Raw genomic sequence first — 72,089 nt, forward strand, 5'->3', positions numbered from 1 at the left:
CGCAGTAAGGCTGGGAACCAGTTCATTTGCAGTGCCTGAAAAGAGGAGGAAAAGAATGCATGACCAGCTGGAGTTTGAGTGCGCTCAGAAAGCGACAGTCATCTCAGGGTGGTGAACGGGCCGCAGAGCGGGGTGTCTCCAGCTCTGCCGGCGCAGAAAAGACCGCGCAGTAAGGCTGGGAACCAGTTCATTTGCAGTGCATGAAAAGAGGAGGTAAAAAATGCATGACAAGCTGGAGTTTGAGTGCGCTCAGAAAGCGACAGTAATCTCAGGGTGGTGAACGGGCCGCAGAGCGGGGCGTCTCCAGTTTTGCCGGCGCAGAAAAGACCGCGCAGTAAGGCTGGGAACCAGTTCATTTGCAGTGCACGAAAAGAGGAGGAAAAGAATGCATGACCAGCTGGAGTTTGAGTGCGCTCAGAAAGCGACAGGCATCTCAGGGTGGTGAACGGGCCGCAGAGCGGGGTGTCTCCAGCTCTGCCGGCGCAAAAAAGACCGCGCAGTAATGCTGGGAACCAGTTCATTTGCAGTGCATGAAAAGAGGAGGAAAAGAGTGCATGACCAGCTGGAGTTTGAGTGCGCCTAGAAAGCGACAGTCATGTCAGGATGGTGAACGGGCCGCAGAGCGGGGTGTCTCCAGCTCTGCCGGCGCAGAAAAGACCACGCAGTAAGGCTGGGAACCAGTTAATTTGCAGTGCATGAAAAGAGGAGGAAAAAAATGCATGACCAGCTGGAGTTTGAGTGCGCTCAGAAAGCGACAGTCATCTCAGGGTGGTGAACGGGCCGCAGAGCGGGGTGTCTCCAGCTCTGCCGGCGCAGAAAAGACCGCGCAGTAAGGCTGGGAACCAGTTCATTTGCAGTGCATGAAAAGAGGAGGAAAAGAATGCATGACCAGCTGGAGTTTGAGTGCGCTCAGAAAGCGACAGTCATCTCAGGGTAGTGAATGGGCCACAGAGCGGGGTGTCTCCAGCTCTGCCGGCGCAGAAAAGACCACGCAGTAAGGCTGGGAACCAGTTCATTTGCAGTGCATGAAAAGAGGAGGAAAAGAATGCATGACCAGCTGGAGTTTGAGTGCGCTCAGAAAAAGACAGTAATCTCAGGGTTGTGAACGGGCCGCAGAGCGGGGTGTCTCCAGCTCTGCCAGTGCAGAAAAGACCGCGCAGTAAGGCTGGGAACCAGTTCATTTGCAGTGCATGAAAAGAGGAGTAAAAGTTTGCATTACCAGCTGGAGTTTGAGTGCGCTCAGAAAGCGACAGTCATCTCAGGGTGGTGAACGGGCCGCAGAGCGGGGTGTCTCCAGCTCTGCCGGCGCAGAAAAGACCGCGCAGTAAGGCTGGGAACCAGTTCATTTGCAGTGCATGAAAAGAGGAGGAAAAAAATGCATGACCAGCTGGAGTTTGAGTGCGCTCAGAAAGCGACAGTAATCTCAGGGTGGTGAACGGGCCGCAGAGCGGGGTGTCTCCAGCTCTGCCGGCGCAGAAAAGACCGCGCAGTAAGGCTGGGAACCAGTTCATTTGCAGTGCATGAAAAGAGGAGGAAAAAAATGCATGACCAGCTGGAGTTTGAGTGCGCTCAGAAAGCGACAGTCATCTCAGGGTGGTGAACGGGCCGCAGAGCGGGGTGTCTCCAGCTCGGCCGGCGCAGAAAAGACCGCGCAGTAAGGCTGGGAACCAGTTCATTTGCAGTGCATGAAAAGAGGAGGAAAAGAATGCATGACCAGCTGGAGTTTGAGTGCGCTCAGAAAGCGACAGTAATCTCAGGGTGGTGAACAGGCCGCAGAGCGGGGTGTCTCCAGCTCTGCCGGCGCGGAAAAGACCGCGCAGTAAGGCTGGGAACCAGTTCATTTGCAGTGCATAAAAAGAGGAGTAAAAGAATGCATGACCAGCTGGAGTTTGAGTTCGCTCAGATAGCGACAGTCATCTCAGGGTGGTGAACGGGCCGCAGAGCGGGGTGTCTCCAGCTCTGCCGGCGCAGAAAAGACCGCGCAGTAAGGCTGGGAACCAGTTCATTTGCAGTGCATGAAAAGAGGAGGAAAAGAATGCATGACCAGCAGGAGTTTGAGTGCGCTCAGAAAGCGACAGTCATCTCAGGGTGCTGAACGGGCCACAGAGAGGAGTGTCTCCAGCTCTGCCGGCGCAGAAAAGACCGCGCAGTAAGGCTGGGAACCAGTTCATTTGCAGTGCATGAAAAGAGGAGGAAAAAAATGCATGACCAGCTGGAGTTTGAGCGCGCTCAGAAAGCGACAGTCATCTCAGGGTGGTGAACGGGCCGCAGAGCGGGGTGTCTCCAGCTCTGCCGGCGCAGAAAAGACCGCGCAGTAAGGCTGGGAACCAGTTCATTTGCAGTGCATGAAAAGAGGAGGAAAAGAATGCATGACCAGCTGGAGTTTGAGTGCGCTCAGAAAGCGACAGTCATCTCAGGGTAGTGAATGGGCCGCAGAGCGGGGTGTCTCCAGCTGTGCCGGCGCAGGAAAGACCGCGCAGTAAGGCTGGGAACCAGTTCATTTGCAGTGCATGAAAAGAGGAGGAAAAGAATGCATGACCAGCTGGAGTTTGAGGGCGCTCAGAAACCGACAGTCATCTCAGGGTGGTGAACGGGCCGCAGAGCGGGGTGTCTCCAGCTCTGCCGGCGTAGAAAAGACCACGCAGTAAGGCTGGGAACCAGTTCATTTGCAGTGCATGAAAAGAGGAGGAAAAGAATGCATGACCAGCTGGAGTTTGAGTGCGCTCAGAAAAAGACAGTAATCTCAGGGTTGTGAACGGGCCGCAGAGCGGGGTGTCTCCAGCTCTGCCAGCGCAGAAAAGACCGTGCAGTAAGGCTGGGAACCAGTTCATTTGCAGTGCATGAAAAGAGGAGTAAAAGTTTGCATTACCAGCTGGAGTTTGAGTGCGCTCAGAAAGCGACAGTCATCTCAGGGTGGTGAACGGGCCGCAGAGCGGGGTGTCTCCAGCTCTGCCGGCGCAGAAAAGACCGCGCAGTAAGGCTGGGAACCAGTTCATTTGCAGTGCATGAAAAGAGGACGAAAAGAATGCATGACCAGCTGGAGTTTGAGTGCGCTCAGAAAGCGACAGTCATCTCAGGGTGGTGAACGGGCCGCAGAGCGGGGTGTCTCCAGCTCTGCCGGCGCAGAAAAGACCGCGCAGTAAGGCTGGGAACCAGTTCATTTGCAGTGCAAAAGAGGAGGAAAAAAATGCATGACCAGCTGGAGTTTGAGTGCGCTAAGAAAGCGACAGTCATCTCAGGGTGGTGAACGGGCCGCAGAGAGGAGTGTCTCCAGCTCTGCCGGCGCAGAAAAGACCGCGCAGTAAGGCTGGGAACCAGTTCATTTGCAGTGCATGAAAAGAGGAGGGAAAGAATGCATGACCAGCTGGAGTTTGAGTGCACTCAGAAAGCGACAGTCATCTCAGGGTGGTGAACGGGCCGCAGAGCGGGGTGTCTCCAGCTCTGCCGGCGCAGAAAAGACCGCGCAGTAAGGCTGGGAACCAGTTCATTTGCAGTGCATGAAAAGAGGAGGAAAAGAATGCATGACCAGCTGGACTTTGAATGCGCTCAGAAAGCGACAGTCATCTCAGAGTAGTGAATGGGCCGCATAGCGGGGTGTCTCCAGCTCTGCCGGCGCAGGAAAGACCGCGCAGTAAGGCTGGGAACTAGTTCATTTGCAGTGCATGAAAAGAGGAGGAAAAGAATGCATGACCAGTTGGAGTTTGAGTGCGCTCAGAAAGCGACAGTCATCTCAGGGTGGTGAACGGGCCGCAGAGCAGGGTGTCTCCAGCTCTGCCGGCGCAGAAAAGACCGCGCAGTAAGGCTGGGAACCAGTTCATTTGCAGTGCCTGAAAAGAGGAGGAAAAGAATGCATGACCAGCTGGAGTTTGAGTGCGCTCAGAAAGCGACAGTCATCTCAGGGTGGTGAACGGGCCGCAGAGCGGGGTGTCTCCAGCTCTGCCGGCGCAGAAAAGACCGCGCAGTAAGGCTGGGAACCAGTTCATTTGCAGTGCATCAAAAGAGGAGGTAAAAAATGCATGACCAGCTGGAGTTTGAGTGCGCTCAGAAAGCGACAGTAATCTCAGGGTGGTGAACGGGCCGCAGAGCGGGGCGTCTCCAGTTCTGCCGGCGCAGAAAAGACCGCGCAGTAAGGCTGGGAACCAGTTCATTTGCAGTGCACGAAAAGAGGAGGAAAAGAATGCATGACCAGCTGGAGTTTGAGTGCGCTCAGAAAGCGACAGGCATCTCAGGGTGGTGAACGGGCCGCAGAGCGGGGTGTCTCCAGCTCTGTCGGCGCAAAAAAGACCGCGCAGTAATGCTGGGAACCAGTTCATTTGCAGTGCATGAAAAGAGGAGGAAAAGAGTGCATGACCAGCTGGAGTTTGAGTGCGCTTAGAAAGCGACAGTCATGTCAGGATGGTGAACGGGCCGCAGAGCGGGGTGTCTCCAGCTCTGCCGGCGCAGAAAAGACCACGCAGTAAGGCTGGGAACCAGTTCATTTGCAGTGCATGAAAAGAGGAGGAAGAAAATGCATGACCAGCTGGAGTTTGAGTGCGCTCAGAAAGCGACAGTCATCTCAGGGTGGTGAACGGGCCGCAGAGCGGGGTGTCTCCAGCTCTGCCGGCGCAGAAAAGACCGCGCAGTAAGGCTGGGAACCAGTTCATTTGCAGTGCATGAAAAGAGGAGGAAAAGAATGCATGACCAGCTGGACTTTGAATGCGCTCAGAAAGCGACAGTCATCTCAGAGTAGTGAATGGGCCGCATAGCGGGGTGTCTCCAGCTCTGCCGGCGCAGGAAAGACCGCGCAGTAAGGCTGGGAACTAGTTCATTTGCAGTGCATGAAAAGAGGAGGAAAAGAATGCATGACCAGTTGGAGTTTGAGTGCGCTCAGAAAGCGACAGTCATCTCAGGGTGGTGAACGGGCCGCAGAGCAGGGTGTCTCCAGCTCTGCCGGCGCAGAAAAGACCGCGCAGTAAGGCTGGGAACCAGTTCATTTGCAGTGCCTGAAAAGAGGAGGAAAAGAATGCATGACCAGCTGGAGTTTGAGTGCGCTCAGAAAGCGACAGTCATCTCAGGGTGGTGAACGGGCCGCAGAGCGGGGTGTCTCCAGCTCTGCCGGCGCAGAAAAGACCGCGCAGTAAGGCTGGGAACCAGTTCATTTGCAGTGCATCAAAAGAGGAGGTAAAAAATGCATGACCAGCTGGAGTTTGAGTGCGCTCAGAAAGCGACAGTAATCTCAGGGTGGTGAACGGGCCGCAGAGCGGGGCGTCTCCAGTTCTGCCGGCGCAGAAAAGACCGCGCAGTAAGGCTGGGAACCAGTTCATTTGCAGTGCACGAAAAGAGGAGGAAAAGAATGCATGACCAGCTGGAGTTTGAGTGCGCTCAGAAAGCGACAGGCATCTCAGGGTGGTGAACGGGCCGCAGAGCGGGGTGTCTCCAGCTCTGTCGGCGCAAAAAAGACCGCGCAGTAATGCTGGGAACCAGTTCATTTGCAGTGCATGAAAAGAGGAGGAAAAGAGTGCATGACCAGCTGGAGTTTGAGTGCGCTTAGAAAGCGACAGTCATGTCAGGATGGTGAACGGGCCGCAGAGCGGGGTGTCTCCAGCTCTGCCGGCGCAGAAAAGACCACGCAGTAAGGCTGGGAACCAGTTCATTTGCAGTGCATGAAAAGAGGAGGAAGAAAATGCATGACCAGCTGGAGTTTGAGTGCGCTCAGAAAGCGACAGTCATCTCAGGGTGGTGAACGGGCCGCATAGCGGGGTGTCTCCAGCTCTGCCGGCGCAGAAAAGACCGCGCAGTAAAGCTGGGAACCAGTTCATTTGCAGTGCATGAAAAGAGGAGGAAAAGAATGCATGACCAGCTGGAGTTTGAGTGCGCTCAGAAAGCGACAGTCATCTCAGGGTAGTGAATGGGCCGCAGAGCGGTGTGTCTCCAGCTCTGCCGGCGCAGAAAAGACCACGCAGTAAGGCTGGGAACCAGTTCATTTGCAGTGCATGAAAAGAGGAGGAAAAGAATGCATGACCAGCTGGAGTTTGAGTGCGCTCAGAAAAAGACAGTAATCTCAGGGTTGTGAACGGGCCGCAGAGCGGGGTGTCTCCAGCTCTGCCAGCGCAGAAAAGACCGCGCAGTAAGGCTGGGAACCAGTTCATTTGCAGTGCATGAAAAGAGGAGTAAAAGTTTGCATTACCAGCTGGAGTTTGAGTGCGCTCAGAAAGCGACAGTCATCTCAGGGTGGTGAACGGGCCGCAGAGCGGGGTGTCTCCAGCTCTGCCGGCGCAAAAAAGACCGCGCAGTAAGGCTGGGAACCAGTTCATTTGCAGTGCATGAAAAGAGGAGGAAAAGAATGCATGACCAGCTGGAGTTTGAGTGCGCTCAGAAACCGACAGTCATCTCAGGGTGGTGAACGGGCCGCAGAGCGGGGTGTCTCCAGCTCTGCCGGCGCAAAAAAGACCGCGCAGTAAGGCTGGGAACCAGTTCATTTGCAGTGCATGAAAAGAGGAGGAAAAGAATGCATGACCAGCTGGAGTTTGAGTGCGCTCAGAAAGCGACAGTCATCTCAGGGTGCTGAACGGGCCGCAGAGAGGAGTGTCTCCAGCTCTGCCGGCGCAGAAAAGACCGCGCAGTAAGGCTGGGAACCAGTTCATTTGCAGTGCATGAAAAGAGGAGGAAAAGAATGCATGACCAGCTGGAGTTTGAGTGCGCTCAGAAAGCGACAGTAATCTCAGGGTGGTGAACGGGCCGCAGAGCGGGGTGTCTCCAGCTCTGCCGGCGCAGGAAAGACCGCGCAGTAAGGCTGGGAACTAGTTCATTTGCAGTGCATGAAAAGAGGAGGAAAAGAATGCATGACCAGTTGGAGTTTGAGTGCGCTCAGAAAGCGACAGTCATCTCAGGGTGGTGAACGGGCCGCAGAGCAGGTTGTCTCCAGCTCTGCTGGCGCAGAAAAGACCGCGCAGTAAGGCTGGGAACCAGTTCATTTGCAGTGCCTGAAAAGAGGAGGAAAAGAATGCATGACCAGCTGGAGTTTGAGTGCGCTCAGAAAGCGACAGTCATCTCAGGGTGGTGAACGGGCCGCAGAGCGGGGTGTCTCCAGCTCTGCCGGCGCAGAAAAGACCGCGCAGTAAGGCTGGGAACCAGGTCATTTGCAGTGCATGAAAAGAGGAGGAAAAGAATGCATGACCAGCTGGCGTTTGAGTGCGCTCAGAAAGCGACAGTCATCTCAGGGTGGTGAACGGGCCGCAGAGCGGGGTGTCTCCAGCTCTGCCGGCGCAGAAAAGACCGCGCAGTAAGGCTGGGAACCAGTTCATTTGCAGTGAATGAAAAGAGGAGGAAAAGAATGCATGACCAGCTGGAGTTTGAGTGCGCTCAGAAAGCGACAGTAATCTCAGGGTGGTGAACGGGCCGCAGAGCGGGGTGTCTCCAGCTCTGCCGGCGCAGAAAAGACCGCGCAGTAAGGCTGGGAACCAGTTCATTTGCAGTGCATGAAAAGAGGAGGAAAAGAATGCATGACCAGCTGGAGTTTGAGTGCGCTCAGAAAGCGACAGTCATCTCAGGGTGGTGAACGGGCCGCAGAGCGGGGTGTCTCCAGCTCTGCCGGCGCAGAAAAGACCGCGCAGTAAGGCTGGGAACCAGTTCATTTGCAGTGCATGAAAAGAGGAGGAAAAGAATGCATGACCAGCTGGAGTTTGAGTGCGCTCAGAAAGCGACAGTAATCTCAGGGTGGTGAACGGGCCGCAGAGCGGGGTGTCTCCAGCTCTGCCGGCGCGGAAAAGACCGCGCAGTAAGGCTGGGAACCAGTTCATTTGCAGTGCATAAAAAGAGGAGTAAAAGAATGCATGACCAGCTGGAGTTTGAGTGCGCTCAGAAAGCGACAGTCATCTCAGGGTGGTGAACGGGCCGCAGAGCGGGGTGTCTCCAGCTCTGCCGGCGCAGAAAAGACCGCGCAGTAAGGCTGGGAACCAGTTCATTTGCAGTGCATGAAAAGAGGAGGAAAAGAATGCATGACCAGCAGGAGTTTGAGTGCGCTCAGAAAGCGACAGTCATCTCAGGGTGCTGAACGGGCCGCAGAGAGGAGTGTCTCCAGCTCTGCCGGCGCAGAAAAGACCGCGCAGTAAGGCTGGGAACCAGTTCATTTGCAGTGCATGAAAAGAGGAGGAAAAGAATGCATGACCAGCTGGAGTTTGAGTGCGCTCAGAAAGCGACAGTAATCTCAGGGTGGTGAACGGGCCGCAGAGCGGGGTGTCTCCAGCTCTGCCGGCGCAGGAAAGACCGCGCAGTAAGGCTGGGAACTAGTTCATTTGCAGTGCATGAAAAGAGGAGGAAAAGAATGCATGACCAGTTGGAGTTTGAGTGCGCTCAGAAAGCGACAGTCATCTCAGGGTGGTGAACGGGCCGCAGAGCAGGGTGTCTCCAGCTCTGCCGGCGCAGAAAAGACCGCGCAGTAAGGCTGGGAACCAGTTCATTTGCAGTGCCTGAAAAGAGGAGGAAAAGAATGCATGACCAGCTGGAGTTTGAGTGCGCTCAGAAAGCGACAGTCATCTCAGGGTGGTGAACAGGCCGCAGAGCGGGGTGTCTCCAGCTCTGCCGGCACAGAAAAGACCGCGCAGTAAGGCTGGGAACCAGTTCATTTGCAGTGCATGAAAAGAGGAGGAAAAGAATGCATGACCAGCTGGAGTTTGAGTGCGCTCAGAAAGCGACACTCATCTCAGGGTGGTGAACGGGCCGCAGAGCGGGGTGTCTCCAGCTCTGCCGGCGCAGAAAAGACCGCGCAGTAATGCCAGGAACCAGTTCATTTGCAGTGCATGAAAAGAGGAGGAAAAGAGTGCATGACCAGCTTGAGTTTGAGTGCGCCTAGAAAGCGACAGTCATGTCAGGATGGTGAACGGGCCGCAGAGCGGGGTGTCTCCAGCTCTGCCGGCGCAGAAAAGACCGCGCAGTAAGGCTGGGAACCAGTTCATTTGCAGTGCATGAAAAGAGGAGGAAAAGAATAAATGACCAGCTGGAGTTTGAGTGCGCTCAGAAAGCGACAGTCATCTCATGGTGGTGAACGGGCCGCAGAGCGGGGTGTCCAGCTCTGCCGGCGCAGAAAAGACCGCGCAGTAAGGCTGGGAACCAGTTCATTTGCAGTGCATGAAAAGAGGAGGAAAAAAATGCATGACCAGCTGGAGTTTGAGTGCGCTCAGAAAGCGACAGTCATCTCAAGGTGGTGAACGGGCCACAGAGCGGGGTGTCTCCAGCTCTGCCGGCGCAGAAAAGACCGCGCAGTAAGGCTGGGAACCAGTTCATTGGCAGTGCATGAAAAGAGGAGGAAAAGAATGCATGACCAGCTGGAGTTTGAGTGCGCTCAGAAAGCGACAGTCATCTCAGAGTAGTGAATGGGCCGCAGAGCGGGGTGTCTCCAGCTCTGCCGGCGCAGGAAAGACCGCGCAGTAAGGCTGGGAACCAGTTCATTTGCAGTGCATGAAAAGAGGAGGAAAAGAATGCATGACCAGCTGGAGTTTGAGTGCGCTCAGAAAGCGACACTCATCTCAGGGTGGTGAACGGGCCGCAGAGCGGGGTGTCTCCAGCTCTGCCGGCGCAGAAAAGACCGCGCAGTAAGGCTGGGAACCAGTTCATTTGCAGTGCATGAAAAGAGGAGGAAAAGAATAAATGACCAGCTGGAGTTTGAGTGCGCTCAGAAAGCGACAGTCATCTCATGGTGGTGAACGGGCCGCAGAGCGGGGTGTCCAGCTCTGCCGGCGCAGAAAAGACCGCGCAGTAAGGTTGGGAACCAGTTCATTGGCAGTGCATGAAAAGAGGAGGAAAAGAATGCATGACCAGCTGGAGTTTGAGTGCGCTCAGAAAGCGACAGTCATCTCAGGGTAGTGAATGGGCCGCAGAGCGGGGTGTCTCCAGCTCTGCCGGCGCAGAAAAGACCGCGCAGTAAGGCTGGGAAGCAGTTCATTTGCAGTGCACGAAAAGAGGAGGAAAAGAATGCATGACCAGCTGGAGTTTGAGTGCGCTCAGAAAGCGACAGTCATCTCAGGGTGGTGAACGGGCCGCAGAGCGGGGTGTCTCCAGCTCTGCCGGCGCAGAAAAGACCGCGCAGTAATGCTGGGAACCAGTTCATTTGCAGTGCATGAAAAGAGGAGGAAAAGAGTGCATGACCAGCTGGAGTTTGAGTGCGCCTAGAAAGCGACAGTCATGTCAGGATGGTGAACGGGCCGCAGAGCGGGGTGTCTCCAGCTCTGCCGGCGCAGAAAAGACCACGCAGTAAGGCTGGGAACCAGTTCATTTGCAGTGCATGAAAAGAGGAGGAAAAAAATGCATGACCAGCTGGAGTTTGAGTGCGCTCAGAAAGCGACAGTCATCTCAAGTTGGTGAACGGGCCGCAGAGCGGGGTGTCTCCAGCTCTGCCGGCGCAGAAAAGACCGCGCAGTAAGGCTGGGAACCAGTTCATTGGCAGTGCATGAAAAGAGGAGGAAAAGAATGCATGACCAGCTGGAGTTTGAGTGCGCTCAGAAAGCGACAGTCATCTCAGGGTAGTGAATGGGCCGCAGAGCGGGGTGTCTCCAGCTGTGCCGGCGCAGGAAAGACCGCGCAGTAAGGCTGGGAACCAGTTCATTTGCAGTGCATGAAAAGAGGAGGAAAAGAATGCATGACCAGCTGGAGTTTGAGTGCGTTCAGAAAGCGACAGTCATCTCAGGGTGGTGAACGGGCCGCAGAGCGGGGTGTCTCCAGCTCTGCCGGCGCAGAAAAGACCGCGCAGTAAGGTTGGGAACCAGTTCATTTGCAGTGCATGAAAAGAGGAGGAAAAGAATGCATGACCAGCTGGAGTTTGAGTGCGGTCAGAAAGCGACAGTAATCTCAGGGTGGTGAACGGGCCGCAGAGCGGGGTGTCTCCAGCTCTGCCGGCGCAGAAAAGACCGCGCAGTAAGGCTGGGAACCAGTTCATTTGCAGTGCCTGAAAAGAGGAGGAAAAGAATGCATGACCAGCTGGAGTTTGAGTGCGCTCAGAAAGCGACAGTCATCTCAGGGTGGTGAACGGGCCGCAGAGCGGGGTGTCTCCAGCTCTGCCGGCGCAGAAAAGACCGCGCAGTAAGGCTGGGAACCAGTTCATTTGCAGTGCATGAAAAGAGGAGGAAAAGAATGCATGACCAGCTGGAGTTTGAGTGCGTTCAGAAAGCGACAGTCATCTCAGGGTGGTGAACGGGCCGCAGAGCGGGGTGTCTCCAGCTCTGCCGGCGCAGAAAAGACCGCGCAGTAAGGTTGGGAACCAGTTCATTTGCAGTGCATGAAAAGAGGAGGAAAAGAATGCATGACCAGCTGGAGTTTGAGTGCGGTCAGAAAGCGACAGTCATCTCAGGGTGGTGAACGGGCCGCAGAGCGGGGTGTCTCCAGCTCTGCCGGTGCAGAAAAGACCGCGCAGTAAGGCTGGGAACCAGTTCATTTGCAGTGTATGAAAAGAGGAGGTAAAAAATGCATGACAAGCTGGAGTTTGAGTGCGCTCAGAAAGCGACAGTAATCTCAGGGTGGTGAACGGGCCGCAGAGCGGGGCGTCTCCAGTTTTGCCGGCGCAGAAAAGACCGCGCAGTAAGGCTGGGAACAAGTTCATTTGCAGTGCACGAAAAGAGGAGGAAAAGAATGCATGACCAGCTGGAGTTTGAGTGCGCTCAGAAAGCGACACGCATCTCAGGGTGGTGAACGGGCCGCAGAGCGGGGTGTCTCCAGCTCTGCCGGCGCAAAAAAGACCGCGCAGTAATGCTGGGAACCAGTTCATTTGCAGTGCATGAAAAGAGGAGGAAAAGAGTGCATGACCAGCTGGAGTTTGAGTGCGCCTAGAAAGCGACAGTCATGTCAGGATGGTGAACGGGCCGCAGAGCGGGGTGTCTCCAGCTCTGCCGGCGCAGAAAAGACCACGCAGTAAGGCTGGGAACCAGTTAATTTGCAGTGCATGAAAAGAGGAGGAAAAAAATGCATGACCAGCTGGAGTTTGAGTGCGCTCAGAAAGCGACAGTCATCTCAGGGTGGTGAACGGGCCGCAGAGCGGGGTGTCTCCAGCTCTGCCGGCGCAGAAAAGACCGCGCAGTAAGGCTGGGAACCAGTTCATTTGCAGTGCATGAAAAGAGGAGGAAAAGAATGCATGACCAGCTGGAGTTTGAGTGCGCTCAGAAAGCGACAGTCATCTCAGGGTAGTGAATGGGCCGCAGAGCGGGGTGTCTCCAGCTCTGCCGGCGCAGAAAAGACCACGCAGTAAGGCTGGGAACCAGTTCATTTGCAGTGCATGAAAAGAGGAGGAAAAGAATGCATGACCAGCTGGAGTTTGAGTGCGCTCAGAAAAAGACAGTAATCTCAGGGTTGTGAACGGGCCGCAGAGCGGGGTGTCTCCAGCTCTGCCGGCGCAGAAAAGACCGCGCAGTAAGGCTGGGAACCAGTTCATTTGCAGTGCATGAAAAGAGGAGGAAAAAAATGCATGACCAGCTGGAGTTTGAGTGCGCTCAGAAAGCGACAGTCATCTCAGGGTGGTGAACGGGCCGCAGAGCGGGGTGTCTCCAGCTCGGCCGGCGCAGAAAAGACCGCGCAGTAAGGCTGGGAACCAGTTCATTTGCAGTGCATGAAAAGAGGAGGAAAAAAATGCATGACCAGCTGGAGTTTGAGTGCGCTCAGAAAGCGACAGTAATCTCAGGGTGGTGAACGGGCCGCAGAGCGGGGTGTCTCCAGCTCTGCCGGCGCAGAAAAGACCGCGCAGTAAGGCTGGGAACCAGTTCATTTGCAGTGCATGAAAAGAGGAGGAAAAAAATGCATGACCAGCTGGAGTTTGAGTGCGCTCAGAAAGCGACAGTCATCTCAGGGTGGTGAACGGGCCGCAGAGCGGGGTGTCTCCAGCTCGGCCGGCGCAGAAAAGACCGCGCAGTAAGGCTGGGAACCAGTTCATTTGCAGTGCATGAAAAGAGGAGGAAAAGAATGCATGACCAGCTGGAGTTTGAGTGCGCTCAGAAAGCGACAGTAATCTCAGGGTGGTGAACGGGCCGCAGAGCGGGGTGTCTCCAGCTCTGCCGGCGCGGAAAAGACCGCGCAGTAAGGCTGGGAACCAGTTCATTTGCAGTGCATAAAAAGAGGAGTAAAAGAATGCATGACCAGCTGGAGTTTGAGTGCGCTCAGATAGCGACAGTCATCTCAGGGTGGTGAACGGGCCGCAGAGCGGGGTGTCTCCAGCTCTGCCGGCGCAGAAAAGACCGCGCAGTAAGGCTGGGAACCAGTTCATTTGCAGTGCATGAAAAGAGGAGGAAAAGAATGCATGACCAGCAGGAGTTTGAGTGCGCTCAGAAAGCGACAGTCATCTCAGGGTGCTGAACGGGCCGCAGAGAGGAGTGTCTCCAGCTCTGCCGGCGCAGAAAAGACCGCGCAGTAAGGCTGGGAACCAGTTCATTTGCAGTGCATGAAAAGAGGAGGAAAAAAATGCATGACCAGCTGGAGTTTGAGCGCGCTCAGAAAGCGACAGTCATCTCAGGGTGGTGAACGGGCCGCAGAGCGGGGTGTCTCCAGCTCTGCCGGCGCAGAAAAGACCGCGCAGTAAGGCTGGGAACCAGTTCATTTGCAGTGCATGAAAAGAGGAGGAAAAGAATGCATGACCAGCTGGAGTTTGAGTGCGCTCAGAAAGCGACAGTCATCTCAGGGTAGTGAATGGGCCGCAGAGCGGGGTGTCTCCAGCTGTGCCGGCGCAGGAAAGACCGCGCAGTAAGGCTGGGAACCAGTTCATTTGCAGTGCATGAAAAGAGGAGGAAAAGAATGCATGACCAGCTGGAGTTTGAGGGCGCTCAGAAACCGACAGTCATCTCAGGGTGGTGAACGGGCCGCAGAGCGGGGTGTCTCCAGCTCTGCCGGCGTAGAAAAGACCACGCAGTAAGGCTGGGAACCAGTTCATTTGCAGTGCATGAAAAGAGGAGGAAAAGAATGCATGACCAGCTGGAGTTTGAGTGCGCTCAGAAAAAGACAGTAATCTCAGGGTGGTGAACGGGCCGCAGAGCGGGGTGTCTCCAGCTCTGCCGGCGCAGAAAAGACCGCGCAGTAAGGCTGGGAACCAGTTCATTTGCAGTGCATGAAAAGAGGAGGAAAAGAATGCATGACCAGCTGGACTTTGAATGCGCTCAGAAAGCGACAGTCATCTCAGAGTAGTGAATGGGCCGCATAGCGGGGTGTCTCCAGCTCTGCCGGCGCAGGAAAGACCGCGCAGTAAGGCTGGGAACTAGTTCATTTGCAGTGCATGAAAAGAGGAGGAAAAGAATGCATGACCAGTTGGAGTTTGAGTGCGCTCAGAAAGCGACAGTCATCTCAGGGTGGTGAACGGGCCGCAGAGCGGGGTGTCTCCAGCTCTGCCGGCGTAGAAAAGACCACGCAGTAAGGCTGGGAACCAGTTCATTTGCAGTGCATGAAAAGAGGAGGAAAAGAATGCATGACCAGCTGGAGTTTGAGTGCGCTCAGAAAGCGACAGTCATCTCAGGGTGGTGAACGGGCCGCAGAGCGGGGTGTCTCCAGCTCTGCCGGCGCAGGAAAGACCGCGCAGTAAGGCTGGGAACTAGTTCATTTGCAGTGCATGAAAAGAGGAGGAAAAGAATGCATGACCAGTTGGAGTTTGAGTGCGCTCAGAAAGCGACAGTCATCTCAGGGTGGTGAACGGGCCGCAGAGCAGGGTGTCTCCAGCTCTGCCGGCGCAGAAAAGACCGCGCAGTAAGGCTGGGAACCAGTTCATTTGCAGTGCCTGAAAAGAGGAGGAAAAGAATGCATGACCAGCTGGAGTTTGAGTGCGCTCAGAAAGCGACAGTCATCTCAGGGTGGTGAACGGGCCGCAGAGCGGGGTGTCTCCAGCTCTGCCGGCGCAGAAAAGACCGCGCAGTAAGGCTGGGAACCAGTTCATTTGCAGTGCATGAAAAGAGGAGGTAAAAAATGCATGACCAGCTGGAGTTTGATTGCGCTCAGAAAGCGACAGTAATCTCAGGGTGGTGAACGGGCCGCAGAGCGGGGCGTCTCCAGTTCTGCCGGCGCAGAAAAGACCGCGCAGTAAGGCTGGGAACCAGTTCATTTGCAGTGCACGAAAAGAGGAGGAAAAGAATGCATGACCAGCTGGAGTTTGAGTGCGCTCAGAAAGCGACAGGCATCTCAGGGTGGTGAACGGGCCGCAGAGCGGGGTGTCTCCAGCTCTGTCGGCGCAAAAAAGACCGCGCAGTAATGCTGGGAACCAGTTCATTTGCAGTGCATGAAAAGAGGAGGAAAAGAGTGCATGACCAGCTGGAGTTTGAGTGCGCCTAGAAAGCGACAGTCATGTCAGGATGGTGAACGGGCCGCAGAGCGGGGTGTCTCCAGCTCTGCCGGCGCAGAAAAGACCACGCAGTAAGGCTGGGAACCAGTTCATTTGCAGTGCATGAAAAGAGGAGGAAAAAAATGCATGACCAGCTGGAGTTTGAGTGCGCTCAGAAAGCGACAGTCATCTCAGGGTGGTGAACGGGCCGCAGAGCGGGGTGTCTCCAGCTCTGCCGGCGCAGAAAAGACCGCGCAGTAAGGCTGGGAACCAGTTCATTTGCAGTGCATGAAAAGAGGAGGAAAAGAATGCATGACCAGCTGGAGTTTGAGTGCGCTCAGAAAAAGACAGTAATCTCAGGGTTGTGAACGGGCCGCAGAGCGGGGTGTCTCCAGCTCTGCCAGCGCAGAAAAGACCGCGCAGTAAGGCTGGGAACCAGTTCATTTGCAGTGCATGAAAAGAGGAGTAAAAGTTTGCATTACCAGCTGGAGTTTGAGTGCGCTCAGAAAGCGACAGTCATCTCAGGGTGGTGAACGGGCCGCAGAGCGGGGTGTCTCCAGCTCTGCCGGCGCAGAAAAGACCGCGCAGTAAGGCTGGGAACCAGTTCATTTGCAGTGCATGAAAAGAGGAGGAAAAGAATGCATGACCAGCTGGAGTTTGAGTGCGCTCAGAAAGCGACGGTCATCTCAGGGTGGTGAACGGGCCGCAGAGCGGGGTGTCTCCAGCTCTGCCGGCGCAGAAAAGACCGCGCAGTAAGGCTGGGAACCAGTTCATTTGCAGTGCATGAAAAGAGGAGGAAAAGAGTGCATGACCAGCTGGAGTTTGAGTGCGCCTAGAAAGCGACAGTCATGTCAGGATGGTGAACGGGCCGCAGAGCGGGGTGTCTCCAGCTCTGCCGGCGCAGAAAAGACCGCGCAGTAAGGCTGGGAACCAGTTCATTTGCAGTGCATGAAAAGAGGAGGAAAAAAATGCATGACCAGCTGGAGTTTGAGTGCGCTCAGAAAGCGACAGTCATCTCAAGGTGGTGAACGGGCCGCAGAGCGGGGTGTCTCCAGCTCTGCCAGCGCAGAAAAGACCGCGCAGTAAGGCTGGGAACCAGTTCATTTGCAGTGCATGAAAAGAGGAGTAAAAGTTTGCATTACCAGCTGGAGTTTGAGTGCGCTCAGAAAGCGACAGTCATCTCAGGGTGGTGAACGGGCCGCAGAGCGGGGTGTCTCCAGCTCTGCTGGCGCAGAAAAGACCGCGCAGTAAGGCTGGGAACCAGTTCATTTGCAGTGCATGAAAAGAGGAGGAAAAGAATGCATGACCAGCTGGAGTTTGAGTGCGCTCAGAAAGCGACAGTCATCTCAGGGTGGTGAACGGGCCGCAGAGCGGGGTGTCTCCAGCTCTGCCGGCGCAGAAAAGACCGCGCAGTAAGGCTGGGAACCAGTTCATTTGCAGTGCAAAAGAGGAGGAAAAGAATGCATGACCAGCTGGAGTTTGAGTGCGCTAAGAAAGCGACAGTCATCTCAGGGTGGTGCACGGGGCGCAGAGCGGGGTGTCTCCAGCTCTGCCGGCGCAGAAAAGACCGCGCAGTAAGGCCGGGAACCAGTTCATTTGCAGTGCATGAAAAGAGGAGGAAAAAAATGCATGACCAGCTGGAGTTTGAGTGCGCTAAGAAAGCGACAGTCATCTCAGGGTGGTGCACGGGGCGCAGAGCGGGGTGTCTCCAGCTCTGCCGGCGCAGAAAAGACCGCGCAGTAAGGCCGGGAACCAGTTCATTTGCAGTGCATGAAAAGAGGAGGAAAAGAATGCATGACCAGCTGGAGTTTGAGTGCGCTCAGAAAGCGACAGTCATCTCAGTGTGGTGAACGGGCCGCAGAGCGGGGTGTCTCCAGCTCTGCCGGCGCAGAAAAGACCGCGCAGTAAGGCTGGGAACCAGTTCATTTGCAGTGCATGAAAAGAGGAGGAAAATAATGCATGACCAGGTGGAGTTTGAAAGCGCTCAGAAAGCGACAGTCATCTCAGGGTGGTGAACGGGCCGCAGAGCGGGGTGTCTCCAGCTCTGCCGGCGCAGGAAAGACCGCGCAGTAAGGCTGGGAACCAGTTCAGTTGCCGTCGCCCAGGCTTGGCCCCGGGTAGCTGGGCTGGCGTGTCCTCGTGTGGTGGCCGCCGCATCGCTGGGTGGACCACCCGCTCCTCTCGCTTGTCGAGGCCCCTGTGTCGTGCGCCGGGAGCCTCGACCCGCGCCAAGTCATTGGGACCCCCGCGGTATCTGGTAAATCTACCGTTCCTGGGAGTCAAGGTAGCGCCGCCAGAAGACCCGAACGCGAGTCTACGGTCACCGGAACGCGAAGCCGTCTTGGAAATTGACTCTTGTACTCTGGGTGCACCTCACAATGCCCTTGTATACAACTGCAATGTAGTTTATTTATCACCATAGCAACATTTCTCTGCCTCAGAAACCGGTGGTTCTCGTATAAAGGCACATTGCAACTGGCGATTCGCCTCGTCGCGCGAAAAAACGCGACGTCGCAAAGCGATGAGCCGGCCGTCGCTTTGTGTCGCTTTGCGACGGCCGAGCAGATCGCTCTCAGTCCGAATTCCCTCGTCGCGCGACGGCCCCGCAAAACCGGATAGCCAATCTTGGATTTGGAGTAGGCTGACGTAGACGGAAACGAAACGTTTCTTTATACCAGGTAATGCAAACGGCTGCGGGCGGGCGAGGGCGAGCCGCCGCCATCACCATCTCCATGGCCGCCACTGCCGCTGGGCTCGCTCTACCAGCGCTTGGCCCGTTATCGCTGTACCCGCCGGGTCGGGCCGGCAAGCAACTTCCCGTGCTCTTCGGTTCTTTGGTCAGTTGTTTTAGCGTTCGCGTACACTAATCAACGAATAGCGTGTAACTCATCAGTGTGGAGAACGGTGTATGGATTGTAAAAGCAAATAACCATCGTATAGAGCTAGGTGGACAGCGAGACGGTAGGTTGACTTGCAGTCTCTTCATGGTGCTATCGGCGCCTTGTAAACACGCGTAGAGTTCGGAGGCGTCAGAACTTTGCGGCTGTGAAAAGAAGCGAAATTTTTGGGCCGTGATGCGAGTGTTGCGGAGTGAAAGCAAGCGTGTGCATTTCTTTGTGCAATAATATGTTGAAAAGAGCCTTCTTGAGTTTGTTATTTTCTGCTTCTCCCGCAACCCGCAAATGCTTTCGGCATTGTTCCAGGTTAGTAGCATGTGTTTTAGTTTGATTTCTACCTGCTTTTGTCGCGTTACATCATTTTCTTTGACTGCGAATGGTTTACGCACCAACGAGGTCGTAGAAGTCATGAAGCAGCTGCGCTGAACGCAGGCGCATCATTGCTCATCGCAAGTGGGAGCACCGCCTCATGGCCTCATCGCGCGACGAGGCAAATCGCCAGTGGGAATGTGCCCTAATTGTAGCGCCTTAGAGTGTTGTCGTAAGTGTATCTGTCAGTAGTTTTTTGAGTTGTTTACTCGGTTTTATCTTCGGCTTCTAAAGTGCGTATTTCATAGTTTCATTATTGTCCTTCGCTTGTCTTCTAAAGTGCCGGGTTCCATTTCTTTTTCGGCTCTTGCGCGGCTTGTTGTTCATGGACACCCGAACCCTGATATTAAAACAATATCTTATTAGGTCATAATAATGGGTATAACACTCATTAGATAGAGCGTACATACAACGGCCTTAGTTATTTTCTATTAGACAGAACGCTTAAACTGGTCTGAGTTCCAATAAACGTATTCAATTTGTTTCGAAAGCACTGGCACTCCACAGGGTTAGGTGCCATCACCATTTATCTTCAATATGGCAAAGAAATAGTTTTACTGCCGACCCTGCCGGACGTACTTAATTTTCTTTAGGGAGGTGATATCATTCCTAAACTCGATCTTGGAGGGTGCGGACGGACACTTTAAAACACACTTCAAACAGCCACCCCAATAACTCAAACATAAATATCTAGGCGAGGGCTCTCCTGCAACCCAAAAAAGCCCAACGGTTTCCTTTTATGGCCCAGCGCCATGACCCCCCCCCCAGCATATAGCTTGCCTCCCCTTCAGGCGACATCATACCTACCGTCGACACTGCCGGGATCCCGTGCCTGTGCCTCGATAGCAAGTGAGAAGGGTGAGAACGGTGATACTATCCGACAGCTCGAACGTGCTCGTACTAAAATACCTGAATAATATCTCACATATCTCCGAAGCATAATGGTGTCAAACCAGGCCACCTCATTCTACTCATACAAGCCTTTGACCTGTACTGAATAGCATAATCGGCCGCCTTAGTAATCCTCAATTAAGCGGGCGAATCAAAATAAACGTCATGATAGGAAATTATATCAGCGAAGCCCTCGGATGCCCTCCAAAACATCTTACGAGCGCATACTTGCATTGGGGGTCCACAACCATTACCGTGATAATGGAGGCGCAATGCAATGTCCAATTACAAAGACTCACTAAGGGGCGCACGGGTCTGCACTTGCTTGGTTCCGTAGGTATTTCACCACTCACATCCAACGATCAAAAATTTCTGGACATCCTCTTTCCACATACTCCAGACATTCCGAATGAAACCTCCGCTGCATAGCATGCACCCCTGATCCAAGGAGAATCGCAGACTGGCTAAAGCGAAAGCTTTTGAAAACGCGTGAACGCTATTGCATTCTGTATACACAGATGCTGCAACCTATCCTACCGTAGCGGTTGCAGTTGCCACGGTGGTTGACTCGACGCAAGCCCTCTCGCATGCCCCTCTTTATTTACAAAAATCTCCTCGGCGGCTGAAGGGATCACCATCTCGCTGGCTATGACCCACTGTCCTGACCTTAAAACAACTACCATCAGTAACTTTGGCTCAGTCACCCCAAAGTGTCTGTTCTAAAATTTTTCCTAGCCACTTTAGCTGCCCTTTTGAATGCGCAGAACACCCGATCTGGTATTTCCGTCTCGTTTGGGCTCCCGTCCATGCCGTGTTTCGTGTAAACTCAGCGGCCCACGAAGGTGCTCGACCTTTGGTCTTCCAGGGGATAGACGGCGTCGGTAATGAAAGTAACATATTTAGTCAACGGAAAAGGCTGCACACATTCGGGGACACAACGTCAATAACCGTTTGGGGCGTGCTATCTTTCCACTTCCCGTCCATCTCTATCCCCATCCTCGGTGGGCCTTGACGCTGGCTCAAGACCGTCCCTTCCCCATCCCTGCCTTTATGTCAGCCATATATCCTGAAATAAGCAGAGACTAATCCGCGGATGTTTCTGCCCCTCACGCATCGTTAGCCCACACCACATGGGCCCGTAATATATTCCCACACTCCAGGCACCGATCCCTTCCTGTTCTCCTTAGCATCGCAAGCAAGGAGCACTCTGAGGCCGCCCTATGAGAAGCAGATCCCCAAGTCCAACAAGACCCGGCCAGCTTGGCCGACGCCACCGGGCCCCTGCCCAAAGGGGCCCTGCTCCTTGCTTTCGACGGACAACGGCGATGGCGTTACCTTTATAATCACAACTCTTTTTTATATGTGTATCTCTCAGTCATTCGCCTATCAAACATTCTTAAAAATTACCTCATATCAAATTACCAGTGCAGTTTCAGGAAACGAAGGCCGGAACAGTATTTATTGAGCAATTGAGTTTATTCCGAAAATTTTGAATGACGACCACTTAAGTTAACAGTCGTAATTGACTATAGCAAAGGCGTGTATAGTAAAATAAAACTACTACTTAAAACATTATATTAATGGGGTGTTCATGGGGTCGCAATAGAATATATACATCACATTTAGGACAGACAGGTCAGTTCCTTTATGTAATGAACATCCACCCAAAATGCAGGCCACAAACATGTGTACCGCAAAGCAGAATGTAAGCACCGCGACTTTAAACGTTAACTTTAATGACATAATAAAACTACACTGATACATAGTACATATTACAGCGCTGCGAAAGTTACTACCTTCGTTTCATCTTACGACGGCAAGCTCTTGGCAGTAACAGCTAGTAGAGAGATTGAAAAAATGAAGAGATGGTCACCAAAGACGTAAAATTAACACTTTACTGAAGAAGAGTATTGCTGGTATCAGAGTAACGTTTTTTGAAGCTGTGAAAATGTTACTTCAACCCTGACTATTTGATCGCTACACTTCTCTCTTAAACATCCTCTTTTCTCAGAGTGCGGAAAAAGTGCCAGGCATCGGCTCAACGTTCTCAGAGAATACCGGCTCTGTTGACGTGTTATAGTTTACCCTCGTGCTATGAAGAGGAGTGCTAGGGAGCGCTGTAATACGGAATGTTAGGCCCAATAATGTGAAAACAACGACCACCAAAAAATCTGAATTTATATATAAACGGGTGGCTGCTTGCTTCAAACCGACAATAGCGCTTTCTCTGTGCATGACAAATTGATTCTGCCCTGGTGAATATTTGCTTCTAACCTCAGATTTAGAATGCGCTCTTTTACAACTGTAACGACATGCTGTGCACGTTCGAACCCTACTATGTGTTCTTTGATGTGAGCATTGTTCTTATCTCTCGGTAAAAGTAGTGTGTTTTCGAATTATAGTCTTAGTGTCCTCATTTCCCTTGAATAAGAGGTCCTGCAGTTTTATTATCAAATGGTGTGTTCAAATATAAAGACCACTTATAATCAGGTGCAGCAGAAATAAGTTATCACCATCAAGATGGCAGTACTTTTACACTAATTACAATAGATATATAAAATTGGTGAGCTCAGTAGGCGAAAAATGGTATAATCTTGTTAGCTGTAAAACTACACACGTACCAGCCAGTGTACCTGCAAAGATGTGCAATGCCACAATGATCACTTTATATACTGCAATTTTGAAAAGGCTCATCAACCTATTCAAAATATACAGTAATATGTCAGAACATATCGGTTGTTCTCTAGAAATAAAGATGTGTCCAACGACGCGGGAAATTGGAAATACATGCGTAAACACGTATTGTACAACACACAACAGCCTACTTGTTGATGGTTTTTCTCGCATGCACTTGCGTAGGAATCATTGTACTTGCAATTTTGTTTCTTTTTTGTATGGTACAGAACTCCAAAGAAGGTTTAATTTTTAATATTTGATATGCCATCTTTTGTGTGATTGGTTTTGTGTATACACGCCGCAGGCCAAACGTCAGCGTCCCAAATCATGCCTTATAGAAGAGCGAAGGAATTAAATAAAAAAAATAGAAAGCCTTCATTTCCGTGGATGGTCGCATCTCGTACCATGGTTCTCATAATGTTGCTAAAATTTACCCCATACATATAAAACATTTATAATTTACAATTCTAGCTATGTTAGTGATGACATCGTGGCTCCTGCCTTCTTTGGTAGTCATATCGTGGCTTTTGCACTGCTCTGCTCGTACCGTCCTGTGTCATCAACAGTGGCGTGCATCTCCGACGTTAGTGCGGGAAAGCAGGTCCTGTGCTAGCTCCAACCGCAGCACCGCCAGGAACGGTGACAGTCGCCATACGGGCGGTCAAATAGTTGGTCCACTATGTTTTTGCTCTACACGTGGGTCGTGCATAGCTGCTCAGCATCCATGGATTACACGAGTGATGAGTCAAGAAAGCTAAAGTAGTTGTTGCAAAGATTAAAACGTCGATCCTATGGCCGTGTCACCCCTTGCTTGAATCTCTGGATTTTCTTAGTTTTTTAAGCCGCTTCTGCGTGGTTGCCGCTAATGCGTTGCAGCTCGTATTTTTAATTAGGCTCTGCCCCTGGTAGTAACGGGGTTTTTTCAAATTTGGTGACACTCACTTTCTTAGAAAAATTTATTCTGTGATCGGTAGTACTTCCACATTTAACATAGGCCTATAGAAGCTCACCACGCAGCGGTATTTAGGTGTAAAACGCGTTCTGTATTTCTTTATGAGGCACCTTAGTCGGATGTTTCTATATATTGTTATAAGAAAGAAAAACCGACTATATCGCGAACGAGGACCAAGAAGTGGGAGCACTCGGTTTTGCTGGGCGCGGTCATTTTCAGTCTGTTTATAGTGAACATATATATCGCATGATCCAGAGCCAACATGGAGACAGCGTGTAATCTTGAAAGTGTGTGTGCCTGAAGAAGAACGTTTATGACACCTGCATCTCACTGATACTCACCTACGGGACAGAAACGCTGTTGCTTACAAAGAGGGTTACACCTAAACTTAGGATGTCTCAGCGAGCAGTGGAACTGAAGATGATAGGTGTAGCATTAAGGGACAAGAAGAGAGCGGAGTGGATATAGGAACAAACGCGGTAAAGACATATTAGTAGAAATAAGAAGAAATGGACGTGGGCAGGGCATGTAATGCAAGGGAAAGATAACCCTTCGTCATTAACGGTAGCAGAGTGGATCCCTAGAGAAGGCAAGCATGGCAGAATGCAACAGAAAGTTAAATGGGCAGACGAGATTAAAACGTTTGCGGGGATAAATTGGTCGCAGGTGGACAGGACCAGGGTAACGGGAATATTTGGAGAGGCGTTTGCCCTGCAGTGGGCGTAAATAGGCTGGTAATCAAAATGATGATGATGATGCTGAACCATAATTCCTCTCATTTGTTCTACCGCCACACAACATCTTTGGCCGAGGATGCGGGGTCATCCTGGTCCCAGCATTGTAACGTCTCTGGCAGGGCACTGTCGTGATTGGTGTGTGGGCCGTGCCGTGCAACCCACCGCCCCGCCGCAACCAGCAGCCGATTATGTACCCGACCAATGTATCAAGACCGTAATCAGAAGAGCAATATAAGGCCAAACAAAACTAGAATAGACAAGAGCAAGGGAAGATGGCATAGCCTCCTTCCTGTATTCCTGTGTAGGTGTATGTATCTAAGACACTTCGTCGCTGCCTTGTCGACCTCGCTATTGCGGCACCGGTCATAATGCACTACATATTCATCAACAGTGGTTGCAGGAGTTCATTTCATGCTTTGTGGTCCTTGCATCCACAAGGTAATTGTAATCGTCACATTTCTGTGGCATCGACCGAAGCGGTTGCTTCCTGCCGCAGCTTATATTACGAGAAGAAGCCAGTTCTTGACGAAACAGTTTGGAGCAAGCGGACTGGCGGGGCGCTGTTATGGCCGCCATAACATTTGTCACCATCCTTAACCCTTGTTCTTCTCAATGCACTGCAACCACGTTATAAAATTATCGAAAGCAGTATTTATCTGGGCAAATACAAAAATATTCAATTTTCCAAAGAAATTCATTGCTTTCTCCAGCTTAGACATCTCGGCATTCAGATAAATGCTTCATTGAATAGGTTCATTGCAGTGCAGGGAGTTATATGACATATCATTCTGGACTTGCTACCACCAACATCAGGAAGCCAGCTTTACCAGTTCCTGAATGCAATAAATTGGAATTAAATATAATTTATCAAATCTTGTTCAACTATGCTTGAGTGAGTTCACAACCTCTTTTTTGACAAGAACCCAACCATCAATTTAAAACTCGAACTTAAAATGTTATTTATGTTCCGCCCATGCGAAGGCATGCTTGGTGACGCAGAATTTCTCACTCGCTCATTACAGGAGCGCACACGGGAACTGACTGACACTGGACGAACAAGTTCTATAGCCATTGCAGTATTTCAGCAACACCTTTATGGAGAGTGTTGATCACAGAGATTTTCTCCAAAGCTTCTTACCACACCAAAAACACAATACAACCTTTCGAGATCTATCGGTTTCCTTTGCATCGAACGGTAATTCAATTCCACATAACGGGAGTGGTACTACGGTTCCCATCAGCAGAATCCCGCACCTTTGCCAAATACCTTCCCCCTGGGTGACAAACTTGACCCGCCGGAAAAGTGCAAAAACTTGCATCTCTAATCGATTAAGCGCAGTACAGGACCACGTAAGTGAAAGCGCCAACAGTGCGGCACGCGGTGAGACACCCTTGAGATATTCGTTCGCGTAACTTTTGTGGATGTTCAGGAGAGGCGACAAAATTGAGCAATAGTTCAATTGCTCCTTCGCATTTCGTGCATCCTGGAAAAATCTTGACATTATCGTCGTAGATGCAGTCTTGATTATAACTAATACATTAAATCTGTTTCAAAATCCTCTGCACACAGTAATAATATAGATAACGAGTTCTACGACGAGAACAAAATAACAAATGAAATGAAGACAGGGTTTATTATCCAAGGCAATACAAAAATCTACGAACGTGCCTACTTGGAACAGTCCCCAAAAAACAACAGGCCTGGACGCACGCGCCATAGCAATGAGGGAAGAAATATCTTAAGACGTGGTACCAACAATGAGGATGCAAAGACATTTCGAGGAAGAGTGGCGTGGTCGTGAACTAAACTATCACCACCGCATGGCGGTGCACAGCAAACAACCAGAGTAAGTCTGAAAAGAGGAATACGCATAATCGCAATTAAAACTCGGCTGCAAATACCAAAATATAGCCCGAAGGGGAGAACAGCAGCACATAAAAAACCCTTCTGTGACTGCAGCTCCCACTGCACAGCAATTATTAAGCGCAATGGCATAAATACAGTTCTGGCACACGTGAATAACAATGCACAAATTATTTATAACCATACTCTGAGCGTTAAATGGTGCACACCGTTTTTTAATTAGAAATAGAATCGCTCAGAATACATACGTGACGAGTTCAAATACATGTTTTACTCTGATGGTGTCATTGAGAAGGTATGGCACACTGATCATTTCACAATACTCCTATTCTTTAAAGCGTGATCAAAAGAAGCAGTGTGTAAAAGTTTGTTACCCAGAGAGAAATAGATGAAGATTGGATACAGAAGCACAAGAGCATTGTCTTTAACAGGAGAACATTATAAAGACAGTGGCAATATGCGTTAATTTTTTTTTATTTTTCGTGTGTGAGAAAAGAGGATAGGATATAAATATATTAAAAATCAATAAGACCAATTCAGTTTCCCAATTAATATGGAAAATCTCTGTTGCCATCCTATGCAGCCGAGCCCTTATGAGGCCAAGTAAACTACACAGTTGGAGCGCATTCCATGTACATGTTCTTCACAAGTATTCAGGCTTTCTGTGACACTGTTATCCAGCTAATACCTTTACAAACACTGATGTCCCTGGACACGAGCGCTTTTGACCGAAACACGAAGAGAAGCGCCCAAATGAATGAATGGCTGATTGACTGACTGAATGATTGACTGACTGACTGACTGACTGACTGACTAACAGACTGAATAATTGACTGAGTGACTTACTGAATGACTGTTCCCACTGACTGACTAACTGGTTGACTAGTTGACTGCCTGACTGACTGACTGATTCATCAATGGCCAGGCAAAACTACAAAGTATTGAGATCTGAAATTTGAGGACTATATTCGGCAGTACACTTTCAGAAATTGTACACCTAAGCGACAAAAAATAGAAAATTTTGTTTTCGTTTTCGTAAATTCGTCCTTATGTTATTATGTCTACATTTTGGAAAAAACTGGGTGTTCGAAATTACTCTTCAACAATTGTTTCATTCATACATCCATCAAATCTTTTTGTAATAAATATTGCCAGAACAAATCAAAATCCAAATTTAAGGCGCCTGTTATGTGAAACCGGTGATACGGCTAAATAACTTTTGTATGACACGTCTTATAAGCCGAAAACACCTAACAGGTCATATCAATGAATAACCAAACTGCTGATTAAAGCAGTTTGACAATTTTTGAACACATTCCTATAAAAGTGTAGGAAATGAATATTGCTTAAGTTTTCAAAAATTACACACGGGAGAGAGTGAGGAGCGCTAATATAGTTTTTGTGTATTTATTTTTATCGCAGGCCAGGTAGATATTGAACTGATTTTTGGGGATAAGGTAACTGATACCGGTATCTAAACACTGTTTTAGGACACTTTTGTAGCACCCACCTAATCGGAACCATCAGGATTTTGAAAAAGTACGCATTTTTAAGAAATACCATTTACTAAACAGCCCATAGCTATGTGCAATTCGCTTGTGCATACAAATGTTAGCCCTAGAGTTCTCCAAAATCCATTGAGGGATTTTGTCCTAAACCCCATTAACGGCAGCGGAATTTTTTAACTTACGCCTCTGAGGACCTGGAACTATTTTCATGCGTCTTGCGTTCGTATAGCTCTCGCCAGCTGTTTGTCGTTTCTACAACCGCACACCTACCCGCAGCAGCTGACACTTATATAGAGAAGCACCCTACTCCCCCACGGACTTATTCATCACTTCGAAGCAGTACCGCTGCATTTATATGTAGGGGCCGCTGGCCACTCTGACACGTGTGAGCGAGCGCGCGAGAGTACCTGACGTGGAGCGCGTGGTCCGGGGCTGTCAGGAATAAAGTTCCATTCTTGCTGTTGAACGGGTCAGTCGTCTCTCTCGTGGTCTCTGAACATGGCGTCAGAAGTGTTCAGCCATGCCTAGTGAACCAAATTATCCTGTCGTTGGTGTCGGCGCCTCCGCACTACGAGCCCCAGCCCCATTTGTGTTCACAAATACGGGATAATCGCCTACGTGGATCGCCACATTCTAAGATTATGTCTTCGCGTCTGGCCTCGACTCTGCGGATGACGAACGAAAGGTTTGAACGTTACACTACGTCATGGGACCGTAGACGCGGACCTTGCTTACTTCGTTGTGACTATCGGCACTGGCGTCGCAACCCTTTGCCACAGTCTAACAGGCATTTACCCGTCATTTTGTTCATCCCGTCAACGAGATCTACGAGAGTAGACGCTTACACCGCGGAACGGAGGAGCCTGGTGAGTCAGTAGATGCTGTCTACGCGGAGCTTCAGAACCTGGTCAAGTGGTGCACCTATAGCAACTCAGAGGTGGAAAGCCACTTGGTTCGACACAGATTTGTTGTTTGCATGTTGGACAAACAACTTTTAGACAAGCTTTGCCGCAGCTCGAAGGTGACACCATAAGAGGTGCTATAACAGGCTCGCTTGCTCGAGGACGCCCAAATGGAACGTGCGGCGCGGTCACGTAGCACGTCAGAAAACCTGAATGTCGATGCAGCTAAGAAGGGCCATCATCGCCGCTCGACACCCTCCTCTTCACTTGTTCAGCACGAGGAACGCCGGATTTCTGGGAGCTGCGAGTACTGCGGTCGCCAGTCTCACCCTGGAGAAACGTGCCCGGCGCGGCTGGCCACGGGCAACTACTGCAAGGGGCAGGGCCACGTCGCCGATGTCTGCCCCGCAAAGAAAGGGAAAGTCAAGCTAGACTCGGCAGAACTCAACGTGGTGGGCACGCGCTGTGCAACGTACGCTGACCGGCGCGTTAATGGCATACCCGCCAAATGAAAATTAGACTCTGGCGCCAAAGTGACAGTGGTCCGTTCAACTTTTTCTACCGTTCACAAAGTTCTTGATCGAGCAGAAGCGGAGCTCACCGGTACAAGCAACCAGCATCTGCCTCTGCTCGGAACGTTTTCCGCGCCCCTGAACTTGAAAGACAAGACGACCACTCAACGAATTTACGTCATACGAGGTCACAACACACCGCTACTTGGGCTTGCCGCCAAGAAGACCTGTGTGTCGTGAAGTTCGTTCACGCGACATCTTCCACAATGCCTCCTGCAGAGCCTCGAATCTTTCAAGGGTTAGTTGTACTTCCAGAACCGTACAAGATCCTTCTTGTACCGGATGCACAGCCCTTCGCTTTGTGCACCCCACGGAGGAATATAATTCCATTACTGCCACTGGTCAAAACTCAACTCGACGAGATGGAGAGTCACGGGGTCATCTGCAAGGTACGCAAACCAACGCCGTGCTACACCGGTTTTGTTGTAACAAAGTCGACAGGTGGCTACAGGATATGTGTAGACCTCCCCAAGCTAAACCAGTATGTCTAACGGGAAGGCTAAGTTCTTCCTACTGTGAACTCCGTGTTATGTCAGCTGAAGGACGCACACGTCTTCTCCAAGTTGGACGCCACATCGGGATTCCATCAGGTTAAGCTTTGCCCTGAAAGTGAAGAGCTGACTACCTTCATTGCACCCTTCGGTAGGCATTGCTATCGTCGCCTTGCTTTTGGTATCCCTTCCGCTCCGGAATTGTTCCAGCGCCTGATGCCTGAAATCCTGGAGGTTTTTCCGGGAGTTGTCAACATGATCGACGACATTTTGGTATTCGGAAAAGACAGACAGGAACTTGACAAAAGACGTGAAGCCGCCATAAAAGGCCTAGATGAGGCCGGGGTCACGCTCAAGAGGAAGAAATGTGAGTTCGTAATCAAGTCTCTCCACTTCCTTGGCGTTGTTGTCAATGAAAACGGAGTGTCACCAGACCCAGACGAAGTCAAGGCAATCCAGTCTTCCACCACCAACTGATACCAGCGGAGTACGCAGGCTACTCGGTATCGTCAATCACATTGATCGCTTCCTTCCGCACCTCGCAAGCGTGACTGCACCCATCCGAACTTTACGTAAAAATAGTGACTGGACCTGGGGTGTGGCTCAAGATACCACATTTAGGAAGGTCAAGAAGATGCTCAGCTCCGACTGTTGCATAGCCCTATATGACACGTCGTCTCCAACCGTGGTCTTGGCGGACGCAAGTTCGTAAGGTATCGGCAACGTGCTTCCCCAAAGTCATCCCTGCGGTGGTCGCCGTTCTGTCGCCTTCGCTTCGACATCTTTGACTCCAACAGAAGCCCGCTACAGCCAAACGGAGAAGGAGATACTGACGATATCGTGGGCTATAATGGGGTTGGACCAGTATGTGCGGTGTCTCGTCTTCACAGTGGAGTCTGACCATCAATCTCTTGCAGCTCTTCTTGGACATAAGGACCTCGATCAGCTGCCACCAAGGATTTAGCGCCTGCGCAGAAAGTTGAAGCGATACCAATTTCAAGTGAAGTACCTGCCGGGGAAGTTGCTGGTAACTGCAGACACGCTGTCCAGAGCTCTCTTTGACACCGCTCGCCCCAAATTAGTAAGTGCTGTTGAACTCTTCATTGGGGATATCTACAAAGGCTTCTCAGCACCAGTAGCAAGCCGCATTGAAGAGATTCGACAGGCCCAGCTCCATGACGAGGGATGCTTCGCTGTCAGTGGTTTCATAGAAAATGGCTGGCCAGACAAGAGCAAGATTCGAGTTCACGTCTAGCGATTTTGGAAGAAAAGGGCACGATTGAGCACTTTCAATAAAATTATACTCTTGGACCCCTGCCTAGTTATCCCCCGGGCGTTGCGAGCCAGTTTGCTGGCCCTCCATCATGACGGGTATCAAGGACTTCGTCGGTGCAAGGAACGAGCAAGAGAATGTGTCTCGTGGCCTGTTGCAACATGCACATTGAACACATGGTTACAAGCTGCAAACAGTGCGCAACTAGCAGTGTGGTCAACCCCAAATCATTTATGCCTACAGCGACACCGGATCATATGTGGCAACATCTTGCGATCGACCTATTCCACTGCAAAGGCCGTGAGCGGGATATCGTTGTAGATTACTACTCGCGGTTTCCGGAAGTAGTGTCCCTGACTTCCACGATTAGCTTATCAGTGATAAATGCCGTCAAGAGTTGCTTCGCCCGGCACGGGATATCTGATGTCATTCGGATGGACAATGAACCTCCATTTTTATCACACCAGTTTGCCATGTTTGCTCCGACATACGGTTCTCACCATAAAACCAGTAGCCCGCGGTACCTGCAAAGTAATGGGGAGGCAGAATGCATGGTACGGATGGTGAAGAACCTTACGGAAAAAGCGATGACACGTACCTTGCAATGCTGCCCTATCGTAATCCACAGGGACTATCCGTATTTTCATCATCCCAGCTTCTGAAGGGACGCAATCTTGAGAACGACTGCCCAGTCTTACAGAACATCTGAATCCATATACCCCAAGTCATCGGCAGTTCAAGGATAGGGATGGTGCCTATAAAGCCCAACAAGCCAAGGCGTTCAACTCTCAACACCACGTTAGTGCGTTGCTGCCTTTAACAGCCGGTGACCGTGTATGGGTGAAGGACCTAAAGTGCCCTGTGAAACTCCTCAGCCCAGCTCAAAGGCCTCGCTCATTCGTTGCCGAAACAACAAGGGGCGTGGTGCAAAGAAACAACCACCACTTTGTACGGTTCCAGCCCGACACTACGCAGGACTCGGTGTCACACGAGGGAAAACGGTGGAGGGGACACGAGGAAGAGAGCACGGGGGGATCGCCAACTTCTGGGACAGTTCATGTTCCTGATTCGGCGCGGTAACCAGGAACCTATCGCACGTAATCTGGCAGAGCGCTCCGGCCACCGCAAAGACTAAACTTATAGCATTGGAGTGCACCCCTTTGTTATAGTCGAATAGGGAAGAAGTAGGGGCCGCTGGCCGCGCTGACACGTGTGAGCGAGCCCGCTAGAGTGGCTGACATGGAGCGCGTGCTCTGGAGCTGTCTGGAATAGAGAGTTTCATTCTTGCTGCTGAACGGGTCGCTCGCCTCTCTCATGGGCTCCGAACGCAAGAGACTTAAAATTTCTGTGGCACGATCGCGTCAGGACATAGGGGCCCACTAAGGCAGGAGTTTCCGAAATTGCGCTCCTAAGCTAGACAAAAAAAGAAATTGTGTTTTTGAAAATTCGTGATTATGTCACTTTGCAGTCGGCATATCCACGTGAATTTTGTTAAAAAGTTTGGCACTTAAGAATATCTAAACAGGAATTTTCCGGGTTTTCTCTAACCAACACTATTGGGCCAATTCTGTATTTGTAAACAAAATTGGTGTTCTGGATGAACTTCGAAATAATTACAAATAAATATTTCAGTCATTCATTTACCAAAGTGTTTTTGGTGATAACCGTTACAATTAAAAATACAAAAAAAACACCTAACGGTTTCACCATGCGATGCCGCTAAAAGGGCGAGACAACGTTTATACATGATATGCCTGATCAGCAAAGGCCCAAAAGGGGTCATCAACACCTACCCAAGCTGCTGGTTCAAACGGTTTCAATTTCCATCAGCACATTCTAATTGTACTTGAAGAGCTAAAGATTGCTGATTTTTTAAAATAATACACCGTGGAATGAGAGAAAAATGCTGATACAGTTTCTTACGCATTTTTTGTCACATGTCATTTCAGATATTGAAATTATTTTTATAATGCTTGCTTACATGGGCATTTAAACACTGTTTTACAACATTTTTTGATAACACTCACCAAAGGAGCAATCATGATTTTGAAAAGAAGATATGCCGGTTTTAACAAAGTACTAGAACAATAAACAGTTCATAGCTATATCAAATCCCTTTTCGCTTGCAAGTGCTGCGATTAGGGTAGCGCCAGAACAAATTTCAGAATATTGCGCGGAGACGCCCATCTGGTCACGAGCTGAAGTTTCGAATTTACACCTCTCTGGTTGCATAATTCCGGTAAATTTTCCCGGGTTTCCATCTATTTCGCCATTAGTTGTAAATTCCTGCAAACAAGCGCCGCCCCGTACAAGCCCATGCTATTCATCATGAAACTAAGACTATCGAGTTTCCTTAATACGTAATGAGAAAACCCTTCCGATGGGTAAGTAATAGTTTCAGCGCGCCACCTTGGTACAATTTGTATAAGGAAAGTTTCAATGAAACACCAGTTCCAGAATTTTCTTATTACCACACGCCTCCTGTAAGAACAGATGTATTGACCGCACACGGAAGCTCCTGGTTGTGTTTAACTGCATGGTTAAGTGCCGAAATTACCTAGGGTTAACTACAATCAGAAGCGCCATATTTCCCTGCGGAATCACCCCCTCTCACGCATTTATAAAACGATTTTCAGCAATAGTCCCGCTTGTGGTCAGAGTCTCGTTTTACGTGCTGGGGCATATGTCGTACCACAAAAGAATGCACACAATGCTCGTTTGTCGATGGTGCAGGCAGACGCTTGCCATGACCGCGCTTGAAGCGGTGTTTCCGCCTCTACAGACTCTCCGTATGCTTTAGCGTTATGATTCTTTTGTAAACGACGCGCTTTATCTAGAAACTCAGCTTAGCTCGCGTGACGGATGGCTGCGATCGACACTTGTCGCTACGAAAATACGCCGTGCCGCTGGTCCAGGAGCGCCGCTCGATGAAACGGGCACCCGCGTTTTCCCCAGAGCCGGAAAGGCTGATTGGCTAACACCACCTAAAGGGGCCACTAGAAGCGGCACCGTATTGCTCAGTGCTTCGTGGTTCACAGAGGTTGCGTCAGGGCATTTTGAGCAGGTGAGATCGCGGCAGAATGATGGATATGGAGCGGTAGGTAACGAATGAAAGAAAGAAAAGGTTTTTTGCGTGTTTGTGTGCAGACGTGTACTTGTTGTAATACGTTGTCGTGAAGGGGCACTCTAGCGATTGCGCTGTAGAAATGACGACTTTCAGAAGCCTATTTAGGTCCCCTTTTATGAGGCGGTATCCCTCAATGGCGAGCAAAGAATCACCGCCAGTTACAATAATGAGGCCGCGCCACGTGAGGGAGAAGCATAAAATGGGCAAATAAAAGCATGTCGATCAGGCATATATTGTCGCCAGGGTGTCACTGAGGTTAGGGGACTCTGTTAATAGTTCTGCCTCTCATGTTTATGCCGCTGTATACGCGAAGATCTTTGGCTTGATGCTACGCAATGTTCCCTAACGACCAACTGAAACAGTATTTGTAAACCCGCGTGCACTCCACTATTGATCGAGCAATGCAAGGTAGTTCACCATCGCAGACCTTTTCACTAACTGTACGCTTGCTAATGATGTCCACTGATCTTGCAATGCAGACTTCATGATATGTTTGTAGGTCCTGGTATTTACTGCTGTTCTGTACCGTGCATTGAGTTTATAGCGCCCATGAAACATAGCAAGACTTCATTATGCAAATATATTAGGACTGCAAACAACACGCCAACCGAACACTACACCATTAGTTTTCACATATATTTTCGCGGCAACGGATGCTCAACGCATGCCAGGCACTTGATTATTTGTCTGCCACGGGAGCCAATGTCCTAGCTTGGATAGTGCGGTATGTACAAGCCAGAGTGGTAATCTCAGCAAATTTAGATAAAATACAAACGGGTATTGCCAACGAACTTTAAAGCGCGATAGTTCTGGTATATTCATTCTGCCATACCAATTATTTACATGTGATTAGAGAAGTTATAGGTGCTGACCTACCCATTACAAAATGAAATGGTATAAAATATGGTAAACGCTCATCGGTATTGTTCTTAACTTTCCTAATATTTCTGGAATAGGTGTTTTATACTTACCCAGTTATGAATATTTATAGCAACAAGAAAATCTAGTTTCCAGTTTCTAAAACACCTTGGTTATAAAGCCAGGGACAATATATAATTGTTATTGGTTTCTTCCGATGAAACAATGGATCCGATCAGTTGCTTTAACATGTATTAGAGTTTGGATTTGTAAAGTTAAACAAAAACACTGGATCTTTCAGACGATATATTTGTGTTTATAATACCTGTCCTTCAATCGTTTCCTTGTATTGTAAACTTTGTTAAAATTCAAAGTAGTGTAGAGGTCTCTACATGAAAATATTTCAGTGAATGAGCAAAGCTTATCTACCATAAATATTTACACAGCCCTGGAAACTTACATATTACTAAAATATATTTCAGCGGATGATTATAAAAATTTACCCAAAATTCTGGTGTAAGCACAAGGAGCAAATTGTTAGAATAACCTGTTTTTTTATTTCGGAGTGCGCCCTTCAAAATTATTTTATGTAGTATTTGTGCATTTCTGGTACGTATTGTGAAAAGGTAAATTTACGCTACAACATTTAAAACGCCCTCAAAATCTACACAACAGTAAGAAATTTGTGTCTGTTGGTGTTTAGAAAAAGGTTACCAAAACATAATGGTAAATAAAATGAGAACAGTGTTAGAGAAACCTGCTTTTCTTCATTTTTTAGTGTAACGCATGTAATTGGTTTATATGTAGTAGTTGCGCATTTGCTGTAATGTTCCTGAGCCAATGTCGTTGCTTTTCAATTTTATGAACTGTACATACTTTTGAATAGCGCTGCCAATTCCAATCGAGTCAAGGGTCTCACCAGCCTTGCTCGTATTCGAAACTTGACACAAACATCCGTTAATAAAATGAAAATTTCTGTCTGATTCTTTTTTTTATAGAAGGAAACGGTGCGTTGCCTACATATTGACATTGGTTGTATTTAAAACCATCTTTCTTGTCGAAACCTGCGAGTGACAAATTACAGTTATATTGGTAAATTAAAAAAAAAATATTACCGCCTCAATAATCTGAAAAAAAAATGAATATCGATGCTTTATTGTAGTTAAAAGTGTGGTTGATTCTTGTTTAATAAAAATCGGTGAAACACGAAAGTGAAATAAGCCTTTACAGTAGCATTTGAATTTTTATTGTGCGTTGATGTAAACTTGCCCAGTGCTAGCTATATTATTTTGGCATAGCAGCATTAGACATATCAACATTAAACACTGGATTACACGCGCCAGAGCATTGCGTGAATATAATTGAAAGCCAAGGCGCTCACAAACCGTGCGAACGAAAACTATAGTGTCAGCGAATTGTTTGGTGACGTTACAGTAAGCTACAGCAAAACGAGCAGAGTTTTCTCCTCCGCCGCAGTCTTGTGGGTGCGTCTGGCGAGTGACGTCCTGACGAGGCGGGGGTGGGAGGGGGGTCGTTTACGTAAAGGTGCGACCACGTTCTGCGTCGTGTACGCCAAACGCTTGCATTGCGACGAACTCAGCTTATGGAACCCGGAGGTAGCCGGCGTATGGATAAACACAGGAGCTTCCACCGCTACACGCTACCCTATCGCGGCGCCAACTACCGGTGCTCAGTAGCGTCATGACGCACTACTTGGCTGCACCTCTCCAAACCGCAGGAGGATCTGAATGGGCAAGTTAAAGGAAACGACATTAGCCGCGTTCGTACAATTATCAGGGCATGAAAAATTGAATGTGATGCCCTTCGGGCTATGCAATAACTTTGCCACGTTTTAAGTGATGATGGACACTGTGCTCTGTGACATAATGTAGAAACCGTGTCTGGTACGTTGACGGTAATGCTATATTTTGTCCACGTTCTCCGGGTATATCTACCGTTCTTATGAAGTCTTAGACCCCCCTGCCCCGCTGTACTTCAGCTCAATGCGATGAATTACTGGCATGAAAGAAACTCCGTCAATGTTTTCGTACATGCTGTTTGCAAAGGAGTGGAGCCTGATCCTGGCAAGATCTTCGCAGTGCCTAATTTTTTCCCGTCCCGGGCAGTAGACAGACTTTCGGAGATTTCTCTGTTTGGCTTCTAACGTTCGATTTTTTTTCGCAATTTCTGAGTCTTTTCATTTTTTCTGCAGGAGCTTCTCTTGTCTGCTACCCCTTATGATTCGACGAGCGACTTTCAAGCAGCCTAGCGAGACATGAAAGGTGCTATCACGAAGGAAACTATGCTACTTTATAGATGCCAGGGCCACCATTGTTCAAATGAAGGTCAAAAGTCGTGACTCTCTCCTGTCCTTTTGAAGAGTAATGCAAAGCTTCAGGAAAGAGCAATTTCATACGCACGTCGTTCCTTTGCAACTGCCGAACAAAACTGCACGGTAATAAAACAAGACTGTCCCGCAGTGGTTTTGAATTTGGCGTTTTTATTCATGCCTTTACGACAATCACATCATTATTGTGACCGACCACTAGGATCGGTCCTCGTTGTCGTTTCTGAAAAATTTGTCTGGACGCCTGTGCCGCAGTTTTGTCTCACGTCAGCCATATGAGGTTGCAGTTAAGGAAACATTCAGCAAAAAAATATGGATGCAGTAGCTTTTTCTCCTTGCAGTTCTCGACTTCCTCTGATACTGTGGTGGAGCTCCAGAATAGCACAAACCCACTGGCCCCTTCACGTTCTCTTGTGAAGCCGATCTCCCTGCGTTGCCGTCTCTGCGGAGAGATGTTGCTTACAGCGAACCAATCAGTGACCGCCTTCCCGGCAACCGGTTTCCTCCAAACTGCAGTGCTCGTCGTAAATCCGACAAATGCCTGTTTTAGAAGGCGCGCTTCACCGTCGTAATCACCCCTCTATTGGCCGCAGTTTGGCCGCATTTCCTAACCGGGACACTCCTACACGGCACAAGCGAACATCTCAAATGGATTACGACCACAGTGTAAAGCAGCATGAGCCCTGCCATACCATTTTATTATGGCAAAGCTTTGTACCTCCGCCAGCCAACGGTTTCTTCGTGGAGGCTGGGTAAATCAGGGTAAATCTAAATCTAAATCTAAATCAGGGTAAATGAAACTACTGACATCGCCATAGATCAATCCTGGGCCCGAAAAGAATTGTTGGGAGAGCACGTCGTCTTAGCGACATGGCTAAGCCCACACGTGGAAACAGTGAGCGAAGACAGTTTTATTTTCACGTGTGTACACAGATCCCCTACGCAACTGTGAAAAGTATACGTATCCCACAAACTCGCAGTTTTAAACCCATGCAGTTTCTCGTACGGAATGCACTATGGGCGTAGGGCCGTTGGACGCAAGCGCTTCCGCGCATACCCACGCGTTACTCCTAGCGCCATCTACTAACACAAACAGATGCTTCTCGCGATCTCGTGAGCGCGATGCTATGACAATGACAAACGGTCTTCGCCAGGCTTAACAACTAAAAAATGGCTGTTGTATCCGAAAAAAATGCACTCTTACAGTTTACCCTTTAGGTGAGGGTAAGCATGAGCAAATTGAAGGCGAAATCACCAGCTATGAACCACATATTGCACTGAGGGATTAGCGATGAAAGTGTGTCACTGCGAATCTCAAAGGCAGGGCGCCGCTATCTTGGTAAACTCAACGTACGTAAGCAGCGTGAACCCCGCAACAAAAAAAAGACTCCCATCCACGCTGTGACGGAGATTGGTAAGAAAAGCTTTAAACGACACCCACAACAACTTCCCATATGACGCCAGTTGAAATCACACACGTGGCTCTACAAACAGTGATACGAGAGATTATGGCTGCCGTTACCTGAAATTCGCGGCGGCGGCGTCCCGAACGCCGCCACAGCGTCGGCCGTGGTAGGGCCAAAGCGGGAGATGCCGTCGCTGTAGCCCGGCCATCAGTCGGGAGTAAGGAAGCGGAGAGGAGCGTCTTTGGTAGGGTGAGACACAGGAACCTATCTATCCTGATGTGCTTGCTTGGGGCGACACCAGCGGCGACACATGTTCGCTCCCTGAAACAATGGGGCATGTGAGGTTAGTGATTCCCATTTATACCGATTTAAACCTGTTAGCTTAGTAATTTTGAGAATCAGGATAAATGTGCGGGAACTTTCATTTTCGCTATTTATCACAACCAGTTGCTCTTCTCGCTTTCTGTAATGCGTGTTAAAGCAAGTAATTCGGTATTCACCAATTTAGAAAACGGAGTCTCATTCGTTGAAAGCAGTGTATTTTCTTTGCGTTTTTCCAGAGGCCACATGTCGGTATGTGTTTACTATATTTTGTTTCACCGCCCTGCAAACCAAGTCTGAACGTATCTTTGTCGTTCGACCATATCATTCTGTCGGGTCCGAGTTACCCAGGAGGTGCTGTCGAACAATTTATTAAAGCTGTTGCGAAGAGAGTGCGAATGGAAGCGAAGCTGCGCCAGAACAGGGCCAATGCTACCGTAGCTAAAACAGACCAAAAAGCCAGCGGAATCGTCCCGCCGACGCAACTGCCGACGCGAGCAGCTCCGGCGAGCAGAGAACGCTGGGTAAATTTGCCGCGCAATCTGCTGTGTGCTCTGTGAGTGAAAGCCCCCGCCGCCCAAAACCACCCCGCCGCCTCCTCGGCGAAGCGGGTTTGTTGTCCAGCACGCCTAGAAAGAACCGTTGGCTGATAGAGTATAAAGCGTTGCCTCCAAATTGGAATCTTAAGTACATCAGAGAGACTCAGCAGGCCCTGCGTTTTCTTTACTAGGAAATAATAAATATGTTTAATCTCTTTCTTTCTTTCTCTGTGCATACACACTGGTCACCCGTGAAAGTTCTACGTATGCGGAGCTTCTACGTCACCATCGTCATCATCAAAGGACACTCCCATACATATTGAATTACCCCGGTCCTGTGCTAAATGCGACTAATTTATCCCTGCAAACTTGATTTCATTTGCCCATGTAAATTTCTGCCGCGCCCTGCAACGCTGGCCTTCTTAGCCATCCACGCTGTTACCACTGATAAACAACAGTTCTTTGGCCTTCGCAATAATTGTCCGACCCACACGCACTTCTTCTTCATTGAACTACGTCCGTGACACGCAATTGTTGAATGAGCCACTCCGCTCTGTCTTGTGCTGCAATGTTAAACCTTTCATTTTCCGTTTCATTCGTTGCTGAGTTGTCCTCAATATAACTTGAGCCTTATTAGTGAGAAGCAGGTTCCGCCCGTTAGGTGAGTGCTGGTAAGATGCACCTGTCATACACTTTTTTCTTCCGGGACAGAGGTAGGCTGTCATTCATTATGTGAGAATGCCTGCCGAATGCACTCCAGACCATTCTTACCCTAATAATTATCTAAGTGTCATAGTTCGGATCGGGGATTTATACTTTGCTTTAGTATACATATTTGCTCACTACTTTTACTCCTTCGCCCCCTATCTGTAACCGCTGTGCTTTCTCGAGGTTATGCAATTTCATTTTTCTACATTTTAATTTTCAGACCCACAGTTTTACTCTTACTGTCCAGTGGCGTAATCATGTTTTGAAATTTGTCCCCCAAGTTTCTTAGCAAGGAAACGTCATCAGGAGATCTAAGGCTATGGATTTATTCTCCATTACACTTAAACGCATTTGTTCCCCATCAAATGTTTCTAATACCTCGTGTAAACATGATCTTGGTAAGACTGGAGAAGTTGTCTGCTTGTCTGACCGCATTACATATAAGTATTTTACTGCTCTCCAGATGGACTATGATATTAGCTCTGGACCCAATGTATGTATGCTCTAGTATTCTGGCGCAATGCTCGGCTACACCCTGAGTCGGCAATGCCTAAATGACATTTGAGGTGTCGACAGAGTGAAATGCTTTCTTATAATCAATGAAGGCTATGGCGGGGCGCCGCACCACTGCGACCATGGAATGCTCAGGCGGGCTGTTGTTTGAGACCTTTCTAGTGTTGACTGCTTCTATCTGGCCGCTTAGGGTAGGATCACAAGCATTCAACGACCCTCTTTCGAACTGGAATACCTACCTGCTCCTCCCGCAAACGTTGGACACTGCTGCTTCCTACGTCTGGCAACCAGTATTGGACCCTGGCGCTTTCGTCATGAGAATGGCGGAAACTGAGAAGGGATTGTCGGTCATACAGTTTGTGCACGTAACCGCTGCGATGATTTAGTACTCATGCATTCTCTTGTTTCAGGTTGGTTACCTGAAATGGGCCGCTTGTACAAGTACCAGCGATCACTGTTTAATAGCGGTGTCATCCCCGCGAGACTTGTTTGATGTGATAAAGCATGTGCTTATCATATCGCCATGGGTGTCGTCCACTCCGTCAAATATGCTACAGATGCTTTCCGGTCATGTGAAATCCCACCGGCGACCAATGAGCAACGCTGAAGCAGACGCCTTTGATCCCGCCTTGCCAGCGATACGTATTCTCGATCTCGGCCTTGTGTATGTACTAACTGACCTCAAAATTGTCAATGATATCGAAGGAATTACAAGGAACAAATTTAAGCTCTTTAAGAGCACAGGTTACAGTGCTTGGAGCAAATTATTCTTTGCGTGGTAACGCTGCCTCAGATGCAGATGATATTGCCTAACAGAGCATTGCAACCCACCTTCAAACAATGTCAAGAAGGTGTGACAATGGTGAGAACAGGATGCGGCGTTCAAACGTGCTGTTTCGAGGAATAGAAGACAATAAAAAAGAAGGTTGGGCGGCATTAAAAAAATATAAACGCGTTCTGCGCCGAAAAAACGGAAAATTTCAATTAGCAGCACACAGTTAGAGCACGCACATAGAAAGGCGAATTTCACGGAGAGTAAGACCCGTCAAGTAATCGGGAAGTTTGCTTTGTTTAAAGACAAAGATAATATTTCGGGCTCCGAACATAAACTGAATATCGCGGTTTTTTGTATCAGAGATGACTTATCGTTTTTAATTCGCATTGCTCGAACAAAATTGAAATCATTTGCCAGGTAACTAACTACAGCATTAAATCTTCTGGTAGACACGCTTCACATCGACAAGAAGGCCTACTTCTACAATACTTCAACTGAAACCATCGTGTTGCTTGACAGATAGCTAAATAGTGGTACACGAGTTAAAGTTACTACGCTGCCTACTTAACCCGCACATGTCTTTCATTATCACTGGCTTTTACCAACATACTGAGCGTGCTGCACAATCACCTGCAAGTTCGTTCTTTTTATGTGACAGCAGTGTTGATATTCTTGCATTGCCGGTAACACGAGAGTGCAGCCTCACATAGCGGACAACAAAATTGTGCTGGGAAATGACGTTTATGAAATATATCCGAATGACAGGACAAACAGAGGTGACGTTGGCGTTCTCCTCACCATCAGAAAAACTCTTACGTTACACGTCGTAACATGCCACATTGATGTCGAATTAATATGGGTCGCTTGTTAAACCGTAGTGCAAATTTAAAGCGTACAACATTTAGACAGCGGACGAACAAGACAACGACAAGGGCTACTTCCAACTCAAATTTTATTTACAAAAACGACATATATATACGAAATGGTGATAAAAAATAAATAAATACAACGAATAACGGAGACTACGTGCGCATTGTTCTAAACCAGGGTATGTGGACACTGTAGAGGCACGCACACATTCCCTTTGTGATGGGCGTACCCAGAAAGGCCAGCGCTTTCGCTCTCAGAGATATGGAGGTGGTGCTCACGCAATCTTCGCCACCACAATTTATCTCAGCCGCCTCCACAATCTCCTGAGTGCGCTGATCGGGATCGCGAAAGACAACTGTACATTCATTAAATCGAGGCAAACACTCTCACTTCTGGCAATGACTGGCAAGGTTCCCGTCTGTGCCCTTTTCCGCTAGATTGGCATGCTCACGGAGGCGTTGATTAAGCCACCGTCCTGTTTGTCCAACGTAAGTCCTATGACCAGACAATGGGATCTTATACACGACTCCCGCTGTGCAATCAACGTACTGATTTTGGTGCTTAACCCCGCACTTTTACTTTTCTTTTGCAACCGGGCATGTATTAGTGAAAATCCGTGACAGTTTTTCCGGAGCAGACATCACAACTCTGACGTCGACCCTTCCACAAATCTTTTTAGGATTGTGTGAAATTCTGTGCAGGTAGGGAACAACCACAACCTTGTTAGGTTGGTGGGTCCCCGGGTTATCTTGGTCGCCTTGCCCAATGCCAGCCCGTCCTATGTACTATGGATTACAAATTTGTACTATGAATTACCTACACGCTCAAACTCACACGTTGTTGTTAAACTGGTTATGCAAAAAATGAGTTATTTGTTGGTTACCGTCCCCGGTTTCTTCTTATTTCTTCACGACTCACGTGCGGGCCAGTGTTACGAATCCAAAGACAACGCAGTTGTATTCAAGGAGAACAAGTTTATTGGAGCGAACTTTTGCTCTCCTAACAAGGGAAACAATAGAGGCGGGCGAAGCAGCAGTGAACACGGTGACGTGCGAAGGCGAGCGTCGACGATTAGAATGCCGCGACATCTGCTCTGCGGTAATGTAACACTTGGCGGGAGGGTTTTTCGAATAATGGAATTGTATTCAGAACACTGTAGATCACCGAAGAATATTCTAGGCTTCTCCCGTTAGTTGCGAACGCTTTCCCTATCAGAAGAGATAACACATGCGGACCGAAAGAAAGAACAGTACACGCACCTCTCTTGCCACACAGACAACACCGATAACACAGACCGCCGCAGCCAGATGGCAAAAGAAAAACCTAAACAAACGTAATGCATGGTTTGCGGCATTACCACCCCTCTAAGAGTGAATCGCCTCGATGCCAAAATAACACCTAATATGAAGTACTACCGTACGTCAAGCTTGCGTCATCATCATCATCATCACTAGCCTATCTACGCCCACTGCAGGGCAAAGGCCTTTCCCATTATTCTCCAATTACCTCGGTCCTGTGCCAACTGTGACCAATTTATCCCCGCAAACTTCTTGATCTCATCTGCCCATCTAACTTTCTGCCGCCCCCTACAACGCTTGCCTTCGCTAGGGATCCACTCTGTTACCCTTAATGACCAGCGGTTATCTTGCCTTCGCATTACATGCCCTGCCCAGGTCCATTTCTTCTTCTTAATTTCTACAAATATGTCTTTAACACCAGTTTGCTCCCTGACCCACTCCGCTCTCTTCTTGTCCCTTAATGTTACACCTATCATTTTCCGCTCCATTGCCCGCTGAGTCGTTCTCAATTTAAGTTGAACCCTCTTAGTGAGCCTCCAAGTTTCAGCCCCGTAGGTGAGTACCGGTAAGATGCAGCTGTCATACACTTTCTTCTTCAGCGACAATGGTAGGCTGCTATTTATTATCTGAGAAAATCTGCCATATGCACCCCACCCCATTCTGATCCTTCTAATTATCTCTGCCTCATGGTTGGGATCTGGGGTCACAACTTGGCCTAAGTAGATATATTCGCTTACCACTTCCACTGCCTCGCCACCTATCTCAAACTGCTGTGCTGTCCCGAGGTTATTGATCATTACTTTAGTTTTCTGCATATTAATTTTTAGGCCCACGGTTCTACTCTGTTCTCCCAGTGCGGAAAGCATGCTTTGCAATTCGTCCCCCGAGTTACTTAGCAAGGCAACGTCATCAGCAAATCTGAGGTTATTGAGGTATTCTCCATTAACCCTTACTCCCACCTGTTCCCAATCCAACGTTCTGAATACTTCTTGTAAGCATGCTGTGAATAACATAGGAGAGATTGTGTCTCCTTGTCTGACACCCTTCCTTATAGGTATTTTACTGCTCTCCCTATGGAGGATGATGGTAGCTGTAGACCCATTGTAGATATCCTCTAGTATTCTTACATAATGCTCATCTACCCCCTGGTTCCGTAATGCCTGAATGACTGCTAGGGTTTCGACCGAGTCAAATGCTTTCTCATAATCTATGAAGGCTATATATAGGGGTTCAGTATACTCAGCGCACTTCTCTATCACCTGATTGATCGTGTGAATATGGTCCATTGTTGAATAACCTTTACGGAAACCTGCTTGTTCTTTAGGTTGATTGAAATCTAAGGTTGCAGAGATTCGGTTAGCGATTACCTTGGTAAATACCTTGTAGACGACTGACAGTAAGCTGATCGGCCTGTAATTTTTCAAGTCCTTCATGTCGCCTTTCTTATGGATTAGGATGATGTTCGCGTTCTTCCAAGATTCCGGTACCGTTGCGGTCATTAGGCATTGCGTATAGAGGTTTGCCAGTTTTTCAAGTATAATTTCCCCGCCATCCTTCAAGAGGTCTGCTGTTATCTGATCCTCACCAGGTGCTTTGCCCCCTTTCATTTCTTTCAAAGCCTTCCTTACTTCTTCGGTCGTTACTGGTGGGATGTCTATCTCCTCTGAACTACTGTCTCGTTCGGCATTATCCTGTATGTCCCGGCTACTGTACAGATCCCTATAGGACTCCTCGGCCACTGTGACTATTTTATCCCTATTTGTGATGAAATTGCCTTGCTTATCCTTAGGTGCATACTTCTGATTTTTCCCCACGCCAAGACGTCTCTTCACTGCATTCAGGCTACCTCCGTTCTTTACAGCGTATTCGATCCTCTCCATATTATACTTCCGTATGTCAGCTGTCTTACGCTTATTGATTAACTTCGAGAGCTCGGCTAGTTCTATTCTGTCAGCTGCGGTGGAGATTCTCATGGTTTGCCGTTTCCTGATTAGATCTTTCGTCTCCTGTGAAAGTTTACCAGTATCTTGTCTAGCCATAGTGCCCCCGACTTCTACTGCACACTCCGTGATAATGCGTGTAAGGTTGTCGCTGGCTTCCTGTGTCGTAGGCTCAGCTTCCTCGTTAAATGCAGAATATCGGTTCTGCAGCGCGATCCTGAATTCGTCTACTTTACGCCTTACTGTTAGCTCGTTTATCGGCTTCTTTTGTACTAGCTTGTTGCGATCCCTCCTCAAATCTAGCCTAATTCGAGATCTTACCATACGGTGGTCACTACACTTTACCCTTCCGAGCACTTCCACATCCTGCACGACGCCAGGGTACAACACGGCGTACAAGCTTGCGTACAACACGGCTATTCAGGAAACTGCGCATATGACACAGTTCGAGCTTGTCTACGGAAGACGGGCGACTACAATGCTTGACGCCATGCATCCCCACATGGAAGATGACGACGTCAACGCCGACGTCCAAGTATACCTTCAGCGTGCGGAGGATGCACGCTAGCTGGCTAGAGTTCGCACAGCGGAGAAGCAGCTGGTGGATGCGAGACGCTGCAACCAACGACGCCGTGACTCCAAATAGCGCCCAGGGGATCGTGGGCGCGATTTGACTCCCATCCGGAGACGTGGACTCCGTGAGAAGCTTCTACGATGGTACATCGGACCCTACCGAATTCTACAACGTGTTGGCCACCTTACCTACGAGGTGATCCCGGATGGTGATTCCGGAACCTCACGACGACGCACGCAGCCCTGAGTCATCGACGTGGTTCGCTTAAAACCTTTTTTACGCACGATGACAACTTTATTTTTTATTTGTTCGTACTGTCGCTTATGTTAGCATCGCGTCGATGCACTCCTAGAGGAGGGAATGCCGCGAACCATGCTTTGGGTTTGTTATTTGTGTTTTTCTTTTTCCGCCCTTCTGCACCGGTCTCTGCTATCGGTGTTGTCTGTGTGCAAAGGAAGGCGCGTGTTCCGGTCTTTCTTTTTGTGCCGCATGTCTTATCTCTTCTGATAGGAGGAGGGTTCTGAAATAAACTGAACAGCATGGATTAATTTTGGTTGATATACAGTGTTCTGAATACCATTCGACTTTTTCGAGAAACCATCGCGCAGAGTGATTAATTCCCGCACAGCAGATGCGGCGGCATTCGAATCTTCGACGCTCGCCTTCGCACGTCACTTTTTTGACTGCTGCTTCGCCACCGGTATTTTTTGAGTTGTTAAGGAAGCACAAGTTCACTCTAATAAACTTGTTTTCGTTGAGCACAACTGCGTGGTCTTTAGCTTCGTGAAAATACGCTGTATGATAATAGAAGACATTATTGATTTAAAGATTTAGTGTCACCTTGATACCAATGATTTTTGTAACCTCTAAGGGTTTAGGAAACGCTTTTCTTGAGATATGTAGTTTTTTTGGAAGGCCACAGCCTTACACTATAACATGTACAATAATCGTAAACTGACTCTATTTTCTAGATTGTTCTAATCATTTCATCACAGAGCCAACCGTCGTTTATTTAAATATTATTCGTCCTTTGAATATATTCTCTAATCTTATTTTGGTATCCTAATCGTATGCGGGATCAGTTAAAGGTAATCAATGGTCACAGTTCACCGCTTTCTCCTGTCCCTATGGTGTGCCTCCAAGCAGCGTTTTTGGCTCCTTCTTTTTAATATTAGTAATGACTTCCCTTCTCGTGTTGGATCTTGCATGCTACTGTTTGGTGACGACTGCACATTCTACCGGAAATTAAATAACCCTAGTTACCACGTAACGATTCCAAAAAACCTAATTACTATCTGCGACGGTTGCAATACGCGGCAAGTGTCTCTGAAATTACCCAAATGCCAACGGAATTTCTGAAGCCAACAAAACGTTAAATCTAATTTTTCTTACTTCCAAAACAACCATTTAATTACTCAGTTTTTAAATTACAAATACCTCGGTGTGCTTGTAACGGCACCCTTTTCATAGTCAACCCATAATAACGCTTCATGCGCTAACACTTCAGGATCATGGGATACTTACGTCGATATCCGCAAGGCGCTCCATCTGATATCCATCAACTGCGCTATAAACCTTATGTGCTACCAAAGATAGATTTCACTTCTGCCATTTGTACCCGTACCAAAATACTTTATTTGACAAAAAAGCAGTGCACAAATGGGCTGCATGGTTTATAACCAAGTTTTATAACGTGAGTCCAAGCATCACAAAAAAAAACACGATCTATGACTACAATTACTGCAATTGCGCCGACAAGTCGCTTTCCTAGTCCAAGGTTAGACGAAAAATCGTCTGGCGAGGATATAACATTGTAAGTACAAACCGTACACTCGCCAAAATGCTAAAAAACCATAGATGAAAAACAAATGCCGTTTCGTGACCCGTGCAGGTTCCTTGTTCTTATATGAACCGGAAAGCGGCTCGGCCGTAATTATACATGCGTGGAGCGGTGAAAAGCGCATTCATATGTTGTAGGCATAGGCCCACGTGTCCGATTAAGAGTGTGTGGGGTTGATTGGATGTGGAATGATTCTCGGAGTAGGTGGGTTGATAGTATTTTCTAGATGGCAATGATGCTGGCCGAATTCCAAGCGATGGCGTGGCTGGTTACGTTTTGGTCTTCTTCCAAGGCGTTTAGCTGAGTGGGGTCGTTAGCAACGTCGTTTTTGGGCTCCTTTAGTCACCTATTGAGGTTTTCAGATTCACCAATGTAGGCTGCCTCGCAAGTGTACCACCCCGGGGTATCTTTCGCGTTCTAGGGCATCTTGGCAAGTACAAGTTGCTGTAGGAGCTTACTTGTGGGCACGTGGCAAACCTGGACGTTGTAGTTATCGAAGATTCGTGAAAGCATTTCGCTTACACCGACCGCGTAAGGAATAGCGGCGCACTTCCGCTCCTTCCTCGGTAATGTGGGCGGGTTTGCCGCTCTGCATTGCTGAGTGCTGAGGATTTGGATGGGGCATCCATTGCTCTCGAGGTCCTCTCTTATCTTCTTTTCTTCCGCCCTCCGCGTCATGGTAGAAGAGCACAGGCGTTGCGTGCCTGTGAAGAATGCCGAGGCTACAGAGCGCTTGTGTCAGACCTGCTGCGTAGAAGCGAATTCCAGGTATTGACCGGTATGCGTGGGCTTTCGGTAGAACATAGTCACGAAGCCGGTATTCTTGCGCTGCACTTCCACATCGAGAAAAGCGATACGACCGGCAACCTCCTCTTCCATTGTTAACTGAATTGTTGCCTGGATGGAGTTGATGTGTTTCAAATGTACTTGTCTGTCTTCCCGCTTTAAAACACAGAAACAGTCATCCAAGTAACGTACGAATATTTTTGAAGGATCCCGTACGGTCCCTGAAACGCCATGTTTTTACCTATTGTGTTTAGTGACCCACAAGTCACTCTTTTACAAGTTTTTCAGAAGTAAAATCATGGCACCAGATATTCGCCATTCTGCACAATCACCTCTGTTTCCACATCACGCAGATAATTCAACAACCACAGCTTTGCATGCATGTACGGCACCAACTACGGAACTTTGTAGAACACATTATTCTTTCGCTCTCCCATGAGCGATCCGCTTGTGGAGGAGTCGTCCTGATACCATAGCGTCGCTGACTAAGCCTAAAATATTGCATCATCTCTTGCAGATCGAGGCGGGATAACTCTTCTGCTTTACTTTTTAAACTTACGGGTGAGAGGTTCGGGATTTACAAAGTTACGGCTGAGGGGTTTAGAGAATCGGGTGAGGGGTTGACTTCAGCGTCACCCGAAATAACTAAAGTAGGTTGATGAGCTTGCTGCTGACACAGTAAGCGAAAAGTGACTTAAAAATGATCTGCGACAACAATAAAGCAATTCGTCGGAGTACGACACCACTATCGAAAAAGGATCGCTAGAGTATATACAAAACGCGTGGGGTACGCTACCAACGTGCACAACAGGAAAACGTTTGAGGCCAGGCTCGCGGCGGTAGCGTGCCCCTACTGGATGTGAAGAAGTGAGGGCTGTTGTAGTCAAGCAGCTGAATCACCCGCGCTGATTGTGGCATGTGTCTGCCAGACTAGGTAGCGGGGAATATCCGGAATTCCCAGGCAGGGAAGGTGCTGAGATTTCGGCGTTGATGGGCAGGGGAGTTTGCATTTCAGGCCCGACCGGCGCAACACCGGAGTTAGGGTGCTCACGGCGGACTGTTCCTGCTTTGCCCTAGCCTCGCTGTCCGCCTGCAAAAAGTCCGCCGGCAGTTTTCGGGTACCCGAGTAACCGGCGTAATCCCCCTTGTCCTCACCGAACTCCCGTGGCTTGACCTGGTCGCGATGGCGCCCCATGGTTTGCCCCTCCGGACCGCCGGCATTCACCAGGTGGGTTCCTTCGGTCAATGTAATGCCGGCTGGAGTCCACGGCTCGCCTCACCCGAAGTTCCTCATTCAGACTGGCTGACTGGGCTGCCACACATTGGGGAAGGAACGGTCAATTGGCGAGGGCGCAACGAACACTACTTTGTCCAGCCTGGAACTAATATCGTAGCCGCTTAGGAGTTGGTCTACTATCAGGCCACCGGCCTGCGGCCAGCCGGATGCAGCCATATGACCAGCCGAGTGATTGAGCACACGCACTTTCTTTACACCTAATACAGCTGTCACCGTTTTAGAGTTGCAGGAATGGCTCACCGGTACTAGGACTGCAGAGAACCCACCCTTTTCCACCCCCCGAAGGATGGCTCGCCAACCACCGTCTGCAGCTGCAAACTTTCTGTTCACTAGTCATCATTTTTGTTCGTGTGTATTTGAATCTGATTTCTTTGTTGTTGCTTGAGGGTTGACTATATTTATGCCAACGTTACTTTCGCGAACAAATTTTCAGTGCTATTGTGCCACGACGAAGGAAGGCAATGTGGGTTGGACTAAATAACTCGTAATCCCTCAACATTCGTCACATGATGCGACCATCACTTGAGAATTCCATATTATTCTCTATCCCTTATGTTCCAGGCTTAACAAGGCACAGCCGAGTCCGCAATTTACAAAGGTCTGACAAATCAAGCCAATTTGTGTAAACGCCAGCGCCTTTTGTTCACCGTTCACTGAACATTTTATTCGTCTTTCCGAGTTCTCCCGCATGCTAGCATTCGCTCCAAAGCACTCCAAAGCACTCCAAAGCACTGCCATTTTCTGGGAACCTATTAGACAAGCCTTCCAGGCGTACACTCTGCAGAATAAATTTACTTGATTTTTTACAAAAAGTATAAAATGGCATAGCGTAAGTTATATTAGAAAATAACAGGCTTGTTGCCACACCTACTACTGCAAAGAGAAAAGGAATGCGATTCTTGCCAGCGCTTGGCAGCGTGAAAACGCCGGGACGTTTCAGTTAGCTTCAGCGCTTCAGAAGCTACTGAAAAACGATATAAGGGACGGAAAGTGTTCCTAGTGGGACACCCGCCCTTTCCTAGGAGCCATAATCCAAGAACCACAGCTTTGGTGAAACGTAACTTATTTCTTCCCATATACTAGGTTTGGATATACTGACGAGGTATTTGCCTTCCAGTTGACTACACAGTTGAAAAGCTAGCAGAAACTTACCTTGTCTATCCACTGTAACGGGTTGACAAAATTCAAAATGAGAAAAATCAAAGTTTTGTAATGTCGCAAAATTTTTGATACAGTATGCGCCTCACGAATGGCGACGTACCTTCTCTTTTCTGGGTCACGATGTATTACAAAGTTTAGCTCAAAACCTTGACGTTTATTCCTAAGTAAATATAACCGAAGAGTAACTATGCACGGACACGTGTTCAGTTCTCTTCCCTAAAACAAAAAGTAGGTAGGTTTTTATTTTCGTAAATTTGATTGAACGTCCTGTGATATTAGGTAAATATACCTTTGTGCAATGTAGACAGTATTTGTAAACACGCTGGAATATTAATATGAGAAATGAATACAAGAATACCGAGGTAATACACAACTCACAAGAAGTAACGCTGGTACGCATGAAGTTTGGGAGTTGAATCACAAAAATATTTGTAGTGGAGCAATTTGGTTTCCCATTTTTTGAAAACGTTGTTTTGAATGTTGCAGACGCTGAAAAATTGCGCATTTCACCGCAGATATTTATTGCACCAGAAAAGAGCTATTCATTCTTAACGTGCATCGTATGAGATGGGCGAATGTGTATGAGATAGGCGAATGCACGTCCCTTGTTGGCAATCTAACCTCGGTCCCCCTTTTTCTATACTGACCTCCATCCAATTTAGCTAATATTGTATAGCGGGCTCACACCAGTATTTGGTTTGAGTTTTATCTAAAGTTGGCAGTAAACTTCACAGGAGCTTTTGTTCACTGGTTCGTTCGCTGATACGTTGGCCCGCTCCTTCACACAATCTTTCGATCAGTCGTTCTGTCTTTTGGTCGTTCATTCATTCTCTCATTCTTTTTTTTTCTCATTTTTTCTCTGATTTTTTTGTTCGTTTCATCTTTCTCTAGTTCGCTCGCAAGTTGGCATTTGCCCTACTACCGCCGCTGAGCCACTCAGAGCCGCTTCTAATTGCAGGGATGTTATGCTTGAGCTTCTTGTGCTGGCGTATTATCATCCAAACGCTCGTGTAGGATTCCCTTACGTAAACAAGTCGCACAAAATGAAAAAAAATGAGTTCACGTGCGTCCAAACCACAAATGAGGAGGACAGGATAGCTCGGCCTGCACATGCCGAGTAAGCAAAGCCGGTTCCTTGGGTTCTAGCACTGCGCACACGTTCCACTTTGAGAGAGATGTCAAAGGCAGTGGACAACACGATCCGGAGCTGCAGACACAGGGACCTTTAGGCGTCAAGTTTAGAAGTCTATGAGAACTCTAACAGACGGGTCTGTGATAAATTGGAGGAGCGATGACCTCGGTTGTTTCACCCGTCTTGCTTCACACTTCAAGCGGTCCCCTCATTTTTTTTTTGTTTTATTCCACGCGAAAAAGCAGCAACAAAAAATGGTATGTAGCAGCCCACAAATACTCCAGGTAAAAATATTGAAGGTGGTACTTCCTGTGTATGCTTGAAGCCAGGGCCCCCAACGGTTTTAGAAATCGGCGCTATCTGTGAAGCAAAGGTGAAATGAGCGCAATTATTTAAAACTTTGCCTCGGTCCACTGTTGGCGTAAATTGCGATTGTAGATTTTATTATTTCCTACACGTAAATCTCACGAAAATGGCATGGCCTAATTGTTTGCTGCCAACTGGTAAAGAAGCAGCATTAGCACTCTCTAGCGAGGGTGTAACCTTGTAGCACCGCCTCCTTCTCGTGAAATAGGACGTATCAGCACGTGCTGACGTTGGCTATTACTGTGCCGCGAATAGCTTCTGTACTTTGCAAACAGAAAAGCCAAAGTCAAAGTCACCATAAAAGATGTTGCTAGTTTTCTCGACGTCGTTATGAACGCAGGCGCCAGTTTCAAACAACAAAAAAATTACCTCTCTTGCGCAATAATATTTCCACACTCTATTTATGCATACCGGTATCTCGAAAGAATGCACGACACTACATAGAATGTTTATGTACATGCAGTTGAAACTTTGTACGTAGAAAGCCACAAAGCAAAAATTCTGCAATTGGCAGGTTACTTACACGGCTGCGACGAGCATGTTAAGAGTGCGCTACTGCGATTACTTTGAAAGTCACACTAGTTTCTGTACGTTTTTGAACATTACCTGCTTATAACCTACTTCGGAAATGCGTACAAACTACACGAAAAAAGCAAACGATGTCTTGCTTTAGGCGCAAACAGGCGTAGCGGCGATGCAGTGTTACACTACAATACTTGCAACCGAGTACACAAGTATAACCTACTCCGATGTTATATTATATCTTTACTTCAAAAAGGCCTTCATGTTTGGTGCCTTTAAAACAAAATGTATCGCCGTTTGCACAGTTTTGCTATTTAATAAAAAACATTATCTGCAGTAGGTGAAGGTAATTTTTAAAGGTAAATTTAAATGTAGGTATTTATACACACCAAAACAAGGACGACGAAGTAAGCTTTAGGACAGGACTCCAGATAAATATCACCACATGGGTATATGTTGAAGCGCCTAAATCTTGGCACAAAATTTATCTTTAAAAATTTGTTTGAAAAGCTGCTATCCTAGCTGCTACTCAACCGGTGTCATTTGCCTCAGTAGCACAACGCCCATGCCGCTGAGCCTACGAAGTGCCTTGAATACATTGTCACAGTTGCAACAATATTGCTAGAAGGTAAATTTATTACATAGGCTCACCTGCACCCTGAAGAAAGCAGCCATGTGCAGCTTGAAAAGAAGCTTTCATTTTGTTTATTGAGCTGGTCTTCAGTTAGGCACCTTCAGTATGCACTCTCGATGTCAATTGGTTGTCCATGGGCATGACAGTGAAAATCATTACGGTCATGACTCATGGCAATAAAAAAGAAAGGTCTGGAATACAGATGCAATTTACTGGGTACCAGCGCAGTAGTTCCAAAGTCTAACTACCTCCTTACAACTAGCAATCTTTTACGCCCTTTCCCCTCCGGCCCAACCACTAGTATCTCTCTTTGCTTCATTTCGCTTTTCAGGACTACACAGTGTTCTCAGATAACATTTCCACAAGTAAACGTCAACTGTTAGTACGTGCTCACCGCAGCTTCTTTGACCAAACCTTAAGTTTCTTTGCGAATTCAGTCCCCTTGAACATGAACGTTGCGTTAGCCATTTTTCCCTAAAACCAGACCAGGCGGACATGGCACAAAAGAACAAGCGGCATTAGAATTTGTGCAGATCAGGAAACTATGTGAACTATTTATTCGAATTTAAAAGATGGAATTTTGTATGGACGAAGTCAATATTCCACTCATGTGCACACAACTCATAAATATACCCAGCAATGTAACACAACTACCTCCTATCAGTATCAAAAATAATGTGAGCCTCTGCTAGAACTTCACTAGCCTGCTCCCCGCGCTACTCAAGATCATCATCGTCCAGCCAGAACCTAACGCTTGTTTACATATACGTTCAGTAACCCCCGGTTCCCGAGGAAGTCTAGCCGAATCTGTCATTCCGACGTCACAAAACAAACCTTTCTTTTTCTATGGACGCCATCGTCCACCGTTGTACACCCCTAGTTTCAAACAAGCCACGCCGACTTTTTATGCAGTGCAATGCAGGTGTCTCCTTTACTTATAGAGTGATCACTGAAATCAAGCGGAAAGGTATGCACGGAAGTGCGTATCGGTTTTATAACCATGAGGAACGATCTCAAGCTATGCAGCGTTGCCCTCCAGTTGGCGCTTGAGTATTGTGAAAGCGCACGGAGGGAGAACGAATTTGCCTGTCATTAACCTGCATGGCAAGGAACATCAATGAGGCATTGAATGATTCTTCTTCACAAATAATTATTCTCAAAACGTGGCCACCTTTGCTTGACATATATGTCCCTCCTTAGCGCTACAATACCTCCGTAAGTGTCGCCTTCTGTGGGGCAATCTGGTCAATCGACGGATGCGTCCACGGTACGAGTTAAGAAAACAACATGTCTAACCACACTGCGCTTCTAGAGGAGACGCGTTGCTGAATTCACGCACTGTAGAAGTATTTCAGCGCGATCAATATAAAAAATGCCGTTATATCGGCAAGAAGTTCTTTACACAACACAAAGTGAACAATTCATAGCTGCTAGTCTTTTGTGGCACACTCCAAATACTCTCAACGGGGCACAAATTCACTGCAGAGGCTTCACCCATAACGGAATATTTTGATGTTCAATTTTAGGTGCCGTGATTTGTATATTTTATTTTTAGAAAATGTTGTATACCTTTTAATATTGTTTGACGTTGTATCCTTCTTCGTATTTTAAATCCAATATGTTGTAACTGGACTCAGCGCACCAAATATACGGATGTCTGAAAAGTCCCCTCACAAAAAAAGAATAGAAACCCACTATATGAAAACCACAGTTGATCATCTTCTTGCAAATGCATATTCCCCCTCCTTCTTCGGAATGACTGCCCAGAAGTTTACAACAAGTACAAAACTATGTAAGTAGAAAAATGAAAGCCGTTTCAGTCAACGTGATAGCTGTCAGAAGTTCATACCAGTGATTCACCATAAAGGGCTGTGGCGCCGTTATCCGCTGACTGATACCATTAAGCAGGCTGTTCACCGCCCTGTCTCACAGCTCTGCCGATTATTTGAACAGAGGTTAGCGCGACGCACTTCAAAACTCCCTCCTTCGCAGTGCATGTGCACCCCCTGCCTTAAATAAGGAGAGCGGGAGTTTTGTTCTTTTAGGATGCAGAACATATCTTAGAAGGCCCTCTGTCATCCGGCGTCCGCAACTCTCCTCCTGGTGTACCTCTCCACGCCAGCTGTGATAACGGCGCTCTCCTCCGCTCCGCTTGGCGCCGGCTCAGGAAGACCCCGGCAACACTGTCGCTCCAGGACCCCTAACCAGCTGTGATAACGCCGCAGTCCTCCTCGCCGCTCGGCTCGTATCGTGCCAGCCCAGGAAGACACCGGCGACACTGTCGTTCCAAGAGCCATCTCATGGACGGGGCTATGTCCCTCTCTTGTTGCGCAATCCACACCACACTGCGTATGTGCGTCTCTCTTCCAGCTGTATAAAAAGACGTGCGCGCGCTGGGCGGCGTTCAGTCTGCTCCGAGATATCGCCTGCGTCGGTTCTGCTCCCGTGTGGAACCCACACAGAATCCCCATGCTTTGCATCACCACATATTTCCCTTCGGGGAGATGGTGTAATTTTTTTGCTTGTCTTTCATCCCGCACGTGCCAACACCTTACGGCGCAGTCTGAAACGCGCCATTTGTTTGTTCCACTGCCACTTTTTCGTCTTACTATAGTGACAACCCGCCCAACAAACGTTCCTAACAAAGCAAACGCGGAGCGAACGCCAATTACATATAATTTACCCAAAATGTACCTGCAGTTTTTTTTTTGGCTAAACATTGGGGAGATTTGAGCAGTTATGACTATTTATGGTGCTACTTTTTGGAAGCTTCTGCAGCGCGCCGCGTTGATGAGTACGCTGTGCTGCATACATGGGTTCCTATTCTCCTTGCGCCCCCTGATTCCGGCTGTGGCTTACCTTCAGAAAGTGTTACAGCGAGCTACGACGACAAGGCGAACCCGTAAAATACTCTACACTTAAACCTCAGCCAGTGCTCGTCATACAGCATAATAATTCTTACCTCCTTCCACCAAATATACGCCACGAACTCGCAAAAACTGCCAGAAATGCACAACAAAACTCTATTTCGTCTGTTGATTTCAGAATTGTTTTTCCCGCTACCATCTTCCAGATTTAGAAGCAGTGCTCTCACAAAAAAAAAAAAAAAAAAAAACATCAGAGGGTGTATTAAAAACCCTCCGCCGTATTTCTTCTGTCAGGATTATCTCTGCATCTTTCTTACGAGTGTCGACAGCAGTCCGTGAGAAGGCAAAAAAAATATTTACAAAACAACTGCCTATTTTATACTGCAGAAATGCTATTCACGTCTCCTTCTTGCGCACAATGAAACATGCAAAATAGGCCGTTAATAATACATCCACCGTTTTCTTATTTTCAAATAATTGTTCCTGCCTCTTTCTCACTAAAGTCTCCACATCACACAAATTGGATGTGGAGTAAAGTCATCACACAAAAAGCAATAAAAACCAATAACAACTCCTGAATTTCTTTTATTCCAGATTTATTACTCCTGCATTTTTCCAATAAATTTAATCGCAGAAATGTGATAAAAAGTAGAGAAGCTATAATTAAAATATATGGCATTTCTCTTCTTGCACAAGCGTTACTTCTTCAAATTTTATATTTGTACACGGCGGGCTCACAAACGGCCAAAAAGGCTGTGTGGAGCAGTTTCCGCTGTAGTACGTCTTGCGTAATGATTACTCCCGCCTCTTTTTTGAGAATACCTGCACTGTGCTCAAACCAAAATGCAAAACAAACTGAAACACAACAATAAACTGTGTGATAATCTGTTTGCAGAAACAACTGTTCTTTCCTATTTATAAAAACCTGCACAGTGCTCGCACAACATACAAGAATGAAGCAACTCCATTTCTTCTCTTGTATCATTCATTGGCCCGCGTGTATTTTAGAAGTGTCTGTACTTCTCTTGCATAAACGCGTGATAAATGCGTTAGTAATATCTACCCCGCCCTCCTTTTTGCAGAAATATTATTACGGCATTTTATATACATTTTATCTGCAGACCCCTTATGCAAAATGCCACAAAGCAGTAAAAGCGATTCAACCACTCTTCTAACAGGCATGAAAATCACTACTGCTTTAATGCATGTCTGCCGCCCCCTCTCTTTATCTTCATTAAAAACAATTATTCCTTCATCTTTTTTACGAATGTCGGCTGAGCGCTTGTAGAAAATGGCAGACTGGCCGTAAGTAAAATCTCGCCATCCCTATTTTTTCAGGAAGCATATTTTGCCCGTTTATAACACATTTATGCTCAGCCCTCAGCCAGAAGACCACACTGGTAGTAAAAAAGTAATCCGTTCTTCTCGTTCCGGCGTCAATATCCTTGCCGATTTTAAAGAAATGTGTACACAATGCTCACGCAATAGACAAAAAGGAAATTACAATATCTGCAGTTCCTTTGCAGAATTTTAATTTTTCTATCTTTCTTTTGAATAGCTGCATAACGCTCGTACAAATGGAAACAAGGGCTGTAAAATAAATCTCAACGATCGCGCTTTTTCAGAATAATGTATCCCGTCGGTTTCTCAATGATGGTCGCACAATCCCAACACGAGAACGAAGTGAGCACACAAAATTTTTTGTTCTTGTTCGTGGATGAATAATATTGCTTCATTTTTCTTACGTGCACGTTCATAGCCCTTCCACAAAGGAAAAAAAAACCGCAGCAAACAACTCCGCTGAGCCTTGTTTGGTCTCATATTATTCCGGCATCGTTCTTACTAACGTTCCACGCAGCTTGCGCAAGAAATAGAGGCAGTAAAAACTTCTTTTATTCCTTTTCTTGGCGATGTAATATCTCTGCGTGTTTCTTTCGAACGTCATTGAAGCGCGCGCACAAAAATAAGAAAACTCAGTAAAAGACATCCTCCATTGCTTGTTTAACCGAAACATGATTCCAGCTACTTTTATTCAACTCTGCCCAGTGTTCTCACAAAAAGGCTAGAAAATACATAAATAACACACTTGTGTTCATGTTCATGCAGAATATATATACCCCTGCTTATTTCTTACAAATGTCTGCAGAGTGATCACAGAAAAATGCAGGCAAGGCTGTAAATAAAAAAATTCTGCTGTTTCTTGTCTTCAGAACACATTTTTTCCGCATGTTTCCGCAGAATAATTGCGAAGAAGAACGGGCTCCCCCTGAGAAGCTGATGGGTCCGGCTGTGTCGGGCGTGCTCCGAGAGATTTGGTGTCTTTGGGGGCCGCGCACGCTGGGGGTGCAGAACACGGCACGGCAAACGTTGAGGGTGAAACCGGCCTCCCGAGTCCATGTCCTCCAACCTCTCAGGTACACTTAGGGTGGGTGCTTCAGACACCGGAGTGGCCGCACCATCTTCAGAAGTCTGTGTCGCCACTGCTGCTGCCGTCACAAGCAGTGTGATGACGTTTTGGTCTGCTGAGGGCAGCACCGGGGGGATGATGGGACAGTGGTAAGCATTGCTCTACTGTGCCGCCACCGACAACAGACGCGGCTTCGGCCCCCGGCGAGCCGCGTTGGCATACCGTCGAGAAAACATGACATGTTTTCTCTGCGCTTCCTAGTAGGAAATGTTTTTCTTACTTTGAGATTGATTATTTCTTTTTCTGCTTTGAACGTTTCACATTTTAGGGAATCAGCTGCGTGCGGTTCTTCACAGTTGGGTCATTTCAGCTCATCAGATGTACAGTTTTCGGATGGGTCATCGTGTGCTGCACATTTGGGGCACGTCAGACGTCCGGGGCAAGAGGTTGTACTGTGCTCATACCGTTGGCACTTGAAGCATACCCCAGCAAGTCTATGTTTCTCTTGAGGACGGTCCAAGAACCGGGTTCGAGAATTGGGAAGCGAGCCTGCGCACTTGGGAAGACTGTCATCACGAGGTTCAAGCGACATTCGCGAATTCCGACCACCGTGAACAAGCACAACGTCTTCTGGAAGCACGGACTTAGAAACCGAACGAGAGTGTGGCTATGTTCGCGTAGAACAACCCGTCTGTTCAAGCGCGCCGACCCGGACATGGCAGAATGCAAAAAATTATGACATTTTTTGCATGGCGTAAAAGAACAGCTTTTTGTAGGTCTCGTCCGAAATCCGCCACGTACGGTCCATGAATTCATTCGCGAGGCTTCTGCCATTGAGGGGAAACTTCAACAGCGTTTCCAACAATACGACCGCATGGGCGCCAAAACATCGTCGAGCTTCTCTGCTGTCATGGCCACGTATGAGGACAACCGCCTTCGGAATCTCATCCGCGCGGTGTTGAGAGAAGAGCTCTCTAAGTGCGGCATCATCCCGTCGGGACCCATACAGGCCTGCGTCCCTGACATAGTGCGCGATGAAATTCGTAACGCCTTTTCCCTTCCAGCAGTGCAGCCAGCGTCACCATGCCCAGTCTCCTTCGCCATGGCTCTAACTGCACGGGCCCCCACCGCAACGTCTAGACCTGCCAAGGCGCCTCTTTCATACCACCCGCCCCAACCAGCCGAATGCTGGCCACAACAAGCAGTCCCTCTTACTGCCCGACAGCAGTTTCGTTCTAACTCTTCGGTCCGTCCGCAACAATACTATCGGCCCAAAGTATGCAAGACCGACCTTTGGCGAACTCCCGACAACCGGCTGCTCGGGTATCACTGTGGCGAACCAGGGCACATTTATCGCTGGTGCCCTTACCGCGAAATCGGACTGCCTGGATTCCCACCCAACGCTGCTTGGCACCACTTCGGAGAAAACCCGGTCGCCATTTCTGAGTCCCTCGCCGAGCGTCGAGCTACCGCACCACTCCTTTCATCGCGTTCGCCGTCCCCAGCTCCCCAGGGTTCACCCAGCCGCCACACTACTGGAGTGCCACCTACCCGGCGGTCTCCAACGCCACCACAGAGAATATAAATGACGAAACCTTGGGAGGCAGGGTTGCCAGTTGTCGAAGCTCCGAAGCCTCCCTCTACCACCAGCGTTTGGGAAACCGGCAGCCGAAAACTTCTACGTCGGCGTGAACACGCGGCCCGAACTTAGTTTTTCTCGACGGAGACGAAATGGCCTCATTAGTGGACACCGGGGCGAACTACTCCGTACTTAGTCGGGAGCTCTCTGACAGGCTCAAAAAGGTCCAGACCCTATGGGATGGACCTCAGATTCGGACTGCCGGGGATAACCCAATGACACCTGTCGGAAAATGTACCACGAGAGAACGCGTTTGGCGACTCGCACTTCGTCGGTACATTCGTCGTCCTTCCAGAGTGCTGCAGAGAGCTTATTATAGGAATGGACTTCTTGCGCGATCATGATGCGGTAATCGACGTCAGCGAAGGCTTTGTGAGTTTTTTTTTAGAAAAATGACACCCCAGAACGTACCGGCAACCGTCCCATACACCAGCGAATTCTCTGTTACGATGTTAGCCTACCACCAAGGGCCTGCATGCTTGTTTCCGTTAGGTGGGATGACCTATTAAGTGGCCGTGGTATTGCCAAGGTCTTGAGTCCCCTTCTTCTGGAAAGTGAGATCGCCATTGCTAGGGGACGGTTAACGCTAGCATGCGGCGAAACGGAGGTCCTGCTGACAAAATTTACCAATTAACGTCGGCGAGTCGCCAAAGGAACGGCGGTTGCTGTCTTCGAAGACATGGACAACGCAATGACCTGCTTGGTTCTGCAGAGTAAAGCGTCAGCGATGGTGCCAAATAAGCTCGTAATCGACGTTAACCGCAACCTCCCGCCGACAGAGCAACGCCAGCTTTCTAAGATCTAAACTGTTTCCGGGACTGCTTTTCGTCGACATCGGGCGTCCGCCAAACCCCGTGTGTCAAACACCGAATAATTACTGCCGCAAATGAAAGACCGGTTCCGCAGAACCCATAACGAGTGTCCGCAAAAGAACGCGATGCGATAAGGCAGCAGGTGGACGAGATGCTAGACGACGACGTCATTCAGCCATCGACAAGCCCCTGGGCGTCACCCGTCGTCATGGTCAAAAAGAAGGATGGTAGCTTGAGATTTTGCGTCGATTATCGCAAACTGAACCCAGCTCCAAAAAACAGGTATATCCTCTGCCGAAAATAGACAACTCACTCGATCGATTACGACATGCCCGCTACTTTTCGTCAATAGACCTAAAGAGCGGATACTGGCAAATCAAAGTCGATGAGCGTGACCGTGAAAAGACCGCATTTGTTAGTCTCGACATGCTTTATGAGTTCAAATTTCTTCCTTTTGGTTTGTGCCCAGCGCCTGGAACATTTCAAAGAATGATGGACACGGTTCTGTCTGGATTGAAGTGGCAAACGTGTTTGGTGTACCTAGACGACGTCGTCGTGTTTTCAAGGACCCTTCAAGAGCACTTGGAGCGATTGACGTCGGTTCTTCAGACTATCCGATTTTGCCGCACTGACACTAAAACCAGAAAAATGCCACTTCGGGTATGAAACACTACTATTTCTCGGCCACGTTGTCAGTCCAGCTGGCGTACGCCTTGATGTTGATAAACTCGATACCGCGTCGAAGTTCTGCACCCTTACGGACAAAAAGAGCATTAGGCGTTTTTTGGGTCTGTGCTCTTATTATCGGAGATGCATAGCGATCTTCTCCCGCATTGCGGCCCCACTCACTCGCCTCACAATTGACGACGTAGCTTTCATCTGGAGTAATGAACAACAAGAGGTTTTTTACGAGTTCCAGCATCGGTTACAGACACCACCTGTGCTGTCTCATTTCGACGAGGATGCTGCAACTGTGGTTTACACGGATGCCAGCAATGTGGGGCTCGGCGCTGTTCTCGTCCAGTGGCAAGACAGCGCCGAAAAAGTCACCGCATAGGCCACCCGAACAACTATCATGGGCCGAAAGAAACTACTCCGCCACCGAGAAAGAGTGCCTTGCTGTTGTTTTGGCCCTAGTCAAATTCCGACCATACCTTTATGGGCGTCATTTTACGTCGTGAGTGACCACCATTATCTCTGCTGGCTCACGAACCTTAAGAATCCTACTGGTCGTCTTGAGCGATGGCGCTTAAGGCTCCAGGAATTTGACATGACCATCATACACAAACCCGGCAAGCGGCATTCAGACGCAGACTGTCTTTCAAGAGCTCCGGTTGGTCTTCCCCCCGCCGATGACGACGACAGCGACGATGCCGCGATAATCAGAGTTCTGGACGCACCCAACATTTCGGAGCAGCAGCGCACGGATCCGGAACTACGATCGCTGTTAGATTTTTTGCAAGGCCACACTACCGTCGTACCGAAGGCGTTTGCCAGAGGACTGTCCTCATTCTGTCTGCGGAGCAACGTTTTCTATAGGAGAAGTTTCGCGTCGAGTGGGAGTGACTACCTGCTTGTCGTACCCAACCTTGTAAAACTCGCCTCAAAAATTCTGGACGTACTTATCGGATTCTAAGCGCGACATTAATGAAATCAAGGTAAACGGTAGCGTCTGTAGTAGGCCAGATTTGATCGCTTATGCTTTTAACAGTATGTTTAATTCGGTATTTACACCTAGGAGTAATAGGCGCCCCTCAGATACGACTGATGCTTTGTCAGTGTGTGGAGATACTAACGATATCGACATTTTCCGAAATGGCAATGTAGCGTTGTTGCCGAAACTGGATACCAAAAAATCTTGTGGTCCCGATGAAATACCCAATCAGTTCCTGAGGTGCTATTGCGATTGGATATCCCATTTCTTGTTGAGAATTTTTGCGGTGTAATCGCGTACTGGAGGTGTACCCGAAGACTGGCTCCTTGCTCGCATTGTACCTGCTTTCAAAGCCGGCAATAGGGTATTGCCAGAAAATTATAGACCAATTTCCATTACATGCGCAGCGTGCAAAATGTTAGAACATATAATATCGAAACATCTAGTTGAATAAATTGAAACTAACAACTTATTCTACGGAAAACAGCATGGTTTTCGGCGACGCTTGTCGACAGTAACGAGGCTTTTTGAAGTGTCCCATGCGTTCGGCCTTGCAATTAACAACAAGGAGCAAATCGATGTCATAGCCCTTGATTTTTCGAAGGCATTTGATCGGGTGTGTCACACTAAACTTATTGAGAAATTATATAAACTTGGAGTTAACAAGCAAATCGTGAAATGGATTCACGCGTACCTTACCAATAGAAAACAGTATGCCCAAATAGCTGGTGAACGATCATCTTTTCTGCCGGTTTTGTCTGGTGTGCCGCAAGGGTCGGTTTTAGGACCAATTTTTTCTTTTATATGTTAATGACATTGCTAATGACATTGATTCTAAGACTGAACTACGTCTATTTGCGGATGACTGCCTGATTTATTGTCGCGTCAAGAATGTTCAAGATCAAGTGCTAATAAACAAAAGCCTTCAAAAAATTTACGACTGGTGTGGTACATGGGACATGAAAATTAATTTTGGTAAATCGGCTTACATGACTGTATCTAGCAAGAAAACCTTGTTGCCTTTTACTTACACAATAAATAATGTTCCACTTCAGCCCGTTAGTAAGCTTAAGTATCTCGGGGTCACAATAACGAACAATTTGAACTGGAACGAGCACACTGATAACATCTGCGGATCCGCTCAACGCAAACTCGGTCTGTTAAGGCGAAAGTTAAAAGATGCTACACCTGAGGTCAAGCTCAAGGCGTACCAACCAATTATACGGCCGACACTGGAGTACGCTAGTATAGTGTGGGATCCGCACGAGGTGGGTTTGATAAACAAATTGGAACGGATTCATAGGCTAGCCGCAAGGTTTATCTTCGGTGCGTACCCAAGAACGCAGTCTGTATCTGCATTATTATCTCGTGCCGGTATGCCCGAACTCTCAGCGCGCAGAAAAATAGCTAGGCCGAAATTCTTGTACCAACTGTATAATAATAAATTCAACTTGGATTCCAGGCTATATTGTACCCCCAAGGGCGAGTGTCGCCACAAACAGGTCAATCTCATGCTGTGATGCCGTATGTGCCACGCGTTCATGTCTTCAAATTTTCTTTTCTTGTAAAAACTATAGTTTAGTGGAACAACCTTGATGCAGATGTATTTATTGACACACCCACGACTGAATCATTTGAGCGTAAGCTGTCATTGTGTGTTCTCTGAATGCGTTGCTTGTCTGTCGCGGAACTGGTGTTAGATGTTTGTGGAAAATTATTTTCCTCCCACCTCTGTAACAGCCCGCAAGGGCTAACAGTATTGGAAATAAATAAATAAACCTTCTCAGGAATGAAAGATTGCAGGCCTGTCACGACCAGCCTATCCCCGATCACTTCGGGTACACACGTACGCTGCCACGGATCAAGCAGAAGTACTACTAGCCGAAGCTGGGAACTTGCTAGGACTGCCAGCGACGCAAAGAACCACCCGGCCAGCCAACCGGACTTCGGCAGCACGTTCAGGTTTCGAGAACGCCTTTTGAACAAGTTGGCATGAACTTACCCGGCCCCTTTCCAACTTCCACAACAGGAAACAAATGGAGAGTAGTCGCCACGAATTACTTAACCAGGTATGCCGAAACGAAGGTGCTGCCACATGTTACAGCCCTTGAGGTTGCGCAGTTTTTTCTAACAAGCATTGTGCTGCGGCATGGCACACCCACAGTGCTTATTACAGACCGTGGAACGGCCTTCACGGCGCAACTGCTGCCTGAAGTGTTGCGATTGAGCGGCACGTCCCACCGAAAGGCCAGCGCGTACCACCCCCTGACCAACGGCTTAGCAGAACGTCTGAACCGAACAGATGCCGACATGCTCGGTATGTACGCCGATGCAAAACCCAAGACGTGGGATGCAGTTTTGCCGTACGTAACGTTCGCGTATAATACGGCCCAACAAGACACGACGCAAATGACGCCGTTCGCACTTATCTACGGTAGGCAACCTTCCACAATGCTTGACGCCATGCTGCTACCCGATACCCACGACGACCAAGACGGGCCCCTTCACGAGTTTGTGCGTAGGGCCGAAGAAGCACGCGCGCTGGCACGCCAGAGAATACAACAACACCAGCGTTTTGACGCCACTCGCTACAATCTTCGCCACCGACATGCAACCTTCTCCCCTGAGGACCAGGTCTTGGTGAGGACTCCAGTTAGGCGCCGGGGACTATCGGAAAAGCTAATGCGGCGTTACTTTGGCCCGTACACGGTGTTACGACAACTTAGCGATGTTACCTGTGAAGTCACTCCAGCCAGCCCAAGCGCCGCAGGACGTTCCCGATCTCGCCCAGAAGTTTTGCATGTGGTCCGCATGAAACAATACTTCTAGCGGTGATCACACAATGTATCTAGCAGCATACTACATTTCCCGTGCGGAACCGTAGCATCTAGTCAATGCTTTTGAGGAGAGGGGGTAATGTCACGTGCCAGTCTGTGGAATGAGAGCATTATTAAGTTGGACTGACATGCTAATCCCTCGCGTGGGTACGTGCCATGTGATGAGCACAGCAGAGGACGACGAAGGAGCGCGTTAGCAAACGGCTCGTATGCTCGATTCTTGGTCGCCATTTTGCTAGCCACCAACTATAGCTCTCTGTATGTTTCCCCCAAATTAGGCACCTCGCCTAATAAATACTTTGCCCCTGCGTCTTCGCGAAGACAACTTTCCTGTGTCCCTGTTTTACAGGACGCAACAATTTATATATATATATATATATATATATATATATTTATATATATATATATATATATATATATATATATATATATATATATATATATATATATATATATATATACAGAAACATAGGTCGGCAGTCTACAACGCCAAAGGAGGCATAGGGGTGTGGTTAGGCTCTATTTGTTACTACGGTTAATGAAGTTAAGATTTTTTTTTAAATATAGGGAAGAAAGAAACAAAGAAAAACGCGCCCAGAGTGGGGACCGAACCCACGCCTTTCGATTAGATCTCGAATGCCTTACCAATTCGCCTATTTGGGCGACTTTGTACTCCTTCACTTTCTGGGCTATTTATATTTACTAGAAGTGTATCTGATGCTTGAGGGTGGTAGCCAGCGCCACTCTGACTACACGGGGAGAAGGGGACCTTCTTTTCTACCCCCGGGGCGTGACTCAAACGTCTACAGCCTGTCATGAGTGGGTAACTGGCGGGAAGCCCTCTTATGCAACCTGGGCATCAAGGCTGCCATAACCGAGACCCTCGCTAGGCTTTCGCAGAATAATATAGTAAGGAAATGAGGGGCTCGTTGAGGAAATACAGAAACATAGGTCGGCAGTCTACAACGCCAAAGGAGGCATAGGGGTGTGGTTAGGCTCTATTTTTTACTACGGTTAATGAAGTTAAGATTTTTTTTAAATATAAGGAATAAAGAAAGAAAGAAAAACACGCGCCCAGAGTGGGGACCGAACCCACGCCTTTCGATTAGATCTCGATTGCCTTACCAATTCGGCTATCTGGGCGACTGTGTACTCCTTCACTTTCTGGGCTATTTAAATTTACTAGAAGTGTATCTGACGCTTGAGGGTGGTAGCCAGCGCCACTCTGACTACACGGGGAGAAGGGGACCTTCTTTTCAACCCCCGGGGCGTGACTCAAACGTCTACAGCCTGTCATGAGTGGGTAACTGGCGGGAAGCCCTCTTCTGCTACCTAGTCATCGAGGCTGCCATAACCGAGACCCTCGCTAGGCTTTCGCAGAATAATATAGTAAGGAAATTAGGGGCTCGTTGAGGAAATACAGAAACATAGGTCGGCAGTCTACAACGCCAAAGGAGGCATAGGGGTGTGGTTAGGCTCTATTTTTTACTACGGGTGATGAAGTTAAGATTTTTTTTAAATATAAGGAAGAAAGAAAGAAAGAAAAACACGCGGCCAGAGTGGGCACCGAACCCACGCCTTTCGATTAGATCTCGAATGCCTTACCAATTCGGCTATCTGGGCGACTGTGTACTCCTTCACTTTCTGGGCTATTTATATTTACTAGAAGTGTATCTGACGCTTGAGGGCTTCCCGCCAGTTACCCACTCATGACAGGCTGTAGACGTTTGAGTCACGCCCCGGGGGTTTAAAAGAAGGTCCCCTTCTCCCCGTGTAGTCAGAGTGGCGCTGGCTACCACCCTCAAGCGTCAGATACACTTCTAGTAAATATAAATATATAAATATATAAATATAAATATAAATAAATTTGTGTTTTGGGAATTTAGATAGGGCTAACTTTTCGCCGGGTCAGGCAGAACTCCCGCGGCGTTGACGACAGGGCCCAAATGATAGAGTTCGTTGTACGTGAAGCGTGACTTTTCCAGCTTCCGCATTTCTCCTGGCATGGCATCGAGTACCGAATCCAACCCTTCAAGGTGTTCGCCGAAAGTTCGGGTTAATACCACAACGTAGTCAGGGTATACGAGGCAAGCCCGGCACCTAAGGCCAGCAAGCACAGTGTCCATGGCAATTTCAAACGTAGCACGTTCCGTGCAAAGCCCAAACAGCGTCACCTCGAACTCATGTGGGCCGTCCGTGTGAATTTGGGTCTCTCTCGTCAACTTCGATTTGCCAGTAGACTATATTTAGATCGATTGATGGTACTTCGTGTGGGAGAGGTGGTCTAGGGCGTCGTCTATTCGTTGTAGATGGTGCATGTTTTATCTAGAGATTTTGTTCAGTCTGAGGTAGTTAACGCAAAACCCAATGGGCTGTCTTATTTCTTCCCATGTACGGCCGGCGCAGCTCAAGGCTTTCTCGATGGCTGTATAACGCCGGCGCGGAGCATACCTTACACTTCTGCCCGGATCGCTTCCTGCTCTTACGAAGAGAGGACGTACGGTGACAGTAGGGTAGGTCGGCCTCAATCGTCTACTATTATTCGTCGCTTCGCTACAGATCTCTGACGTAATTTTGAATGTGACGATAAACACTAATCGTAGCGACCGAAAAAAGGGAAAAAATCGTACCGATTTTTATCATCCGGCAGCACTGGATGCACGTCGAAAGGAACGGAAGTTTGGACTTGTTTGCAGGTGCACGTCACTTGGGGTTGCGTTTCCTCGATGAGCGCCATTGTAGAGCTCTTGTTTCTATGCTCTTGCTTATATATATATATATATATATATATATATATATATATATATATATATATATATATATATATATATATATATATATATATATATATATATATATATATATATATATATATATATATATATATATATATATATATATTGTAAAGAGACGGAAGACCCTGCACACGTCGACACCAGTACCAACGGACTATGTTTAATGAGACCGTCGGTGACTCAATGAAGTCAGCCATTCGTGACGATGACTATGTACAGCTGATGATGATAATTGGTATGCACAGATGAGGGATTGGTCCTAACGAATGACGGCAATTGGCCACAGCATGTAAGTGGCCCAGAGCGCAATAATTGTTCAGTAATGTTGACTGCGCTTACACACGCTCACAATATCCCCCTCTCGGCTGGAAGCGGCCTCCTGGTCGCCGAGAGTCACGATGTACGCTGGTTGTACGTTTCATGCGAGTGACGTGCACTATTTCAGTTCCTCGCAATTGGCGGTCAGTAGGCACAGCTGCCCGAGACACCAGATAGTTTACAGGAGATGTCTGCTTAACTGCAATGTAGGAAACATTGTACCTATGCAAAAACTTCTCGCATAGACCGGGGGAGCGTAGTGGCGTCTACAGTAATACTTCGTCCCCAGGACGGAAGTGAACAGAGCAGTGAGCGGAATCGTACTGGCTTTTGCGTTCTTGCTGTGTGAGTTCAGTGTGAAGACAGGCCAGGTGAGGACAGTGGTTAAGTCGAGAGATGAACACGTCAGAAAACGGGGTGGCAAGGGAGTCCGTGGCAGAAAAGAAAGCCGTGTCAATGATGAAAGAGGGGGAGCGTCCAAAAACCAGGAAGAAAGGTGAGTAGTCAGTGGTGCGCTGGATAGCCGAATTGTAGGTGAATGTAACAAAAGGAAGAATTCGATCCCAGTTAGTGTGGTCCGGCCTAATATACATGAATAGCATGTCGAAGAGGGTACGATGAAACCGTTCGGTGATGCCTTTGGTTTAAAGATGGTAGCTAGTGGTAGTTTTATGCACAGTAGTTGCTGCTTGAAGCACCTCAGCCAGAATTTGAGAAAGGTATGCCTTGCACGCGAGGTGCACCGTGGCGCTATGATGCTCTGAAGTACGAAATCTCCAATTTCTTGAGCGCATCCAGATCGCAGAGGTGATGTTTCCGCGTACCTGGTCAAATGGTCGACGGCAATTGCAATCTAGCGGTAGCCGGTGGGTGTGCGTGGCAGTGGTCCCTACAGATCAATGCCCACCGTATGAAAAGGAGAAGGGGGACAGGGAAATGGTTGTAACGGACCAGCTAGGGAAGAGGTACTGCGTTTCCTATGTTGGCTAATGGCACATGATGAAATGTATTTTGCCACACTTGTGGACATTCCAGGCCAGAAAAAACGACCTCGGCATCGGTCGTACGTTTTCTCAAAACCAAGGTGTCCAGCGGTCGCGTCATCATGGAATGCCTCTAAAATGACTGGCCTGAGCATCCGAGGCAAAACAGTGACCCATTGACTGCCTACAGGGTGATGGCTGTAACGGCAGAGAACTCCACTAACAAGCTGAAAGTTCTTCAGCTGCCGACGTAAGCCGCTGTCGGGTGGTCGTGCGGTGGCTTCAAGTTTCTATGATTCGGCGACAATAATTATCGCCATGTTGCAAGGCCGATAAGTTGAATGTGTCTTCAACCACGGTGCAAGAAATAGGTGCGATAGGCAGGATAGGCTGCGTCGACGCAGATGCAGGGGCTGGCGATTTAGACAACAGGCAACGTGAAAGGGCGTCCGCATCCAAATTCTTCTTGAAGGACTTATAAGTAACAGTAGAGTTATACTGCTGCAGACGAAGAACCCAACGGCCAAAGCGTTCGGAAAGGTTCTTGCGTGTCCACAGCCAGCACGACGCATGGTGATCGGTAACGACAGTGAAATGCCTGCCGTATCAGTAAGGGCAAAACTTTTGAATTGCCCAAACAACGGCGAGGCACTGCTTTTACGTTATGCTGTAGTTTTTGTCTGGCGCCATAAGCAAACGATTGGCACATGCAACCACTCGCTCTTTTTGTTGGGCATCTAGTTGCAGCAACAGGGCACCAATGCCTTGCCCACTGGCGTTCGTGTGTAGTATCGTGGGAGCGCTGTCGTTAAAATGGTAAAGAACGGGGCTTGACGTGAGGGCGTCTTTGAGGGCCTGAAAAGCCCGTTCGCAATCTTCTGTCCAAACGAAAAGGATGCCAGGACGTAGAAGATGATGTAGCGGGGAAGCAAGTGTTGTGAAATTTTGTATAGATCTGCGGAAGTATGATGTGAGTCCGATGAAGCTGCGGAGTTCCTTCTGCTGTTGTGGACGGGGAAAATTTAAAACTGCTGAAATCTTTTCGTGGTTCCGTTGAATTCGTTTCTGCTCATGACGTGGCCTAGTACCTTGATAGATTTGCTTGGGAAAGTGCATTTAGTTGTGTTTATCTGCCGTCCCGCATTGGTAAGACAACTCAGTACTTCGTCCAGACGGCATAAGTGTTGGTGAAATGTGACTGAGAAAACAACAATGTCGTCCAGGTAGCAGAGACAAGTTTTGCACTTAAGACCACGAAGCACGGTGTCAATGACTCGTTCAAACGTGGTAGGTGCGTTTCAGAGCCCAAATGGCATCACGTTGAACTCGAAAAGCCCATCTGGGGTGGAAAACGCCGTCTTTTTTGTCATCCTCGTGCATTGGAATCTGCCAATGTCTCGAGCGTATGTCGAGACTCGAGAAGTACTTCACTCCTTGGAAACTCTCCAAAGCATCGTCGATGCGGGACAGCGGATAAACGTCTTTCCGAGTGATCATATTTAGTGCACGATAGTCCACACAAAAGCGAACTGATCTATCCTTCTTCTCGAATAACACAACCGGCGATGACCAAGAGCTTGACGATGGGCGGATAACATCGCGCTTGAGCATATCAGCGATCTGTTGTTCAAAAATTTTCGTTCCCTGAGAAGAGACGAGGTATGGTCGCCGGCGTGCAATCGCTGAGCCATCTGTCTCAATTCGGTGAGCGGTCACAGTCGTCCGTTTTAGTGTGTTAGCAACCATCTCGAATGATGCAAGGTGCTTCACCGCTACCGTGAGCAGCTCTTCTGTTTGCCCAGATGTAAGGTCGGGGATGATGGTTGCAGCGATAATAGACATGACCCCCGAAGAAGCGAGGTCACACGCACGCGAAGGTGGTACTGTGTTTGACAGGACCGAAACAGTCTCTCTGTCAACCACAGCAGCGACGGTCATGCCTTTAGGCAACAAAATTGGCTGTGTGGTGGTGTTCCGAGCGGCCAAAGCTGCAGATCCTCGTGAAAAACGGACGAGGCATGTGGACATAGCAATTTCTCGGGGAAGCATAGGCATAGATGGAGACGCTATCACATCGCCTGCGTAAATGCTGCCCGAGGACACCAAAAGAACTTCTTCACATCCCGGTGGCAAAAAACAGTCCCTCCATAAGGTTAAGTTCTGCTGCCGTGAGTTTGGTGAAGGGGAAGGCTCTGTGCTAGAAATGTGAATGGCTGGTTGGCGACAGCAAATAACCGCAGAAGCTGAAGAAAGAAAGTCCCATCGAAAAATTAATTCATGGGCGCACTCTGGCAAAACGTTAAACTCAATAAGGTGACAATCGTCTCCGATGACGACACGTGCTGTGCAAGATGCGGCAGGCTGTATGAAATTTCCATTTG

Source organism: Haemaphysalis longicornis, unplaced genomic scaffold (assembly GCF_048455015.1).
Source record: "Haemaphysalis longicornis isolate Haplotype H1 unplaced genomic scaffold, Haemaphysalis longicornis Haplotype H1 scaffold_11, whole genome shotgun sequence".
NCBI lineage: Eukaryota > Metazoa > Arthropoda > Arachnida > Ixodida > Ixodidae > Haemaphysalis > Haemaphysalis longicornis.